Source organism: Protopterus annectens, chromosome 2.part0 (genome assembly GCF_019279795.1).
Source record: "Protopterus annectens isolate FY-2018-M chromosome 2.part0, PAN1.0, whole genome shotgun sequence".
NCBI classification, from domain to species: Eukaryota; Metazoa; Chordata; order Ceratodontiformes; family Protopteridae; genus Protopterus; species Protopterus annectens.
This window is the reverse complement of record NC_056728.1, coordinates 320,996,118-321,068,206: the sequence shown is the minus strand read 5'-3', so window position 1 is coordinate 321,068,206 and position 72,089 is coordinate 320,996,118.

Below are 72,089 nucleotides of genomic sequence, written 5' to 3'. Positions count from 1 at the left end.
CCATGGCCACACCTGATATTTGTTTGAAAAACTCACCATCAAATGATAGGAAGTTGTTGCCAAGTATAATTTCCATCAATTCAGTGAGCAAATGCACCCCCTCAAAATCAAGGCCACCAAATATAACAACCACCTTATCAAACCAATCCAATCCCATGACTGTGAACAAATTTTTGATGTCGCATGTTGCAAGCAAAATAGTACCACTGGCATCAACCCCCCCCCCCCCTTAACTTCTCAATGGCTTCCCAATGTGTGAGAAGGGAGACAAAAATCTTCTTGAGTTGGTGATCAATAAATTTGGCCAGGGGTTCAGTTATAGAGCCCTGAGCTGACACAATAGGATGCAGAGGTGGATCATCCAAAGAAGAATGAATCTTCAGAATACCAAAGATATTCAGAATAACAGGATGCTCAACCATCAAATAATCATACACACTCCTAGAAATACATTCCAGTGCCAAAAGTTCATCCAAGGCTATCCTAATGGCTCGATGGGCAATGTTGATTTCACTGACTGAAACAACAATGTATGCATTGGAGTCATTCAGCAATTTATACAATCTCCCAGCATAGTTGTGAGTGTCCATAATAACAAGGCCCCTCCCCCTTTGCCTGGTTTTATGCACCTAACTCTCCTGTCCTTAATAAATTCATTAAGGGGTGCCCTTTCATTAGCTGTCATATTGTAGAATTTTTTATTTTATTTTCTCTTTGATCCCCCTTACTCAGAGGACAAAGCCTGCCGAATATCTCTCTCACACATCTTTACAAAGACACCTAGAGCAGAGTGCAGGGGGGGATTGATCACACTCTTTTTCTTTAGAACTGTAGCAGCATGCTGGTAAGATACATGATCCCCCATAATTGACCCAAGATTCAGTTTCCTAGTAAAGACTTTAAAGTCAACAATAGTGTCCTCTACGGAGGCTTTACTAGCTGGTATAAAGTTAAACCCTTTCAAAAAAACTTTATGATGTTCAGGCCCCACAACCAGGTTGGTATAGTAATAAATGTCCAACCTAGGTAATCTGGAGACAAAATGATTCAAGATACCTTCCTCAAGGACCATTAGGGAATCCTCCGTGAATTCTTCCTGTATGAGTTCTTCTTCATGGGGCAATGGTTGGAGCACCCAGCATACTGTTGGTTCTTGTCCACCAACCTCACTGAGCATCTCAGAGAAAAATCCTCAGCCACACCCTCAATGTTGTTGCCCCCATCAGCCTCACCAGCAGCGTTGAAGTTATGTAATACAACTTCGGTATTCTCCGAGTTAAACCCACCAGTGGGCACAGGATAGGCAGTATGGTTTTTGTACTCTGTCTCATCACGGATCAACTTACGGTCTTTCCTGGCCTTAGACTGAATGAGTTTACCTCCAGCAGTCACAAAAACCTTATTATAGTGGTCACAGTCCCTGGAGAAATCCAAAGCATACACAATGGAGTCAGTGATTTTGGAAACTGTTTCCTTCAACTTGGCCATTCACCTCTTATTGTCCTTAATAAGTAAATGAGTCAACTCAAGCCCTGTCCTATCAAACAACTCCACCAACTCCAAATTAAAAGGTGAATTTGGCTCAACACCCTGCGGATATTTCCATAGACGTAGTCCCTTAGGTACTTGTTGCCTCCTGACGCTGTCTGACAGGAATCCGTTATATAGTTGGAGTTTTTTAAACTTGAATAAATTCTATTCCAAGACTGAAATTTGTTCACCAAGATGCATAAATGAACCATCTTGGTGCTGCATGCATTCCTTTGCTGCCTCAACCTCAATATTGTCAAGCCAGTTAATCAACTGGCTTTTAGAAACAAAATCCCCATTGTTGCTGTTAACACTACCAGTGAAAGAACTTGCAGGACTGTTGTTCACAAAGGCTGTAGGGGAAGTTCCAACTGACCTCGCGTGTTTACAAGTGCAGTCAGCTGTAGAAACATCGCCACCACCATGCACGCTGTTGTAAATCACAAAAGCCTGGGTCAGACTTTTTACTTTTAAAAACAAGAGGAACATAAATTCATTACTGGAAATACAAGTGGCTGGGGGGTTGCACCACCCACCACTAGGAAATGTGTACACTGCAATCAATGTCCCTTTATTTGTTTATCCCCAGGTGACACGTGGCTGTCCAGGTTGACTACTGCTTGCCATGGGGCAGATTTAACTGTGATTCTGAAAGGGTTTTTTATCTTGCTCTGTGTGACTCTTGCATGTTTTTTTTAAATCGGGAAGACTGTCAATTCCATTAATAAAATAATTTACCATCATGACTACAGTATCAGGAAAAATTACAATAAAAGTGCCTTGGCTAGACATGCTGGGCTGTGTGCTGGTTTTAGACAGTTTAAATTTTTGGTTTTAGAGCAAGTCAAGATTGGTGTTTTTTCCTGGTGACTGGCAGAATTTTTTAGTGCAGAGGGAAATCTTTTTGCAGGTACACTTTGATGCCTGCAGTTTTCTGAGTTTGAATGACAATATTTCTATTTCCACTGAGCTCAAAAGAAGAGATAATATTCATTAAAACTATATTTTATTATTGTGATAGTTTACATTTTGCATTTTATTTTTTGTGTATTTTTCTTAACTGCATTTTCTTAAAACGTTGCATCAGTAGTTTTGTGGATGCTTTCTCTTCAATTTGAGGAGGGGTTTAGCACTTGTTTGGTGCCTTTTTTATAAATAAAAAGATTTCCTGTTTTCTGTTCTTGGTTCTGATGATGTCACTTTGTGATGAAAGTGCTTTTCTTGTGCTGCGGTGAATAAAGTGTTTTGGATTGCTCTTTGAACTATCCCACATTTGTTTTTTGTTATGTTTAGGCAATACAGATTCAGTATTCCAGCTCAAAAATAATTTCCTTAGTTACACACATTTGCTCACCCAATATTTCTGACAGAGTGCTCTGTAGGGAATTTTTAAAGTCTAACTCATTACACTCCCAAAACATATATTCCCTCTTATCTCTTTCTTCTCCATCACACCTACTACATTTGTCATCTACCAGAGGAAAATGTCTTTGAAGTCTGCTTGGGGTATAAAATACCTGTGCAATCACTTCCAAGCAAAAATCCAAAATCAACTAGACTTTGTTGCATATTTGGGAGCCATCATATGTCCTCCCATTGTTTCTTTCTGAATTGCTTATCCAGTCTCTCTTCCCGATCTTTTCTAGGCTTCCCTGACTGATTCTTATAGTTATCACGCAGTGTTTTATATGCCCTCCTAATTATCCCTTTTCCAACAGCAGTTTCTGTTCTAGATTCAGTTAAGAACTCTACCAGAGCAGGTCTTTCACTTAGGATTCCCCTCTCCCTTTCTCTTTGCCTGTACTTAGATATTAATCTCTGATAGGGAAGGCAGTCTGTAGCCTACAGTCAAAATGTCTTCTCAGCTTCTTCCTATATTCAGTTACTTTTGATACCATGCGACATATGGCATTTGGAATGGCCAAAATAATTACATGGGCAAAGACGTCATGTAGTTGGCTTCATTACCATTTACTTTGCACTGTATGTGAACAATATTGGTCATCAAACCATATGACATGTTTTATGAACTCTGACACAGCTTAAATTTGTCAAAGTTCTTAGAGTTAAACTACATTAAAGTGGAAGCTGGTGAAGGAAAAGAGTACAGACTGGATGTAGTTTAGTAGATGATCTATACCAGCGACAGATGTGTCTCAGTCAAATATGTATAACAATGCTGAACTCTAGACATGAAATATGCAATCTAAATGACTGTACTCTGAAAGTGAAGTTAAAGAAATGTTGAGACAGACTGAAGCAATGGCTGGAAGGGGGTAGTAAGGGATTACAGAACCAAAATGTGTCAAAATAATAAATGAAGGCTACTTAAAAACATGAAGGGGTGGAAACTGTTTCCAATGCCATAAATCAAAAGTGGAAATGGAGGCACTTCAAAAAATGTTAGGTGAAGGGAAACTGGACAAAGCAGGGATTACAACCTTATACCAATGTGAAATAGTACAGTAAGGTACAATGTGTACAACAAACGGGGACGATCTGCATAAAATATGTTTTCTGTTGTGAGGTAAGGGGACAGCAAGAAAGATCACAGGCAGATGGGAAGACCCAGCCAAAGTGAGTATGATGAACACTGAACTACAAGATGAGGAAAGAGAAGACTGACATACGTGCGCTACAGAACCACTGCTGAGAAACACAAGAGTCAGGAAAATATGTGGTACTTGTAAAGAATACAAGCATGGAAAAGGAAATGAAGGATTATACAACACATGGATCTGAGGAAAGCAAACTAAGATAGGCCCAGAGTAAAAAGGAAAATTATTTAACAGTAGTGTGAGATCTGGAATGAAACACACAGGTTGTACAGGACTACATGAGGAATCACAGGCTCTTAAATTTCTCAGCAAGGCAGAAGGAATAAAGAAAACTGGAAATAAAGAGCACCACTAGCAAACTGTGGGTATGCCATTGTGTGTTTAAATGTAAGGTAAAGGGACAGAATAAGATGCATCTATGAGAATAGAAGGAGCTGGTCAGTGGGAAGCTGGGAAGAATGGTACAGACTGGCAGGGAATAATAAAATAATGTGTACAAATGAGCTATGGAGAAGGATAAGGGGTTAAGAGAAGGTAGAAATGGGAAGAAGTTCTAAGCTGAAGAAAGGTATTAAGGTAAACAATAAAGGGAGACAAAATAGTGTACAGGAAATGGAAGCAGAAATGCAAAGGAGAAAAGTTTTAGGACATTAATGCTAGAAAAAGGGTGACAATAGAGTGTACACCAACTAGCCAAAGTGGAAGAGGAACTGGCAGAAAAAAGTTAGGACAGCAATGACAATGTTTTAATGGTACTTAAATTGAAAGAAGAAAGGAAAGCCAAATGTAGTCAAACTCTTCAGTTTAGGGAAGGGTATAAAAGAGCTTTATTATAAGACTCTGACGACTGATCACAGTACATGCATGCTAAAAAAAAAACTAAATGTGACATTTTGACTTCACTTTTAAGACAAAAAACAATTAAGTACGTTACTTCTTCTACATTTATTGTTGCTTTGATGACCCAACACTGGACCAGTAATTAAGGAGCCTCAATCCTAACCACTGGCACCAGTGAGGGTTGTACACTGGGAGGATAACAGGTACACACAATATTTTCAGATGCAGCTCTCTGCATCAGGTGCAATTTCCCTTAGGAGCACACAGAGACCACAGTCAGTCCAGGGTGTTTTTTCCCTCTTTCACTAAATCACTAATAAGACTCTCCACTGGCACTGGTATAGAGATGAGATCTCAGCTGAGTGGCCAAGCCAAGACCTCCAGCACCTTCCCTGTCCAACCAGTGCTTCATGTCCCTGCCCAAGAAGCTGACACATGCACTCTTTGAGGTTTGATCTACACACACACACACACACACACACACACACACACACACACACACACACACACACACACGCACACACACACACACACACACCTTAGTAGCTATGCCCCCCTTTACCCAGACTATAAGGTAGTTATCACTGCACCCAGCCAACTCCTTATCAACTACTTTAAGGCCCTTAATAATATTAACACTAACACAAATGGTAGTTTGACCAAGAGCAAGGCTATTAGGAGTGGCCCACACTGTGTCACCAAATAAATATGCAAGTACTCTCAAAACTTAAATATCTCTTGACAGACCAGCCACAATGAAAGGTTTTAATATATTTAATAATAAATAATAAAAAGAACAAGAAAATACTCAGTATATAATCACAGTGACATCAGAGTTCAAAATTACAGGAAATATTTAAAAAAACAATGCAGGACAGTCTCAAATAAATAGAGAAAAACATCTAAACTAAGTTTGCTATATTCCTGACTATATCTAAGAGAATTACACTATTCCCTAGAAACTTACTTCATCAAAGCAAGGTAGATGTGTGGTGAATGGTTCCTGTTGTTGTCAGGTCCAAGACAGGATACAGAATGCACTGTCTCACACAGAGGTTTCTCAAATGAATATCTCAAATATTACTGCTGGGATAGCTTGCAGACTTACATCATTTCTTATCATCTGACTATCCACACTGCTGGAAGCTAGCAGTATTTAGCATCTACCTGTGAAAATACATAGACATCAGATCTTGGAAGTCATAAAAATATTGCATGGCTTCACATTTAAAACTAGTAATTATTTCACCTTGACAATACAGAGTGCTCCCTAGTATAGACATTCTGTCTCTTGCTGCCATAAAGTAATTTAATTTCAGCTATTTTTCTGAAGTTAACCTTCTGTATTCTAGTTTCCACTATTAAAATATATACATTTAAACAGTTACAATAGTGCATGTACATTTCTGTTCTATTCCAATAGGGCACAATGTGGATACATTTCAAGCACTTTGCAAAAATCTTTTTCAACACATCTATGCAAACAAGTTTGATAATCTTAACATACAGTTCTAATACAGTTGTAAAGCAAGCATCTTATATAATTCATGTTGATATTCACAAATGACATATAATTATTTACGAAATTCCAGATAGCTGTGCTGGCAGTATCTCCCTTTGTCACAGTTGCCTACTGATTTTTTTGGTGTTTTTATGGGTATTGAAATAAGTTTTGCTAATTGTATTTTGGTGTCCTTGCAGAAACTGAAGTATTGTCTAATACAGTCACTTGACTGTGTTCTTTAATTGCTATGCTACTTCCCTGTACTAAATCTACTGTTTTCACTTATTTTTAATTTTTTGTATGTTATTTTAGTAGTATTTAAACAAATTTTGATTAAGTATTTCATTTTCATTTCTGGTAATTGAAGTGCTGTATTGTACAGTCCCCTAACTGAATTAATTACTATATTGTTTCCCTGTTTTTAATATGCTGCTTTCCTTACGTTTCAGCTATTAACTTAGAAACTTATACAGCAAAGTTCTAGCAACTGTGTATGGCAATCCAACACAGTAGTATTTATTCGATAACAGAATAAGCAGTGGTTATTTCTGGAAAGCTAACATTATTGGCTGGAGGCAAAAGCTGTTTAAAAGCTGTCTTTCATTACCCTGTGTTAATTTTTATCTCAGCTATATTATACTGAGCATAAATCTGCACTTGATAGATGCAGGCACTTCAATTTAAGTTTTCCTTTCAGCAAGTCTAGCCAAATTCATACCCATTAGTCGGCTCTGCTAAAATTGCTACCTCTATTTTGGACCATTTTGATTTACTACAAGCTGCTTTGACCTTAGCAGGGCACCTTCACTATACTATAGATATGCATACAAGTCTTACTACTCTAGTAGACTTAAGTCCCCAAAATGTCTACACTCTTGGACTAAATGGATGCATAGCCAGATTCTCTTCCCTCAGTTGCCAATCTCCTTGGCATACTTAGGCAGTGTAGCAATTGCCTAATGCCTAAGAACAAAAAATACTACTTAACCCATCACAAACCCCATGTGAGACATGCAAATATTTATCTAAGATGGAGGCAACACTCTCATAAAAAAATAAAAAAATTAGTATGGCAGCACCACACCTCCACAGTATGCCACACAAAAACATGAACAAATTATCATATGTTGAAGCTGTAAAAAAGTCATTGTCTAAACCTCCAAGATCATGAAAGACAAGGTCTCAGTGGAAACTAATTACCACAGCACATACTGCTACCTCCATAATCAAGAGTTACCAGGAAACGAAATGCCCAAGAACAAGTATGCTTCCATAATCAAGAGTTACCAGGAAACGAAATGCCCAAGAACAAGTATGCTTAAACCCTCCACTAACAATAATGTACTTGTGATTGGTGACTCCAGAGTTAGATACATTGACTCTACTTCACAGGGCTGGACAAAAGCAGGGTGACAGTGAGTTGTCCTTCTGTGCCAATATCTCTGATGTTTCAAGTGCCTCAAGACAATTAAGATGAACAAATACCACTAATGCATGGTGATGGTCTATGTGGGTATAAATGACATTGATCACAAAATCCTAAGGAAAATGGAAGCAGAAATTTTCCAGCCCATCATTCTTGTCACAAGTGGAGGAAGGACACTGATACTGAGAAAAATCTGACTCTCCCCAAGAGCGAGGTCAAGCTACAAGGAAAAGATGACTAATTTCAACAATTAGCTCAGTAAGTGGGGTCCTATAAGTTCAGGAGGGCATGAACTGCTACAGTCACACTTGCTTTTACCCAGGAGATTTTTCAACTCTCATTCCAAAGCTCCTACATTGTAGGCTAAATCCTTTGCTGCCCTCATAGCACTTTTTTAGGCAGAATCCAGCTAAAGGATCTTCCAGCCTGAAAATAAAGTAAAAGACTAAAAGGCACTTCTCAATGCTAGGAGTCTAAATAACAAACTATCTGACCTTGAAGCCTGCCTGTATTTAGAAAACACTTGTGTGTGCATTATTACTGAAACCTGGTTCAAGAGTGCAGAAAGCACCACCTCTATACAAGGGTTTTGTGTATATTATATCTTTAGAACTAATGGAAACTGCAGAGGACTATCCATATTTGTTAAAGACCACATTACCTCAAGACAGATTCCCAGAGACCCACAAACCAATCTTATTGAGATTCAAATCAGCCTACATAAAACCAGCTATCAGATCAAATCATGTTATAGGATCCCTTTGATGGTGCCCCCAAACCATGTCCACTTCTTAAACATATTGAATGAACTTCATAAACACAAATATGTCTTCATTCTGGGAGACATTAACTACCAGCCAATAAATTGGGAGACCTAAACCTCAAATATGGCTATGGACAAAAAATCCTCGGTGTCATAAACTAGAATTCCCCTGGATCAAATAGTCAGAATTCACTAGAAGTTAAAATGTTCTTGACATGGTCCTTACAAATGTGACAGCTATATGTACTATCTCACAGGTATACACCTCTCTAAAGTCAAGTCTGACCACAAATTGGTTATCTTCTCTTTAAAGATCCCTAAAACAGCTGAGGCCTTATCACAAGACTTCAAACATAGAAACTTACTACAAATTTATGATGAATTCTTTAAGTTAAAATAAAACTGTACTCCCTCCCAGAAATGTAAATACAGCTAGTAGTTATGCAAATAAATTTGACGCTCCTGTAGAAAACAATATAATAACCTATCAAACACTAGCAAAATGAAACAAAAAGGGAATGGGAAGAGCAAACCAGCCTGTTGGCCCACATGCATAAACGAAAAACACAATAAGAGAAAAAAGTTCATTAAAATACATAGTAGAACTAAAGACTGTGAAGTCAGATCATCAAAAACCTATCCAAGGTACTGAAAAATGTCATCAGGAAAACTCAGGTCACCCATGAACTTAGGTTAGCAATGGAAACTAAGTATAATTACAAATTGTTCTTTATCCATGTCAAGAAGTTAACAACCAGCACTGCTCTGAACTCATTCAAAATGGCACTTAAACTAATCTAGATATCGCAAATATATCGGTAAAAACAAATTCAGTCTTAACTCCACCCTAGAGACTTGTATAGTATAGTCCACATATACCCAAAGACCTAAATCCCTCTATCATCAAAAAAAAAAAAAAAAAAAAAACACTTGTTAAAAGTACTATTAAAAACTAATATCAAAAATAGTGAATTAGGCAACAGGAACACTCCAAATGTCCAAGCAAGGTAGTTTATTATACAGAGTACCCCAAACAAATAAAAAAATAAAATGCTTTAACTTTATCACCGCTTAAAGCGTTTTTTTTTTTTATTTGTTTGGGGTACTCTGTATAATTAACTATCTTGCTTGGACTTTCAGAGCATTCCTGGTGCCTAATTCACTATTTTTTATATTAGCTGGAGTTTTTGCTCTCTTTGGGCACTGACTTTGCTGTTTTTTCGTGTCTGGTACTATTCAAAACTAGACAAAATGAAAAAAAAAACACATCTCCTATGGGACCTGATTACATACCAAGTTGCCTGCACACTGGTAGACTCACTCTTACAACTATTTATCTTGAGCTTAGCCACTGGCTTTGTTCCAGAGATTCGGTGCAGAGTAATAACGATACCACCTAACAAGAGTGGCCCCCACCATGAACCCTGGGAATTACAAACCCATCAGCCTGGTGCACCTCATCTGCAGGGCCATGAAATAGGTAATAACAGACCTGATAAACTATGATATAAAAATAATCTTACAAGACTTGACCCCCAAACTGTTTGGCTTTAATGAATCTTGCAAATTTATTTGAGAAGGTAACCCAAGATGTACTTTAATCCCCCCGCTGATATGCAGAAGATAAAAAGTGAACTTAGTCAAGTTACTAGCTAGTGCATTGACAACAGGCTAAAAACTAAATGCTACAAAACGCAATATTGTTGCATTTGGCAAATGAATCCTCCACCCATCTTACTGCATAAAAGTAATCCCCTCTAAAATGATGATGTTATGAGAGACCTTGGGACATGGATAGATAACTCTGTCTTCATTTGACTATAATGCTGCAACAGTGATCAGAAAAATCCTTTATCTGGCACAGCTTATCACAATGTGTTTTTTCTCTAGGTCAAAAGAAACCCTGACTAATATTAAAGTCTGATCAGGCCCTTCATGGAATACAATGCTTCCTTTGGGATGCATCTTTCAAAAATATCAAGCAGATAGACCTCAAAGGTTGCTAACAAAAAAAGATCAAGGGACTAAAGGACATGAGCTGTCAAGAAACACTGGAGGCCTTGTCCTTTTATTCAGCGCCCTATTGACTGTTGGGATGATATACATCTTGTCTTCCTAGCCATTAGTTATCTGGTCATCCAAGGTCTCTTATTTCTCCACAAATTAAACAATCCTGTAAACGCGTTTATATTACACTGTCGAAAACTCAAACTGTCGACAGCATAATAATCGACATGAAAATGTTGAAACCCCCGAACATCAAACACACACAAAAAAAAAAAAAAACACCCAAACACAACACATATTGCTCTATGCAGGGGGCCAAGCCACCCTGCACCCCCACCCCCCCGCTACGTAAATATACCAACTCCGAGATCACACTACATTGCAGTAAATGGAAATCTCCCCTTACGGAGATTTCCATTTACACGCGCAATCACTTTCGCTTTTGACATTTTGGTGCCGACAATATCAGCTTCAATATTGTCAGCCTTCGCAGGGTGAAGTAGACCCCTGTAAACACTAGAACCAAAGATCTGGTCCTGGTTCTACAACTAAACAAACCACAGTGGAGAGACAGACTTCTCATGCAATGACTACAACTTCTCTGGAACAAACTCCATCCCCAGATAAAGTAATGCAAAACACTACCTTTCCTTAAGAAGGAATTAGACAACTGGATGGGCATTCAATTCACTCCAGGTATGACTGTAATACTGATCCTTGAAAAAGGAGATAAGGTCTAAGGGTGGGTACTGGCAAGGAGTAAATGAACATAGGCCCCAGTTGCCTTGTGCATTCTTTGAGTAAAAACAGAAAGCTGTGATACACATTTTGCCTCCATCTTCTCAATAGAAGGGAAGTATTATACTGGGAAGGAGCAAATGAGAGAAGTTTTGTGAACTGGAATGAATTAATAGAGGAGTATGGAATAAGAGTTAGCTAAACAGAAGGAGTAAGGACTAGGGTCTCTGAGTTATACACCTTCCAAAAATCCTCAACCACATACAATTTTCCTGGTAACTTTTCCAATGAAAGTGTCTGACAGACCAAAATAGCCAACCAGGTGAAAGATAACCACAAAGTCTTCTCAGAACTATGCCTAGTACTATGCAGAGCTAATAGTAAATTATATCACATACAAAGACCCAGAGGACATAGACAATCTGCTAGCAAACAAATTTAACTCAAGCATCACTCTCCTTCTCACCTCCAATATTCTCAGACCACATATCCATACCTATAAGCCACTCAAATCTCCACAGAACAAGTTCTCAAGGTGCTATCTCTGGGTAAGAACACTGTGTGCATCAGGTTAGATAACATACCAGGCTGTCTACTGGTCAATCTGAAACTTGATTTGTCTGATTCTTATAGAAGCTAGTCAATATTGGCCTCAAAACAAGTTTTGTACTAGATGAATGAAGGCAACAATGATCACGCTCTTTTACAAAGGTGGTGCTTCAATGGACTAGGGTCAGTATAACACCTTAAGCCCGATCATTCTCATCTGTAAGGCTATGAAAAGGATCATAATCTAATTAATGAGTGAGGAACTAGGGAATCCACAGACAATTGACCCAATCCAGTTCCGATTCATCAAAGGCAAGTCTTACCTACTTAAGATGGTCAATTTCAAGACAAAAAGTTACTGAAGAATGGACAAGGGAAAAGCAGTGCACACCAAATACTTAGACCTTATAAAGACATTCAATACCATCCCACACTTGGGTATTACAGATAAACTCTCCAGGCTAAATGACTATCCTTATGTAACTCATTGGATATAAAATTAGCTTACAAACAAAACCCAGGAGGAAGTTATGGTGGGCAGTTCTACCTCCTGCAAAAGTTCTGTCATTAGCAATGTACCCCAAGGTTCAGTTCTTGGGGCTCTCCTCTTTGGCATTTACTTCTCAGAAGTGAAATTAATGTTAAGGGCTTGTGTTTGACCAAGTGTACAGATGATTGCAAATTTGGTGCCATCATAAACTCCTCAGAAGACACCATGATCAGCCAAGAGCACATATCCTAAACAAATGGATGGTGACAAAATCATGGACTAAAACTAAATGCAAAAAAGTGTATAATCATATCCTTCAGCAAGCATGACTCCCCTTGTAACTATCAATTTGACAACAGACCCCCTGAAAAATTGATCCTGTAGTTAGGAATCTGGGAACCTATGTTGATATTGAACTGTCCTTGATCACCACATATCCACTGTTGTAAGGAAGTTCTTTTTAATTGCACAGCTTATATCTAAAGATGTATTCAGGTCCAGGGCTGTTGTTATTCATTTCTATTCGGCACTAATTAGGATGATCATTAACTATAATGCCCCTTTCTGTATGCATATTTCCAAACACTTATCACATCTGGAATGACCACAACATTTTCTCACTAAAAAATCAAGGACTTAAATCACAAAAACTATGAAAAATGTCTTCAGTGTCATAACTCTACTCAGTATCATACAGGCTATTTATAGGAGACCTCTGCATTGTGAGCAGAGCTTCAACTGACCTTATTCTGACAGACCTATTACACATTTGCAAGTCATATAGTATCATAAACACCTCCCCAAGGGATCTCAACTTCTTCTGTAAAATAAATGGAACATTTTAGAAGGATAAGTATGTATCACAGAAAAGACTATGTCTATGGAACAGTCTTCCATTCCACATAAAAGCAAAGTATTTCTCTTACTCTGTTCAAACATAATTTGGACCAATGGATGGATAACTGGAATTTCACTCCCAGTTTAGCACCCTGGTTCCTCATGGATGGGGATACAAATGTCTCAAATACATCCATTTTGGTCCATCTCTGGGTTATTCATATGAAAAATGGAAAGGCTAAAAACTAGCATGGAAATATAATGGTAGGCTTCTTAAGATCTTCACAAATCAATAGCCTTTTAGTGAGAAACCTCTTTAGCCAATCCAGCTGTTGCAAATGCCTGGTCAGGTACATGCTGAAGGGTGTATTGTACTAAATTATTGGTCAAATGAGGGCTGAGTATAGTGGGACTGTGATTTCCTTGGTATGGATGCCATGCCCTTACCTATAAGTTGTGCCAAGTAGAAGGATTTTCTCACTACCATGGACACATGGTGATCAAAGTTCAGGTAACAATAAACCTGAATTCCAAGTCTCTTACCACTGGGTCTACTCTTGGGGGGGGGGGGAGTGGTTATCAATGTTGTAATTTTCAGGAGTGGTAATCTTCCCAAAGGGTATAATTATGCATTTTTTGTATTGAGTTTTAGGTTATGGTTCTGACAACACTTATTTGTCTGTGTCAGAATTTCCTAGGGGAATCTCTACATCTTTGACAGATTCACTGATTGCACCCAGCTTGTAGCCCTCAGTATATCTGGTCAGCCAGTGGCCGCCTACATTTTGCTTGACTTCAGAGAGGTATATTCCAAACAGCAGATGCCCCAGTACTGAACCCTGTTTGAAACAATTAGTAATAGGCCTCTTGGTGGAGGTGGATTCCCCCATCCCAACTTCATGTGCCCTATCTATGAGCTGTTTGACTATCCATCAGGTGTCTTAGGGATTTATCTCTAAATCTGTGAGTTTGTCAATAATACCCGAGTGAGGTATTGTGTCAAATGCCTTTGCCAGATCAATGTAGGCAGTATGTACTGTTTTGCCCTCGTCCATGTCTCTAGTGACCTTCTCAAAGAATTCCACCAAATTTAGTGGACTTGACCTGCCCTTGACAAAACCAAATTGGGATGGGTTCAGTGTTTGAAGATTTCCTATGTTTTTATCAGGTCCACAATAATTCTTCACATGGCCTTACATATAAGACTAATCCAACTTATTGGTCTGTAGTTCCATGGAACTGTTGCTAGTCTGCCTTTGTGTATAGGGATTATAGTTGCAGTTCTTCATTCCCTAGGAATGAAGCTTGTCTGGAGAATGTGGTTGAATAGAGATTCTAGTCAGCCTGACAGGTCATGTTTCAAGCTATTTAGGAGGCATAGGAGGGGTCCAAATGGAGAGATAAGTCAGCAAAGCAAAGGAGAGTAATATTGCTGGAAATGAATTCATCCTCAAGTCTTAGTGAGTACCTTCATGAGATGGACCCTGTTTTTCACAAAATCTCACTAAGACAACACTGATATATAAGCTGTATTTTATATAGCATATATCATGGACAGAGGTAGGTTAAAAATTTAAAAAATAGCTGGGTGCACAAGACCCAGAAAAAAATGCGTCCGATCTTGGTAGGTGCACTGGTGCACTGAAAAAAAAAATGACAGTGTAGAATCTTCAAGATATGGAAACATTCCTATAATGGGCCTAGGTGAGGCCCAGGGGGAGGATGCCACGCCCCCCCATTGTAGAAGGAAGTAGGAGTCCACAAAACTCACAAAAACTAGTAGGCCAAAAAAGAGCCACAACGACGATAGAGTGGACTATTGAAGATAACATATATATGTGTGTGTGTGTGTGTGTGTGTGTGTGTGTGTGTGTGTGTGTGTGTGTGTATGTATGTATGTATGTGTGTGTGTATGTATGTATATATATATATATATATATATATATATATATAGATATATATATAGATATATAGATATATAGATATATAAATGTAATCTTTTATTTTTTTGTAGTTCGGATTACAATCTGATGACAAACATTGTTGTGTGCAAGGTGCATGGCTTCTGCCACTCGGAGTGTGTGGGGGGACATTTCTACTTGAAGTTTTCTTTTTCTCTTTCAGGCAGACTAAACATGCATCACTAAGCAGGTGCTTTTGTCTGCCTCCCCCCCAGTATGATGGGCTTACTAGTTCAGTCCATTTAGAATGTAGCAGCAGGTCGCACAGGTGCAGACTAGCAGGTATAATATAGACCTTTAAACCATTATGGCATTTTTTTTGTTTTACTGCTGGACTGATTTTGTGTGTGAGAGAGAGAGAGAGAGAGAGCCCCCCCCCCCCCCCTTAAAGAAGATAAAAAAAAAGAGTTAATTGCGGTGCAGCATCTATCCTGTGCTTTTATTCTTTTCTAGTGAATCTACTGGACTGGCTGGGTACATATGTTGTATTAAATTGTCATGAGTCGTGACCGAAGGCAGTCCTGTTAAAAAGTGCTTTGCTTCCTGGCTGTGATAATTATTATTTATAATTAATAAGCTCTTAACTTGTCCCAAGCATACACTTAGGGAAAGGTTGGTATGTGATTGGCAAATGCCACAATTTGATACTGTCTGTCTGCACAAACACCTAACTCCAAATAATTATGCCTCTTAACTGTACAGAATACGTACCAGTTTTCAGGGCAGTAAAATGACTTGTGTTTGTTTGTGGATGGTAGCGCTCAATTTTTTTTATCCTGAAGTCTTTTAAGGTGATTTTATTAAAGGTCTTTTGCGCCTTCACTCTTTCAAGTTCCTTTTTAGTTTGATTCTAAATTATTGCAACCCAGTGTGATTTTATTATAGTCTGGCAACAAAACAGCTATCCAGATTTTTACAGGATGTCCAGATTTTATTTATTTATTTTACATTTGTTTATCAGGAAAGTCTGACTGGGCAGGAAGCCCTATTTCACTACAGTATGTTTAAGTGCAATTACAGTCATACCTTTCAAGTGTCCACATATTTGCCTGGGTGCATATGTTGTATTAAATTGTCATGAGTCGTGACCGAAGGCAATCCTGTTAAAAAGTGCTTTGCTTCCTGGCTGTGATAATTATTATTTATAATTAATAAGCTCTTAACTTGTGCCAAGCATACACTTAGGAAAAGGTTGGTATGTGATTGGCAAATGCCACAATTTGATGTTATTGGCAAATACCACAATTTGATACTGTCTGTCTGCACACACACCTAACTCCAAATAATTATGCCTCTTAACTGTAAGTGCAATTACAGTCATACCTTTCAAGTGTCCACATATTTGCCTGTTTTGGGTCTGTTTCCTCATAAAACTGCAGTTTACTGGCAAATCATTGAGAACTGAAGAAAATAATGAAAGATTTGAGTTTCAGACTTTATACCCTTTAAAATGTCATGCTAATGCAAAAGCTGTTATTCTATCAACTTTCTAAGTTTGTAAGAACAATATTTAAAAATTGTCCCTATTTTTGGGCCTGTATTCCCCCATTATTTAATGACTTTGCCCAGATATCTTGCACTGAGGGGATGAGAAGTTCATAGGTTCATTGGTAGGTACTAGGCTATTGGCCCAAGGGCCTACGTAAGCCTAGCCAACATGGTTCCCTGGCTTACGCCACCCAAGAAAGTTAATTTCCTGTGCCACTGTCAAGCAGGGATACAGAAGTGATCCCCGGGGTGTATTTCCTATTTCCCATCCACTCATCAAGATTTTTTCTTGGAGTGCTAATGAAGAACTTTGCTTGATATAGATGGGTAGCCTGTTCCAGAGTATGTGAAGTCTCTGGGACAGGAATCTATCACTCCAGCATGTCCTGTTTATTGTGGTGACAAGGTTTAGGTCCCTAGAGCATGTAGCTCGGTGGGATTAGGATTTCTTTAGGTGTAGCATGTCCAACAGCTCTGGGTTTGACATAGCTTTATATGTTAGCAGAGATCACCTCAGAGTAGGCGATATGCTATGGAGTAAAGCTGGAGTTTTTTGAGGCGGTCAGTGTAGGGCATTTGTTTGAGGCCAGTAATCCTCTTTGTGAGGTACTTCTGTGGCCTTTCCAGCTGCTGCAGATGTCTTGTGAGGTACATTCCAAAAGGGGCGTTGTACTCTATAATGGGTCTAATGAGTGTCGAGTAGAGGGGAACAATGACCTCTTTTTTCCTGGATGAGAACCCTTTTATGATGAGGTGTGCCACGTAGAAGGACTTCCTGACTACTGTGGTGATGTGACTATCAAAAGAGAGACTACTGTCCACCTGGGTCCCAAGGTCTCTTATCACACATTCAGTGTTAAGTAGATTGCTGCCTATGTGGTAGTTCATGGGTTCAGAGTTTTTACCAAAGGGGATGACACTGCACTTTTTGGCACTGAGCTTGAGGCCATGGCTCTGACACCAGGCATCTGTCTCAGCGAGGTCCTTCTGTAGGATGTCCACATCATTTGGGGACTTGACTATGGCTCCTAGTTTGTAGTCATCTGCAAACTTCATTAGCCAGAGGCCTTCTGTGTTAGCCTGTACTTCAGAGAAGTAGATACCAAACAGGAGAAGTCCCAGGATGGAACCCTGTGGTACTCCACTTGTCACTGCTTTGAGGTCAGATTTGGAGTTTGCAACTTTTACAGTGTGGGTTCTATCAGTGAGCCAGTTGGCAACCCATCTTGTGACGTAGGGATTTATACCTAGTTTAGTGAGTTTAGTTATAATTCCAGAATGGGGGATGGTGTCAAAAGCCTTGGCGAGGTCAAGATAGGCTGTGTGAACCACCTTACCCTCATCTGCGGCTTTGGTGACTGCCTCAAAGAAGTCGATCAGGTTCAGGAGGCATGATCTGCCTTTCACAAACTCGAACTGGGTGGGATCCACAGTTTGGAGGTTACCAATGTCTTTGTTTATGAGTTCCATGATGATATACGTTCCATGGCCTTGCAGACCAGGCTCATCAGGCTAATAGGTCGATAGTTCCCGGGATTAGTGGTGCCCCACCCCACTTTGTGGAGTGGGATAACTGTTGCTGTGCACCATTCAGTGGGCACAAAGCCTGATGTGAGGCTATTATTGAACATGGTGCTTAAGTGGGGAGCCAGTTCATTCTGAAGTTCGTGTAAAACGCAGCCTGGGATGTTGTCCAGTCTTATGGATGCTGTGTTTTTGGCTTTAGAGAGTGCAGCTTTTACCTGCATAGTTGTGATTACAGGGACTCTGCATTCTTCCTGTAAAGATATGGGCCCTTTAGGGGGTGAGGGGGGGTAAAGTTAGCACTAAACCTATCTGCCAGGATGTTGCAATATCAGTTGGTTCTGTAATTTTCATGCCTTTGTGCTGCAATGCAGAGCAGATCTGGGTGTTGCCATTGAGATTCTTGACATAGCTATAGAATGCTTTGTGGTTATCCTTAGAATTAGTGGTGATTTTGTTTTCGTAGCTAGCTTTGGAGGATCTTATAAAGGATCTCAGCTTCTTACTGAGGCTGACCAGGGAGCTCCTCCACTCATGGGATTTTACTCGCTTTTGCAACAGTTTCTTCCTTCTGTTGTACAGTTTGTTTATGGCAGGAGACCACCAGATTGGCTTCCTTTTTTTGGAGGATAGCGTCTTGGTTCTGTTTGGGATAGCACGTTCCATGCACTTGTGTAAGTGCTTCTAGAGTGCATTTGTGTAGGATTCAGCAGTTGCAACTGTATTGTCCATCTGCATGGGTGTCATGAAGTTCACCACTTCTGTCTTAAGAAGCATGAAGTTGGCTTTGGAGAAAATTTTTACCAAGGTTTCCTTAATGGGGGTTGGGGGCAGGATGTGGCTATCAAGGGTTATTAGCTTATGGCCAGATCGGACCAACGAGGAGTTGACTTCAGGTGTGGAACACTGGTCACTCATGTTGGTAATGACTAGGTCTAGGATATTGTTGCCCCTGGTGGGGGTGTGGATAAGTTGATCCAGGGCATTGGAGTTTATGAATTCCAGAAAGTTTGATTACACTGATAGCTGTTCTCTAACATAAAGAATATGACTTGCTCAAGTTAGAAAGATTAACCTAAAGAAATATCATTGGAGAACAGATGTTCATCACTATGTCTATAGAACATGAATAATATAGCAATAACCCATGCCTGGTGTTGGTAATGCTGGATTTACCCATGGTTGGTATGGTTTGATCACGAGGGCAAAGCCCGAGTGGCCAAACAAAGACAACCGTGGGTAAATCCAGCATTACCCACACCCAGAAGTGGGTTATTGGTATTATACAATGACATTATTTAAGAAAAAAATAATTACTTTTCTTAAATAATGGCACTGTATAATGCCTCCTTGCTGCCCTTCCGCAGCTGTCTGGTATTCTGCAGCAGTTCTGATGTACTGCACATGCGTATGCTTAGGCAGTACATCAGAGCTGTGAGTGGAAGCAAAGGAGAAAGTAAGATCTCCGTTGCTTTTTACAAAGTGTCTCGCTATGTTAAAGGAGTTTAACATTGAGAGACAGCTTTAAAAAAAGTAACAGAGAATCTCCATTGCTTTTTTTAAAGCTGTCTCGCTATGTTAAACCCATTTAACATAGCGAGACACCTTTAAAAAAAGCAACAGAGATAGGAATATCTCCGTTACTTTTTTTAAAGCTGTCTCACTATGTTAAACTCGTTTAACATAGCGAGACAGTGTGTAAAAAGCAACGGAGATCTTGTGTTCTCCGTTGCTGTAAAAAAGAGTTATACTAATGGAAAAAGTCCAGGCGACCGGACCTTTTTCCATTAGTATAACTCTGATTTACAACATGCACGCTGACCAATCAGCGTGCATGTTTAGAATATTAATGGGGGGGGTCATTGTATAATAAGAAATAATAACCATATTCGATATGCAGTGCACAGCACAGTATTTATACAGAAATTAGGCCACGTTCCTATCCTTTTAACAAACGTTACATTAACAGTGAACTTACTTGACAGTAAAGCAGAAATCAGCATGGATATAAAACCTTGGGGTACCAATAAGGTGTTGAGAGAGAAAGCAGTGTAAGGCCATATTTTGGTCTGGCTAGACTGAGTTTGGTAGGCAATTCAGAAGTCACTCCAATTCATACATCTCAAGTGTCCCTGATTTTGATGCAAATCTTACATCTGTTCGTCTTAATCCCTCTCAGCTGATGACTTTGCAGAAAAGGTGCGAAATACACATAATAAATAATGAGATAAATTGAGTTATGGACTTCAGAAGATGTATATTAAATAATATTCTCTTAGTCTGTCAGTGTCTCAAGTTAATAGTACTAATATTTGAAAAGTGTCAGACTCCCTGATTATTTCTGGATTTGTCTCTGGTTCACTGGGAGCTGTGGTCCATTTTGCTGATGAAACACTACATATTCCTCAATAATAAAGAAAATGTCTTCATACCTATCAACTGTCCAGATTTTCGTCTCATGTTTTTGGTCTGTTCCTCATAAAATTTGTAGTTTTCTGGATTTTTGTGGCAAATCAGTGAGGACTGAATTCAGTAAATAATGACAGGCATTTGAGATTCAGATGTCATATCCTTCAGAAAATGCATGGACATAAAAGACCTTTTATTCTAGCAACTTTCCAAGTTTGTAAGAGCAATATTGAAAACTTGCTCCTATTTTTGGGGATTTCTCCAGATTTTTGATGTCTCGAGGTTGAAAAGTAAGGTGATGAGAATCTGCTCTTTGAACAGAAATTATATGTAATTGTTAAGCTAAAGAAGCATACGTCTTAAATGTATTTTTCTTAATCTATCTTAAGATAGAGCCCGAAAAAGATATAAGTAGAGCACGACAATGAACTGCATTTCTAATTTAATGAGCCATCAAACAATATCTTACAGGTACCCATTTTCCTGGTTAATTGTTTTGAATTTTCCTCAGTGTCACACTAAAATTGTTCCAATATTTATTTCAGGTTATTACAAAAGTATATTTCTGGAAAAGTGTAGCTGTTGCCTGTAATGCCCACCTGTACTGTCTAACACAATACAAACTACCTGACATTAGTCATGCACATGAGCTTACCTGTCTATTATTGATTGCAATACAAACTACCTGACATAAGTCATGCACATGAGCTTACCTCTCTGTATTATCTAACAAAATACAAACAACCTGACATCAGTCATGCACATGAGCTTACCTGTCTGTATCATCTAACACAACACAAAATACGTGACATTAGTCATGCACAAGAGCTTACCTGTCTGTATTATCTAACACAATACAAACTACATGACATCAGTCATGCACATGACCTTACCTGTCTGTATTATCTATCGCAATACAAACTACCTGACATAAGTCATGCACATGAGCTTACCTCTCTGTATTATCTAACAAAATACAAACAACCTGACATCAGTCATGCACATGAGCTTACCTGTCTGTATTATCTAACAAAATACAAACAACCTGACATCAGTCATGCACATGAGCTTACCTGTCTGTATTATCTATCGCAATACAAACAACCTGACATAAGTCATGCACATGAGCTTACCTCTCTGTATTATCTAACAAAATACAAACAACCTGACATCAGTCATGCACATGAGCTTACCTGTCTGTATCATCTAACACAACACAAAATACGTGACATTAGTCATGCACAAGAGCTTACCTGTCTGTATTATCTAACACAATACAAACTACATGACATCAGTCATGCACATGACCTTACCTGTCTGTATTATCTATCGCAATACAAACTACCTGACATAAGTCATGCACATGAGCTTACCTCTCTGTATTATCTAACAAAATACAAACAACCTGACATCAGTCATGCACATGAGCTTACCTGTCTGCATTATCTAACACAATACAAACCTGACACACAAGTCATGCACATGAGCTTACCTCTCTGTATTATCTAACAAAATACAAACAACCTGATATCAGTCATGCACATGAGCTTACCTGTCTGCATTATCTAACACAATACAAACCTGACACACAAGTCATGCACATGAGCTTACCTCTCTGTATTATCTAACAAAATACAAACAACCTGACATCAGTCATGCACATGAGCTTACCTGTCTGCATTGTTTAACACAATACAAACTACCTGACATGAGTCATGCACATGAGCGTATCTGTCTGCATTATCTAACACAACACAAACTGACATAAGTCATGCACATGAGCTTACCTGTCTGCATTATCTAAAAGAATACAAACTACCTGACATCAGTCATGCACATGCGCTTACCTGTCTGCATTGTTTAACACAATACAAACTACCTGACATGAGTCATGCACATGAGCTTGCCTGTCTGCATTATCTAACACAATACAAACTACTTGACATAAGTCATGCACATGAGCTTACCTGTCTGCATTATCTAACACAAAACAAACTAACTGACATAAGTCATGCACATGAGCTTACCTGTCTGCATTATCTAACACAATACAAACTACCTGACATGAGTCATGCACATGAGCTTGCCTGTCTGCATTATCTAACACAATACAAACTACTTGACATGAGTCATGCACATGAGCTTATCTGTCTGCATTATCTAACACAATACAAACTGACATTAGTCATGCACATGAGCTTACCTGTCTGCATTGTCTAACACAATACAAACTACCTGACATAAGCCATGCATGTGAGCTTACCTGTATGCATTGTCTAACACAATACAAACTACCTGACATTAGTTATGCACATGACCTGACCTGTCTTATCTAAAACAATACAAACTACATGACATTACTCATGCACATGAGCTTACCTGTCTGATTTATCTAACACAATACAAACTACCTGACATAAGTCATGCATATGACCTTACCTCTCTGTATTATAGGTTCATAGGTTGGTACTAGGCTATCGGCCCTAGGGCCTATGCAAGCCTAGCCATAACAATTTCCTGGATATTATTTCCAACAATATTTACTTCTCTGGACCCCTGTATAGCAGGGCGACTGACATGTTCCCCGGGGTGAATTTCCTATCTCCCATCCAATCATCAAGGTTCCTTTTGAAGAGGGCCAATGAGGCGCTCTGCTTGAGATGTATGGGCAGTCTATTCCAGAATATGGGGAGTCTCTAGGTCAGGAACCTATCCCTCCAGCATGCTTTGTTCATTGTGATGACAAGGTTTAGATCCCTGGAGAGTGTGGCTCTGAGGGATTGGGATTTCTTTAAGTGGAGCATGTCCAACAGCTCAGTTTCTGACATGGTCTTGTATGTTAAGCAGAGATCGCCACTGAGTAGACGATATGCCACAGAGTATAGCTGGAGTTTTTTTAGACGGTCAGCATATGGCACCTGCTTTAGGCCTGTGATTCTTTTAGTGAGGTATTTCTGTGGCCTTTCCAGCTGTTGCAGATGTATTGTGAGGTACATAACAAATGGGGCATTATACTCTATAATGGGTCTAATGAGGGATGAGTACAGTGGGACAATGACCTCCTTTTTTCTGGATGAAATTCTCTTAGTGATGAGGTGTGCCACATAGAAGGATTTCCTGACTGTTGTGGAGATGTGGTTATCGAAAGTGAGACCACTGTCCACCTGTGTCACTAAGTCTCTCATCACACTTTCGATGTTTAGTGTCCTGCCACCTATGTGGTAATTCATGGGTACAAGTTTTTTTCCAAAGGGGATAACTATACATTTCTTGGCATTAAGCTTGAGCCCATGGTTCTGGCACCAGGCATCTGTTTCTGTAAGGCCCTTTTGTAGAATATCCACATCATTTGGGGAGTCAATGATGGCTCTCAGTTTGCAGTCATTTGCGAACTTTGTTAGCCAGAGTCCCTTAGTGTTGGCCTGTACTTCAGAGAAGTAGATGCCAAACAAGAGTGGTCCCAGGACTGAACCCTGAGGTACTCCACTTGTCACTTGTCTGGAGCTGGATTTGGAGTCAGCTACTTTTACAGTCTGAGTTCTGTCAGTAAGCCAGTTGGCAACCCATTGAGTGATGTAGGGATTTATGCCCAGCTTAGTAAGTTTATCTATGATTCCAGAGTGGGGGATGGTGTTGAAGGCCTTGACAAGGACCAGATAGGCTGTGTGGACTGCCTTACCGTCGTCCACAGCTCTGGAGACTGATTTGAAGAAGTCAATCAGATTCAGGAGACAAGATCAGCCCTTCACAAACCCAAACTGGGTGGGGTCCAGTGTTTGAAGGTTGCCAATGTCTTTGTTTATAAGTTCCATGATAATGCGTTCCATGCCCTTGCAGATCAGGTTTGTCAGACTGATGGGACGTTAGTTCCCTAGATCCAAGGCAGATCCCCCCTTGTTTAGTGGGATAACTGTAGCTGTGCGCCACTCAGTGGGCATGAAGCCTGAAGTGAGGCTATGATTAAACATGACACTTAGGTGAGGTGCCATTTCATTTTGTAGTTTATGTAGTACACAGCCTGGGATGTCATCTTGTCCCATGGATGCTGTATTCTTAGCCTTGGAAAGTGCAGTTTCTACCTGGGTGGCCGTGATTACCGGAATCTGGCAATCTTTTGGTATTGAGATGGGCCCTTTAGGGGGTGAGAGGGGGGTGAAGGCACCAAATCCATCTGCCAAGATATTGGCAATATCCTTGGGATCAGTATATTTAATGCCATTCTGTTGTGGCTCAGAGCAGATCTGAACATTGCAATTTAGATTCTTGACATAACTATAGAATGCCTTGTGGTTGTCTTTGGAATCTTTGGCAATTTTATTTTCATAACTAGCTTTTCAGGATTTTAGGAGGGATCTCAGCATCTTACTGAGGCTGGTGAGGGAGTTTTTTGCATCCTGGGATTTTCCTCTTTTCTGCAACAGTTTCTTCCTTCTGTTGTATAGTTTGTTTATAGCAGGGGACCACCAGATTGGCTTCCTTTTTTGGAGAAGAGCATCTTAGTTCTATTTGGGATGGCACGACTCATGCACGAGTGGATGTGCTCATACAGCACCTTAGTGTAGGATTCTGCAGTCGAACTTTCAGATCCCGTCTGCATGGGGGTCGTGAAGTTTTTCACTTCTGACTTCAGTAGCATGAAGTTGGCTTTGGAGACTTTTTTTAAGGAGGTTTCCTTACTGGGGGGGGATGTGGATGTCAAGGATGATTTGCTTATGGTCAGACCTGACCAATGAGGGGGTGACCACTGGTGTGGAGCATCTATCTCCCATGTTGGTATTGACCAGGTCTAGGATATTGGAGCTCCTGGTGGGACAATGGATTCATTGATCCAGGGTGTTGGAATTTATGAATTCCAAGAACCGTTGGGAAAAGGAGTTGGTACCCGATTAGTTTTCCCAGTTAATGGCAGGGTAGTTGAAATCACCCAGTATTAGGTTGTTTGGTTGTATCTTAATATTTTCCAGTATGTTTAGAAAGGTGTAGTGAGAATCTTGGGGCATGCTTGGGGATCTGGTGCAAGCTACAATTTGGATTGCAGTCTTACCTAGTGTTAGTTGCACCTGGAGAATTTCAGATGCATTGTGTTGGGCAATTAGCCTGGAGGTGTGAATATCCTTGGTGAATATGGACACCCCTCCACCTTTAGTGTTTCGGTCTTGGTTTTGTAGCTGAAAAGTGTGGTAAGAGTTGTAGCCTGGTATTGCAGGGGTGCTCTCTGGAGCCTTGAACCAGGTATCAGTTACTGCACAGATATCGATGTTCTCCATTTTTAGGAGTGCCTCGAGAGAGTGCATTTTGAGGTTTAGACTTCTAGCATTGAGTAGCATTACCTTCAGATTTTGAATGCTTGTATCTGTTACGGTGGTGGTTTTATCCTTTGAACCTTGCCTAAAGAAGGCACTATAGGGGTGGCAAGAGCTTTAGCCAGTAACCTGAATCCCAGGGGTGATAGGTGCAGACCATCTCTGGCAAAGCATCGTGGTTTGTTGATCATGTCTTCCCAGGCAGACAAATACTGGACCCCTTTTGAATGACACCAGAAGCTTAACCAATTGTTGAAGTCAATCATTTTGTCCTTATACTGTGGTATCATTCTGGGCGAAGGCAGGATGCTACTCAGGGCTAGGGTCAAACCTGCCTGGGCCACATGATCCAAGAGCTCTTCCATGTCACTTTTCATTTAGTCCAGGGAGGTACATCTCAAGTCATTCACTCCAGCATCGACAATGACAGAGTTGTATTTGTACTTGTTGAGGAGTGACTTGAGTGCATGTGTTATGTGGTGGATCCTGGCACCCAACAGGCAGCTGACTGTAATTTTCTCCTTGTTCAGCCTGGTGAGTGGGACATTAGTGTGCCTGACTATAGAGTCACCTATGACTAAAGTGTTGGGTACATTGTCTTGCCTTAGGGGCTGTTTTTGGGTGGCACACTGGTGTTGTGAGCTATGTGTTACTTTGGTTGTGACTGGTGTTTGTTTGCATTTTAGCTTCGGAGGTCCTTGTTGCTTGGGCAGGTTAATGTTAAGGGCCTCCGCATATGTGGGTTTAGTGTTGCTATGTGTGGGTGTTGATGGCATGGGTTTTGAAGGGCTATGAGTTGCTTGAGGTGTAGTGCAGGTGTTAACCTTCTCCTCTTGGCTGTCTAGCACAATCCTGGCCAGAGACAGATTTGCTTCCAGTTTGGCTATGTAAGTGCATCTCTCGCAGGTTGTAGTGTTGGGTGGTAGGAGGAAAGGATTGTCTGTGTACATGAGGCAGTTGCCGCATTGTCCCAGTATGCCCATATTCACCAGGTGGACAGGAGAAATCACCAGAAGCTGACCCTTGGACATGCCTGTTTAGGTGCATTTTTTTGTAAAGTTTAAGAGCTGTTTTCCCTTACCTTTGCAAGGTACTTTGCAATAGTGCCTACGATTAATTTCTCCTTATTGACAAGGAGAGTTGAGTGCTTGTATCAGTTTCCGGCTTCCTAGTGCTTTCCAGCAGGTTCTAGAGCAAGTGCTAGTCACAGGGGTTCAGATTTTAGTGCTACTCCTGAGAACCCAGCTAGTTCTAAGGGAAAATTTGAAGAGCAGACTTTCTGGCACCTGGAATAGTTTAACTGTAGCCTCGCAGTGCTGCACGATGCGAAAAAATGTGCAAACACGTGTTTTTAAGGAAAAATTGCAATTTCAGAGATGGAAACCACTCTTCTAGCATTAGATAGGCAGTACAATGCTCACTACTCCCACTGATAAGCAGTAGGACTTCCCACTACCACAGCAAGGTCTGGATAGCTCTGAACACAGAAAATAAAGTCCTGAGACAAGCAAAGCCTGGGATATGGACTGGCTAGGAAAGGTGGGAAACGAGCAAACAAGATAGTATTTTTTTTTTTTTGTTGAAACAGGCTAAACAATGCAATAATACAGTAAATAAACACAGAAAAGGCTAACACACTTGAGTGTGTAGTCCTAGACAGTAAATGCAATTAAAACTCTACAAAATTAGCAATTTAAAACATTTTAAATGAAGCAAGGCAAGTGCACAACTGAAAAACGAGTTAAGAGGCAGTAATACAACGGAATAAGTAGCTAGTCTACATAAACAGAGAAGTCTATATATACAGAAAAACAGCTAAAACACACAAACAAAGCAGATGCAGTGCAACCTAGAGCACTTGAGTTGTAGAAATATTAAGGCAATTACAGTTATAAAAAAATGCTCTAAAATATACTCTATATTTCCAAAATGTTTGGGAAGCACAGTCAGAACACAAGGAGATTCAGGCAATTTTTTTTTTATCTCACACAATACAAACTACCTGACATAAGTCATACACATGAGCTTACCTGTCTGTATCATCTAACACAACACAAAATACCTGACATTAGTCATGCACAGGAGCGTACCTGTCTCTATTATCTAACACAATACAAACTACCTGACATTAGTCATGCACATGAGCTTACCTGCCTGTATTATTTAACATAATACAAACTACCTGACATAAGTCATACACATGAGCTTACCTGTCTGTATCATCTAACACAACACAAAATACCTGACATTAGTCATGCACAGGAGCGTACCTGTCTCTATTATCTAACACAATACAAACTACCTGACATTAGTCATGCACATGAGCTTACCTGCCTGTATTATTTAACATAATACAAACTACCTGACATAAGTCATACACATGAGCTTACCTGTCTGTATCATCTAACACAACACAAAATACCTGACATTAGTCATGCACAGGAGCGTACCTGTCTCTATTATCTAACACAATACAAACTACCTGACATTAGTCATGCACATGAGCTTACCTGCCTGTATTATTTAACATAATACAAACTACCTGACATAAGTCATACACATGAGCTTACCTGTCTGTATCATCTAACACAACACAAAATACCTGACATTAGTCATGCACAGGAGCGTACCTGTCTCTATTATCTAACACAATACAAACTACCTGACATTAGTCATGCACATGAGCTTACCTGCCTGTATTATTTAACATAATACAAACTACCTGACATAAGTCATGCACATGAGCTTACCTGTCTGTATTATCTAACACAATACAAACTACCTGACATAAATCATGCACATGACCTTACCTGCCTGTATTATATAACACAATACAAACTACCTGACATCAGTCATGCACATGAGCTTACCTGTCTGTATTATCTAACACAATACAAACTACCTGACATACATCATGCACATGACCTTACCTGTCTATTATCTCACACAATACAAACTACCTGACATTAGTCATGCACATGACCTTACCTGTCTGCATTATCTAACACAATGAAAACTACCTGACATAACTCACGCACATGAGCTTACCTCTCTGTATTATCTAACACAATACAAACTACCTGACATCAGTCATGCACATGAACTTACCTGCCTTTATTATCTAACACAATACAAACTACCTGACATCAGTCATGCACATGAACTTACCTGCCTTTATTATCTAACACAATACAAACTACCTGACATCAGTCATGCAAATGAGCTTACCACTCTGTATTATCTAACACAATACAAACTACCTAACATCAGTCATGCACATGACCTTACCTGTCTATTATCTCACACAATACAAACTACCTGACATTAGTCATGCACATTAGCTTACCTGTCTGTATTATCTATCACAATACAAACTACCTGACATTAGTCAAGCACATGAGCTTACCTGCCTGTATTATTTAACATAATACAAACTACCTGACATAAGTCATGCACATGAGCTTACCTGTCTGAATGATCTAACTCAGTACAAACTACCTGACATTAGTCAGCCACATGAGCTTACCTGTCTGCATTATCTAACACAATACAAACTACCTGACATAAGTCATGCACATGAGCTAACCTCTCTGTATTATCTAACACAACACAAACTACCTGACATTAGTCAGGCACATGAACTTACCTCTCTGTATTATCTAACACAACACAAGCTACCTGACATTAGTCAGGCACATGAGCTTACCTGTCTGCATTATCTAACACGATACAAACTACCTGAGCTTACCTCTCTGTATTATCTAACACAATACAAACTACCTGACATCAGTCATGCACATGACCTTACCTGTCTATTATCTCACACAATACAAACTACCTGACATAAGTCATGCACATGACCTTACCTCTCTGTATTATCTAACACAATACAAACTACCTGACATCAGTCATGCACATGACCTTACCTGTCTATTATCTCACACAATACAAACTACCTGACATAAGTCATGCACATGAGCTTACCTGTCTGTATTATCTATCACAATACAAACTACCTGACATCAGTCATGCACATTAGCTTACCTGTCTGTATTATCTCACACAATACAAACTACCTGACATCAGTCATGCACATTAGCTTACCTGTCTGTATTATCTAACACAACACAAGCTACCTGACATTAGTCATGCACATTAGCTTACCTGTCTGTATTATCTCACACAATACAAACTACCTGACATCAGTCATGCACATTAGCTTACCTGTCTGTATTATCTATCACAATACAAACTACCTGACATTAGTCATGCACGAGCTAACCTGTCTGCATTATCTAACACAATACAAACCTGACACAACAATACTAATTTACTGAATTTTAATCATACTTTAACTTAGGAATGGGGTCCATTCCAGTCATGGTATTAGAAAGCCAAAAGACTTGGAGAAATTAAGAGAGAGGCATCCAGGGATATTATCAGGAACCACTGATGCAGTGTTTTTTAGCTCTGGAGAGTGCAGCAAGGACCTGTTCTTTAGTGACAGTTGAAGGAGAAATGGTAGAGGATACTTCCACGGGGAAAATTGAGGGTGATGGAGTTTGAAACTGGAGCTAAATCTATTAGCCAGCAAATCTGCTACATCCTCCAGTTTGTTATAGGAAGTTCAATTTACTAGTAGTTCAGCACACTGTTGGGTGTTTCCTTTAAGGCTGCATACATAACTGAAAAATTCTTTATGGTTGTCCTTAGCCTGGGAGGTTATTTTTGCCTCAAAGTTGGCTTTGGTGGACTTGATTAGCCACACAATTTGCTTGTTGAGATTGAGGAGGGAGGTTTTTTTTTTTTTGTCGTCTTTTGAGAATAGCCCTTTCAACGTTTGGACAGGATTTTATTTTTTATTTTGTTGTAACACCCATTTATACTGGGTCTCCACCAAGGCGGCTTGTTTTTGGAGTTTCTCTTGTTTATTTTGATTTAGTTCTGCTGTTTCTATGCAGTTATTTACATGCTTATTTTGGGTTTTTGTAAACTCATCTGCATAGGCCACTGTGTTCTCTGAGTTTGGGGGAGGGAGCTTGGAATTCAGCTATTCCTTCACTTAATAGGAAGTAGTTAGCTTTGGAAAAGTTCTTAAAAGTCCAAGGGTTTACTGGGAGTTCAGCCTTTATATTTATTTCAGGGGTTACCATTTTGTAATCTGATCTGATCAGTGAGGACATTACACAAGGGGGGAGTCCAATGTTCTCCCATATTTCTGAGTACCAGATCCAGGATATTTGCACCCCAGTAAGTGTGCAGACCAATTGTTCCAGGGTGTTTGCATTAAGAAAATCTAGGAATCTTTGAGTTGGCATGTTAGCCATTGTGTATGTATCCCAATTTATGATGGGATAGCTGAAATCTCCCATGAATATGGCACTGGTTTGAATTTTGAGTGAATCCAGTACATTCAAATATGTGGTATGATTATCCTGGGTCACAGAAATGGACCTATAGCTAGCAAGGAAATGGTATTGGACTTTATCTAAGGTTAGTTGGACATGGAGTAGCTCAAGCATATCATATTGTTTGCCCAATCATGAGGTGTGCTTACTTTTTTATGTAGATTGATACACTTCCACCTCTTGTCCCTTCTTGTGAGGTAGCTGGTCTAAACATACAGAAGGCATTATAGCCTTGTACTGCCATTAAACCATGTCTCAGTTTGCCTTAATAGCTTAGAAGGTGAGATATTGTTAAATGTGGTTGCACATGTCCTGGGGAATGTTGTCTTTGTAGAGTTTTTGGGGGTTTGTTGAGGGAAGTGTACAGGAGGTCTTTGAGGTTTGGATTTAAGAGTCTCAGCATACATGAGTTTGTGTGTCTGATCCATAGTAAGTGTATTTTGTGTGTGTTTTTGTACTAGTTACTGGCAACATCTTTGGAGATATCAGTGTCTGTATGTGAGAGCTTTGCCTCCAAAAAAATAGTGTAATTACATATCTCTCATACTTTGTCAGTCTGCTTAAGAAGAAAGTGGTTGTTAGTAAGCATTTGACAGCTGCTACATTGTCTCAAGATGCCCATTTCCACCAGGCTGGCTACAGACGCAGTAGAAAAGTGGATATCCATTGGCTTTGGATCCTCTTTTTTTTGTGATCTATGAGGGAGTGGTGCAATTGGAGTTTAGAGCTGGGAGGAGAGGTCTACGACCAATCTAAAAAAAATGGCTGCTCTACACTATGCAAGTTACTTGAAAAAACAGCAGGGGAAGTTTTATATATTTTTTATTATATATTTTTTCATTTAATATCCAAATTATACATGGAAACCTATTTAGAAATAACAGGAGTCATTTGTTTGAAATGAATATTTCATAGTCAGAGAAATTGGATTTAGTTGATGCTGCTTGAAGTGCAAAAGTATTAAACAGAGTTGTAAAAGGAATATCTGGTGACATAAATACCATTTTTGATACCAGAAATTAAATACGTTTGAAACATTGGTGTGAGCATTATTTACTATTTTTGTGGCTTTTTCCATCAAACTTTGTGTGGGATACAACTAAAAAATCTTGATCTCCGTGTTGTGGTAATGTGTGGCAGTTTCTTGTGCAAAGGGTTCTTATAGGTTCATAGGTTCATACTAGGCTATCTGCCCTAGGGCATTTACAAGCCTAGCCAGAGTGTGTTTGGCTCTCGCCACCCATTTTAAATTTATTTTGCTATGCCCTTTTTCGAGGTTAGTATACTGTGCATCTGTCTAACAGTGACACAGAAGTGACACCCGGGGTAAACCTATGATCTCCCATCCACTCATCAAGATTCCTCTTGAAGAGAGTCAATGAGGGACTCTGCCTAACCTGGATTGGGATTTTATTCCAGAATGAAGGGAGCCTCTGGGTTATGAATCTGTCCCACCAGCATGTCCTATTTATTTTAGTGCTGAGGTTCAAGTCTCTCGAGCACGTAGCTCGATGGGATTTGGATTTTCTGAGGTGCAGCATGTCCATTAATTCCGGGTTGAACATGGCTTTATACATCAGGCACAGATTGCCTCTGAGCAGGCGGTATGCCACTGAGTAGAGCTGGAGTTTCTTTAACCGGGCAGCATATGGCATCTGTTTTAGCCCTTTGACCCTCTTGGTGAGGTACTTTTGGGGTCTTTCCAGTTGCTGCAGGTGTCTGGTAAGGTACATCCCAAAAGGGGCATTGTACTCAATTATGGGCCTGATGAGTAAAGAGGCATGATGACCTCCCCTGATCTAGATGTGAATCCCTTCATGATTAGGTGGGCAATATAAAATGATTTTCTAACCACTTTGGCCACGTGGTTGTCGAATGAGAGATTGCTATCAACTTGGGTCCCCAGGTCCCTAATTACTTCTTCCGTACTTAATGGATTACCATCTATGTGGTAATTTGTGGGCACTTTGTTTTTACCGAAGGGGATGACTATACACTTTTTGGTGTTTAGCTTGAGGCCATGGCTCTGGCACCAGTTGTCTGTTTCTATGAGGCCCTTTTGTAGGATGCTTGTGTCAGCTGGAGAGTCGATTATGGTGCCCAGTTTGCAGTCATCTGTGAACTTGGTCAGCCACAGTCCTTCCATGTTGGCCTGTACCTCAGAGAAATATATACCGAACAAGAGAGGTCCCAGGACTGAGCCTTGTGGGACGCCACTTGTAACTGGTTTGGAGTCTGACATGGCTCCAGCAATTCTAACTATGTGGGTTCTGTCCTTGAGCCAGTTTGCAACCCATCTAGTGACATAGGGGTTTATGTTTAAGCTGGTGAGCTTATCTATAATGCCCGAGTGGGGTATTGTATCGAAGGCTTTTGCGAGGTCCAGGTAGGCTGTGTGGACCACCTTCCCCTCGTCAATGGCCTTGGTGACTGTTTCAAATAAATCAACCAGGTTTAAGAGGCAGGATCTGCCCTTAACAAAGCCGAACTGGGTAGGATCCAGTGTCTGTAGGTCCCCAATATCTTTATTTATGAGGTCCATGATGATCCTTTCCATAGCTTTGCAGACCAAGCTAGTCAGGCTTATGGGGTGATAGTTTCCAGGATCCGTTGAGGCACCACCTTTGTGGAGAGGGACCACTGTTGCTGTATGCCACTCTTTGGGTACATATCCCATAGTAAGGCTGAGATTGAACAGTAGTTTTATGTTTGGGTTTAGTTCTTCTTGGAGTTCATGTAGGACGCAGCCCGGGACACTGTCTGGTCCCATTGATGCTGTGTTTTTTGCTTTGGAGAGGGCGGCTCTTACCTGAGCATCTGAGATGTCAGGGGGCAGCACTCTGCTGGGATAGATATTTGCCCTTTTGGTGGGGAAGGGGGGAGACATTTGCGCTGTACCTGTCAGCTAGAATGTTGGGAATGTCTGTGGGTTCGGTGTATTTTTTGTCATTTTGGACTAATTCTGAGCATATCTGGGAATTCCCACCCAGGTTTCTAACATAACTAAAGAAAGCCTTGTGATTATCCTTAGTGTCCTGTGCAATTTTTCTCTCGAAGCTGGCCTTAGACGATTTTTGAGTACCCGTAGTTTTTTGCTAATACTGATCAGAGATGCCTTCCCTTTTTGGGATTTTGCTCTATCATGTAGTAGCTTCCTTCTTCTATTGTATAGTTTGTTTATGGCTGGGGTCCACCAGACAGGACGCCTGCCTTTGGAGGATTGGGTCTTGGTTTTGTTTGGGATTGCATGGTCCATGCATTCCTGAAGGTGTTCATAGAATGTGTTTATAAAGGATTCTGCGGTCTGGACCATATTTTCCACAGGCCCAGGGGCTTTGAAGGATTCCACCTCGGTTTTGAGGAGTGTGAAATTTGCTTTAGAGAAGTTTTTCACTGTGGTTCTCTGGGCAGGGGCTGGGGTCAGGATGTGAATATCTAGTGAGATTAGTTTATGATCTGATCTTACCAGTGAGGGATACACTTCTGGTCTGGAGCATAGAGTCCCCATGTTGGTGATGATCAGGTCCAGTATATTTTCCCCTCTTGTGAGAGTGGTAACAAGCTGTTCCATAGCATTTGAGTTTATAAATTCTAGAAACCTTTGGGCTAGGGTGTTGGAGCTAGAGTAATGCTCCCAGTCTATGTTTGGGTAGTTGAAGTCGCCCAATATAATGGTGTTTGGAGAGACCTTCATATTTTCCAGTGTTCTCAGGAAGGCCGAGTGGGGTTCCTGGGTTTGGGAGGGTGGTCTGTAGCAGGCTATAAACTGGAAGGCAGTTTTACCCACTGTTAGTTGCACATGGATAGTCTCTGATGCTTCGTGCTGTGCCACCAACCTGGAGGTGTGGGTATCTTTGATGAATATTGATACTCCCCCTCCTTTTGTGGTTCGGTCCAAGTTTTGGGGCCGAAAAACATGGTATGAGGTATAACCTGGTAGTGCTGGGGTGCTCTCGGGAGCCTTGAACCAGGTTTCTTTACTGCACAGATATCGATGTTCTCCATGCTAAGGAGAGTTTTGAGTGTGTGCATCTTGAGGTTTAGACTTCTGGCATTGAGTAGCATTACTCTTAGTTTCTTATCCCTTGTGATACCTATGGAGGTGGGTTTGTCTTTTGAGCCTTGCCTAAAAAAGGCACTATGGGGGTGGCAAGAGCCTTTGCCAATATCCGAAAGCCCAGGGGTGACAGGTGCAAGCCGTCCCTAGCGAAGCATCGTGGCTTGTCGAGCATGTCATCTCAGGCTGGCAGGCATTGGATCCCCTTTGAATGACACCAATACTTAAGCCAATTGTTGAAATTGATCATCTTGTCTTCATATTGTGGCATCATTCTTGGTGAGGGTAAGATGCTACTCAAGGTCAGGGACATACCGGCCTGGGCTACATGCTCAGAGAGCTCCTCTATGTCTCTTTTCATGTAGTCCAGGGAGGTACATCTCAGGTCATTCACACCAGCATGGACAATGCTTATCAGTGGTCTGGAAACAATTGTGTTTGGTGCATGCTTTCAGGTTTCAGATGGGAAAGTTGGCTGAATGCTAGTTGGAGTGCTTATGCAATTTTTGGGGTGTTTTCTCTAAACAAAATATTTGAACTGGCAAAAATTAGATCTCCAGATCTACTGGCGAGTAATACATTGAGCGGATTGACTGAAGAGTGTTGTTTATCTGCTCTGCATTTTGATAACGTTTTTTGGCAAGCCAGAACAAAGACTTTTTGGTCCACTGGATTTTGGTCTTGGTGTCTGTGAGGGGAACGTTATGTAAAAGAGTTGTTTGGTGTGAATTCAGTTACTTATGCCATTTTCTTCATTGGATCTCTCCAAACTAAACATTCTACCTGGTAAATATTGAGCAGATTGACTGAAGAGTGCTGTTTTTGGTGGGCCAGAACTTAGACTTTTGGATATATCGATTTTGGATTTGGCCTTATGAGGAAAACTTTATATAAAAGCAGCTGTTTCATCATTCAGCACTTGGCAGGTTTCATTCCCGAAGTGAATTGAATTATTTTGGAACTTGCTTAACGTCATAGTGGTTGGTTTTTTGGACTACCACTCGAGACATTTACAGGCCAACCTGGCTAAATTTGGTTATTTCTATGGTTTACACATGTTTTTGCACAAAACACTGTTATTTGGTTGGTTGACTATCTGAACGGACATTCATTTACAGTAGACTGAATATGGTTTTCATTATATTTATGTAGCAGGCAATGTCTGAATGCTTAACCTGGGTGTTCACAAGTGTTCTTTCACCATATGTATAAACATGTTTATTAATAATTTTTTGCATTATGGTTAACCAATTGTTTGGTGCTAAAATCTTTTTATATAGTGGTTGTTACTCTGTGAAAGTTTTTCATACAAAATATTTTTTCTTTTGATGCTTAAATACATATTTGGGAATTTCATATAGATGTTCACCAATTATTTCATCAGGTTGCATTTTCTTTTGGAATTTGGTGATTCTTAACAGTTGTGCTGGTTGACTATCAGCCTTGTATTAGTGTTCATTATTCATCTTTAATATACATGTTTTCATACAATATATGCCAGGGACGAACAGTAAGTGAGACTGACACATTTGATTGTCCCATTTTTCTATAGTTTCTGTATGTTCTTTTTTGATTACTTTATGGGCCATAGTATATAGTGTATATAATTTATACATTTTATTTGATTGGCAACTGGCACAATTGGGTTGAGGTTATTTTTCAGATACATTTTTGATATCACATGAATCTTATTTTTCAGATATATTTTTGATATTATATTAATCTTTCTTGTTAGGATATTTAGTCACACGCAGTCCCTTTTTGGGTATTTGTTATAATTGTGATTTATAATTTTATTATTTCAGTATCTCTGTTACCCCCTCCCATCTTGAGGACACCACTTACTTGACCAATACTTCCTGGCCATACAGCTGCTCCCCAACACATAAAAGATAACTCTGGCACTGGCCATACTCTTCAACACTTTACAGAAGCTGTATACCCAGCATTACCATAAGCTTATAATAGCTCCTAAGTCCCTAACATCACTTCAACTTGTAGCTATAGATAACTCCCATTATCAATTCTTACACTCTCATATACCTGTTGAATCTAACAAAAAGACTTTAAACTAGTAAAAAGTAAAAAACACTGGTGATACCAAAGTAAAATCACCAAAACTTTTATTTGAAGTTATACATAGAACCGACTAAGTGCTTTTACCCTTGTAGGGCTTCTTCAGAGTCAGTTATCACATTTAAACATGGCCATTAAATACGTGTACCAATTAGTAGTGTAATCAATAGATAATTAAATACAATAAATCCATCTTCCCATTCATCAGATTTTAACCCTTACATTGCCGTTAAACTAGTTTTACATGTTTGTGTGTCAGTAAACACCAACTTGTTTTACATTGGTGACTTGTACAAGTTGTTTTAATATTAAAGCTACAATAATGTACTAGTGTAAAGATTCCAGTACTATTATATCTCAACTAAAACCATAGTGTATAAGTGCAATGTTGAAAATAAGCAAGCACAATATATACGATTAATTTAAATGTATTAAAATATATATATATATATACCTATCCCTTCAAATCTCTTACCCCCATCAACAACAAACTCCACCACACCTCTTACAGTGTACCTTTAATACAACACCAATCTCATACAGTTTTAGATATTACCCTTGCATACACCCCTTTCTTTCTGAAACTAAATAACATGAGTTACACACATCTAACCCAACTACTAAAAACATCATTCTATCCATTAATAAGAAAGATACAACAACAACAACCCTATTCCTGCTTTCCATCCTGTCCTCCTAACACACTCAACTTCATAACCACACCACATCCCCATGGCAAACAGAATCCATAGCCAATCCCATCAAATTAAAAAACTTCCCAATATCGCCATACGACCTTTCCTGCCAAGCCTTCTCTTACTCATGCAATAAACCGACAATCAAAACTAATCCCCACTCTTCTCAAAAACAAACTAAAATAATTCACAAATTAATCAAACTCTATCTACACCTACTCCATAAACTCACTTGTAGTGGAGACATACACCCCAATCCAGGACCCAAAACATCAGTCAACCCAAACTCAAATTAGCTACATTCCCTATACCACAGACCTACCTCAGCTTTCCACTTCTTAAACATTAATGCAAGAAGTATACTTAACAAAATTCATGATCTTCATGCCCTACTAGTTCTATACAAACCAGATATCACTGTGTTAAGTGAAGCATGGCTCAAACCACAACACCATAATAATGAGATTACTGTCCCTGGTTACAATATTATCCAAAGAGACAGATTAGAGAAAAAGGGCAGAGGATTTGCAATATTATTCCAAAATCATCTCACCATAGAACAACTAGATTATAATACCCAATCCTTGCCAAATTAAAAATAAATTCCAACAAACATGTAATTATTGCAGGTGGCTATATTCCACCAGGCAATAACATCACTGTAATAGAAAGCCTGCTTAATTGGATCTCCATCTCCCTACCACATGAAACCATAGTATTAGGGGACTTCAATACTGACTGGCTTAACTGCTTCAGTCATGATCCCTCTGCCTTTACTAACCTCCAAAGGTTTACCCAAACTATAACCACCCCCACTAGAATTGACAAAACATCTAAACGCCAGTCCATCTTAGACTGGATCTTGGTATCTGACCCCACTCTTGCTCTACAATCTGTCTGTCTTCCAGATACCCTAAGTGACCATCATCCAACCTACCTAATTAGGAACAGATCTCAAACCATCAGCCAACCTATCCTCAAAGTAGTTCGAAACAAAAAGACCTTTATAGCAACTGACTTCATCAATGCACTAAAAATCTGCAACTGGACTCCCCTAAAACAACTATCTCTAGACAAAGCTATTGAATACTTTTAACACAACATTCTTAAAAATCCTAAATCATCATGCACGCCCCAGAACCATCAGAATAAAAATGAACTATGCCCAATGGTTAAGAAAGGATACTAAAACTACAATGAAAGAAAGGGACAAGGCCTGGATTCAATATCAAAAAAACAAAACCACTACTTTGAGCAAAACTATCTAGAGCTCCGTAACAAAGCTAAAAAACAAATTAAACTAGACAAATCTAGGTACTATAAAAGTATGCAAGAAAAATATGTTCACAACCCACAAAAAATGTGGGCCACAATAAATGGTATACTGCACCCAGGAAAGTCCACTACTCCAACTCCTGTACCATCAAATAACCATGAAAACATTCCTACTCAATTTAACAAATTCTTTATCAAAACAGTCCAGACCCTTGCCAATGACCAAAATAACATTAGCAGCCCCACACCGATAACTACCCCAACCCACTCCAATATACAAAACAATACCTCCAGTTTTCACCTTCACCCCATGTCCACCAAGGCAATTTCTAAACTCTTTAGGAAACTTAAACCAACCACTCTAGCAGCTGATATGCTACCAGCAGACTTCCTTCAGATATCAGCTGAAGCTATAGCCTATCCTGTCTCTATTCTCACAGATAGATCTATATTAGAATGCAAAGTTCCCACCTCATGGAAAACATCACATATTATTCCAATGCACAAAGGAGATAACTCCTTAGAGCTCACCAACTATCGCCCAATAGCAATCCTATCACCTTTATCCAAAATATTAGAAAGAGTTGTTCATAATCAACTAATGCAGTACATCCAAAATAACAACCTACACTCCATATCCCAGCATGGCTTTATACCTTTCCATAGCACCATGACAGCACTACTATCATTCACCAACATAGCTAACCACCACAGAAACAAGGGTCTATTTGTTTCTTCCATATTCTTAGACCTATCAAAAGCCTTTGACATGGTAAATCACGGTATGCTTCTTGAAACTCTGTCTACCCTAAATATATTATGGTTCAACAGCTACTTATCTGACCATCAGCAAGCAGTCTTATGGCAGGGATAATTGTGCCCCCTGTTACCAGTTACCATAGGAGTCCCTCAAGGATCCATCCTTGGCCCTTTGCTGTTCTCTTTATTTACTAACAAGATCTCTTCATCCTCACCCACTGCCTCAGTAATATAATACGCAGATTACACCACCCTTATATGTGCTGCCCTACCCTAAGTGAACTACAAACCCTAACCCAAAATAACTTCACCCTAGCAGAAACTTGGTTCCCTAACATCAAACTTCTTAATCCCCCAAAAAACTAATTTTTTTTTAGCCCAGGCAGATCTCCTCCCCTAAGTAGTTATTTCACCATCTACTCTAAAGAAAACATTAAAATTAGTCCAACCACACACACTAAACTGCTAGGTGTAGAAATAGACAATAACCTGAGGTTTGACATCCACATAGCACAAACCATCAAGAAAGTTAATAAAAAACTTGGATTCCTCTAAAGAAACAAACAGTTTATGACTAAACACACCAAAGCAACAGTCGCAAGGACTCATCTTCTATCCACCCTCCTTTATGTCTCTCCCATCTTGACTAATCTCTGCCAAACCAATCTAAATAAAATTGAATCTTGCTATAACAAGATTGCCAAGTTTGCAGTAGCCTCATATAGGTCCCACCACTGTCTATCCCTTAAGCAGCTCAACTGGCTTCAGTTACTTCATATACTTCTACTCAATCAACTCTATATAGCACACAAACTGTACTACCTTCCTGAGAAAACCCCAGCACTTCAGCATCTAATTCAGCCCCACATTCTCTCTATAGCCTTAAGATCTTGTAACCAGAACCTCACAACGGTTATCCAACATAAAATTGATGCCAGTAAATCCCTCTTTGCCAGCACCATTGCTAAAACCTGGAACACTACTAAGCCAAATAACTTCTACCACCTCCTTTATTCATTTCAAAAAACTCCTGAAAACCCACTATTTAAGTGACTGACTATGTTCATGCCACTCACCAGGCTAACCCAAACCAAGAGTATGCATCTGTGTACAGCTAAGTATAAATAGTTCCCCTGAAAGCTTGTGAACCCATTGATATTTTACTTGATAAAAGTTTTAACTGTAAAAATAATACAAATGCTGTTTTAAGTTTATTATGCACCTCATTGATTGCCTGCTATAATAATTGTTAATCTCTAACATATTGTGTATGATTGCTAGAAGTATGCTCAATTTTTTTCTCTTCTATCCTGTACTGTATTGTGGAGTTTTTCTCCCCGAGCCTCCACTGAAAATGGACCTGTGTCCAGTCGGACTTTCCCAGTAAACAAATGTAAAATAAATAAATATATGGAAAATGACAACTCTAGGTGCCTGCTTTTATATAGGGCACTGCAAACCACTGCTGCACAGGTTACAGGAGTGTGTGTGTGTGTGTGTGTGTGTGTGTGTGTGTGTGTGTGTGTGTGTGTGTGTGTGTGTGTGTGTGTGTGTGTGTGTGTGTGTGTGTGTATCTGTGTGTGTGTCAGATCTAGCAGCAATTCACAATTCTCTCACTATTGTGAGCGATACTACAAGACTAGACTAAGGTTCCCAGACCAAGTAAAATGCAAGCAGAAATGTAATAAACAGGGCTCAGATCCTGCAGCAATTCACAATTCTCTCACTATTATGAGTTATACCACAAGACTAAGGTCCCAGGCCAAGTAAAATGCAAGTAGAAAAAATTCAGTGGAAATATATATCTATACATATAAACCTAATCTGAAGCTGGTGGTGAAATATCAGAGGATTGGAAGAAAGTAATAACTGTGCATTCCCAAAAATGAGTTAGCAGAACTAACCTGGAAACTACAAACAAATCAGACTGTCCTGACTCCCAGGTGAGAAATCAAGATGTGAATCCAGGACATGCTGCAAATCCAACTTAATGTAGTTTTAAAACTTGGTTACACAGTAGAGCTGTACAGAATGCTCGAGTTTGCTGACTGGGTGGGTGAGTTGATTCATGCATATCTTTTGCAGATACAACCCAAGTACACAGCAAGATTCATAACAAAAACAAGATATCTTGAGTACGTAGTTTTACAATATAGTAAACTTTAAAAACAATAGAAATCTGTTCCATAGACTTGCAAGCAAAACATATCCCAAGAAGTACAGCTGTAGACCACCAGCTTCTCAAGACTTAATTAAACGATGGGGATTATTTATTTATAAGCAGCAAACAGCATGTGCAATATTTGTAGTTGTTTCGGGACATTTGGACATCCTTTGGGAATAGACAAAAGCATATTTTGCACAAATCATTAATAAGGAAAATGCAGCATGTACACACACTGACTGATATAATCTCTCTCACTTTCAAAAAAGCATATGACCCATTCCCTTAAAGAAGGCTACTGAGTAAAATACCAAAGGCTAGGAAATGGAAAATAATACTAAAATGTAAGGAAAAGTATCTGGAAGGAACAAATCAAATGGTGACCATGAATGGGACACAATCAGGAAATAAGGGACAGTATATGCCATGTACTACAGGAATTGGCTCTTGGCTTCAACATATTTGCTTCAGACAAAGGGCACAGAAGGCAGAACCAACCTACAGGTAGATGATTCCAAAGGGACCGCAGGTTAAAACGTAGTAATTACAAGCAAAGAAATGGCAAATTAACAAAATGTTAGAGTTGAGAGTTAACAGTTAAAATTAAACACAAGTGAATGCAATACTGTATGTAACAGCCCAGCAGTAAGTCACATATTTGGAGGACCTGAATTTGGACAGATCAAGAAAAGGAACTGAGTGGTGATAATAGCACCATTACTCATGGTAAAAATGGCGCAAAGCAAAGATGCTGTTTGGATGCACATTAAAGGAAACATTTTCTAAGTGGAATGATCACAGAATTTTTTCAGGCATGACAGAAGTCACAAGGTCAAGAACAAATACAGTTCAGATACATATGGGTAATTTAGTGTAGCCACTGAAACAACATGCTTTTGGGAGGGAGAAAAGTACTTAGAGAAAATGCACAGTGATATGGGGAAAACAAGCAAACTCCGCAAAAACAGTGGTATAGAAGTATTGAACTCGACTTTAGAAATGTTAAGGCTTACCAATGAGGCATCATGCTGCTAATAGCAAGGAAGAAATTCTACCAGGTACTCATCAGGCCTCATCTGAAGTACTGCACGCAGTTTAGTTGGTTACATAGGAAGAAAGGTACAGTCCACCGATAAAATGAGAAAATGTGCCCGACAAAAATCAAGAAAGCACGGACACTGGTTCTAGCACTTTCATTCACTTTATTTGCTGTGAACTTCTTCAGAAAACTTGAACTCCACCCTCAAAATCATTTATATAACAAAATACCATATCACATGATCAATGATGTCATAAAAACAAAAACTTTTTGTTACAAATGAGTAAAAATGAACATTCTTTTAAAAAGAATAAAAGCTTCAATATTAAATATCAATGCTTGATTTGCAAAAAAACACTATGTTTATAGTGTCATTCAAACCAGGTGCACTATCTGCACCAAGGTGAATTTGCCAGAGGGATTCTTTACATTCTAATAGTGTTTTACAGTCACCTGTAAATACCTCCTGGCTAACACTGTCAATAACAGAAAAAGAAAATTTCTTAAAATCAGCACATGCAATAGAATGCCTAGCTAAAGCATTAGTTTGTTCTTTCTTTCTAATTGCTAAAAGATGTTCATAAATTCTTCTTTTTAAACATCTAGTTATCATTCCAATGTAATAACTAGGACATGAAAGACAATGTGCAAACATCTAGTTATCATTCCAATGTAATAACTAAGACATGAAAGACAATGTGCAACATACGCAACCATCTCGCTATTGCATGTGTAATAACTTTTAGACCAAAAGGTTCTTTTAATGTGGTTGAACTTTACTGATGAAGAATTACTGATATATCTACATTGTTTGCAATTGTTGCAAGCAAAAGTACTTTAGTTAAAATAGAATTTGCTGAGGTGTTTGTCTTCATATTGGCTCCTTGTTGTAATAAACTTTTGATGTTGGAATGACTAGATGTTTAAAAAGAATAATTCACATTCTATTGTATGTGCTGATTTTAAGAAATTTTCTTTTTCTGTTATTGACAATGTTAGCCAGGAGGTATTTACAGGTGACTGTAAAACACTATTAGAATGTAAAGAATCCCTCTGGCAAATTCACCTTGGTGCAGATAGTGCACCTGGTTTGAATGACACTATAAACATAGTGTTTTTTGCAAATCAAGCATTGATATTTAATATTGAAGCTTTTATTCTTTTTAAAAGAATGTTCATTTTTACACATTTGTAACAAAAAGTTTTTTGTTTTTATGACATCATTGATCATGTGATATGGTATTTTATTACATAAATGATTTTGAGGGTGGAGTTCAAGTTTTCTGAAGAAGTTCACAGCAAATAAAGTGAATGAAAGTGCTAGAACCAGTGTCCGTGCTTTCTTGATTTTTGTCGGGCACATTTTCTCATTTTATCGGTGGACTGTACCTTTCTTCCTATGTAACCAACTAAACTGCGTGCAGTACTTCAGATGAGTCCTGATGAGTACCTGGTAGAATTTCTTCCTTGCTATTAGCAGCATGATGCCTCATTGGTAAGCCTTAACATTTCTAAAGTCGAGTTCAATACTTCTATACCACTGTTTTTGGGAGTTTGCTTGTTTTCCCATATCACTGTGCATTTTCTAAGTACTTTTCTCCCTCCCAAAAGCATGTTGTTTCAGTGGCTACACTAAATTACCCATATGTATCTGAACTGTATTTGTTCTTGACCTTGTGACTTCTGTCATGCCTGAAAAAATTCTGTGATCATTCCACTTAGAAAATGTTTCCTTTAATGTGCATCCAAACAGCATCTTTGCTGCCATTTACCATGAGTAATGGTGCTATTATCACCACTCAGTTCCTTTTCTTGATCTGTCCAAATTCAGGTTCTCCAAATATGTGACTTACTGCTGGGCTGTTACATACAGTATTGCATTCACTTGTGTTTAATTTTAACTGTTAACTCTCAACTCTAACATTTTGTTAATTTGCCATTTCTTTGCTTGTAATTACTACGCTTTAACTGCGGTCCCTTTGGAATCATCTACCTGTAGGTTGGTTCTGCCTTCTGTGCCCTTTGTCTGAAGCAAATATGTTGAAGCCAAGAGCCAATTCCTGTAGTACATGGCATATACTGTCCTTATTTCCTGATTGTGTCCCATTCATGGTCACCATTTGATTTGTTCCTTCCAGATACTTTTCCTTACATTTTAGTATTATTTTCCATTTCCTAGCCTTTGGTATTTTACTCAGTAGCCTTCTTTAAGGAATGGGTCATATGCTTTTGAAAGTGAGAGATTATATCAGTCAGTGTGTGTACATGCTGCATTTTCCTTATTAATGATTTGTGCAAAATATGCTTTTGTCTATTCCCAAAGGATGTCCAAATGTCCCGAAACAACTACAAATATTGCACATGCTGTTTGCTGCTTATAAATAAATAATCCCCATCGTTTAATTAAGTCTTGAGAAGCTGGTGGTCTACAGCTGTACTTGGGATATGTTTTGCTTGCAAGTCTATGGAACAGATTTCTATTGTTTTTAAAGTTTACTATACTGTAAAACTACGTACTCAAGATATCTTGTTTTTGTTATGAATCTTGCTGTGTACTTGGGTTGTATCTGCAAAAGATATGCATGAATCAACTCACCCACCCAGTCAGCAAACTCGAGCATTCTGTACAGCTCTACTGTGTAACCAAGTTTTAAAACTACATTAAGTTGGATTTGCAGCATGTCCTGGATTCACATCTTGATTTCTCACCTGGGAGTCAGGACAGTCTGATTTGTTTGTAGTTTCCAGGTTAGTTCTGCTAACTCATTTTTGGGAATGCACAGTTATTACTTTCTTCCAATCCTCTGATATTTCACCACCAGCTTCAGATTAGGTTTATATGTATAGATATATATTTCCACTGAATTTTTTCTGCTTGCATTTTACTTGGCCTGGGACCTTAGTCTTGTGGTATAACTCATAATAGTGAGAGAATTGTGAATTGCTGCAGGATCTGAGCCCTGTTTATTACATTTCCACTTGCATTTTACTTGGTCTGGGAACCTTAGTCTAGTCTTGTAGTATCGCTCACAATAGTGAGAGAATTGTGAATTGCTGCTAGATCTAACACTGTCAATACCAGAAAAAGAATATTTCTTAAAATCAGCACATACAATAGAATGCCTAGCTAAAGCATTAGCTTGTTCTTTCTTTCTAATTGCTAAAAGATGTTCATACATTATTCTTTTAAAACATCTAGTTATCATTCCAATGTAATAACTAGGACATGAAAGACAATGTGCAACATACGCAACCATCTCGCTATTGCATGTGTAATAACTTTTAGACCAAAAGGTTCTTTTAATGTGGTTGAACTTTACTGATGAAGAATTACTGATATATCTACATTGTTTGCAATTGTTGCAAGCAAAAGTACTTTAGTTAAAATCGAATTTGCTGAGGTGTTTGTCTTCATATTGGCTCCTTGTTCTAATAAACATTTGATGTTGGAATGACTAGGGGCAGGATTCAGGAAGCCTCCGTGTAAGAGTTATAACTCTTACACGGAGGCTGCAGTTAAACGGTGTGATGTCAGCATGTCATGCATATGCATGAGGTGCATGAGGCATGCTGAATCACACTGTAACTCTTACACGGTCCATGTAAGACAGTAGGGGGCGTGTCTGTAGGCTAAGCCCTGCAAGCGGACACGCCCCTGGAAGTCTAGAATGGCAGAAAGTAAACAGCCACGAGAGAGGCCATGGAAATATGAATAAACACACTACACAACACATGCCCCCACAGACCAGCAATGTAAAAAGTGAGCAGATGTTATAAAATGAAAATGAAAACTGTTTTATTTTTTTAAAACCCCGTAAATGTTTGCTACTGCATGCTTGTGCTGGTGTGCTACTAGCGCAACTGCAGTTAGCAATCAGTGGGGAAAAGGATATAAGAACTAAATATGCAAAGTAAGCCAAGAAGTAATAGCATAGTGGTAGAGTTGTCGGCTTAAGAGCAGGCAGGCAAGGTTCGAGCCCATACAACAACCTTTTTTTTTGTAAATAAGCACTAAAAAGGCCCCTGACAGTATTGTACAAATGTAAAAGTATTTCCTTTTGTAAAATGGAATGAAATGGAGCATATATTTTCAAGTAATACAATAATAAAAATATTTAGAAATGTACTGATAGCTAAGCTGCTGTGAGACAGAGTGCCCGTAGCTGAGTAGTGTTTCAAAGGCTGCAAATTGCTTGCCCGTAGCTAAGCACTGGTTTAACAGGCTCAAACTGTGTGCAACTAGCTGTGCTTAGCTTAACATGTGTGTTACTAGCCAATAAAGGTTTAACGCAGTGCACACCGTTTGCGTGGAGGTGCGCGCCGCGCCCACAAGCTAACCGCTGGTGCGCATGCGTGAGCTCTGCGCAAATGAGCGCAGACCTGGTTTTAAGTGCTTAAAAGTGCCTTTGGCATGTTTGATTGACAGGTCCTGAACTCATTTCTAGACAGTCATGAAAATTAAAAATCAGTGTTCAGATTCGAACCCAGGATACCATGCACTAGAGTCAAGGTACTAAACCACTAAGCCATGACAGCAGTACTTAGAAATGCAGAAATAGCATATATATAGGATATAATCCAAAATGGAGCATGATAAAGCAGTTTCTGTGAAGTAGATACAATTCCAAAACGGCCAATCATAGAAATGTGCGGGAATATCAGCATATATAAGCCCCATAGGCGGGAATACACAGCATAAACGATTGTAGAATTGACCTGCAGGCAGAATGAGTGCAGTAGGGGAGGGACGTTGCTTTCGAGCACAGCGGTGGGGCATTGAGGAGTCCAGATACATGGTCTGGCTCCTAGTTCACCATCATGAGGCCCAACTCATGCAGGGCCAGGTCTCATGGGGAGCATACAGGGCGGAGGCATGGGACCAGTTGGCTCATGATCTCACTAGTGCTACTGGGATTCCACGTACTGGTGAGCAGGTCCGTCACCACCATGCGGACCTGAAGTGACGTAAAGAAGACCAGTTGACCCAATGGATCCAGGAGGCCCGGGATATGCCCAACGCCCCACTACTGAGTAAGTTACATTTTACTTATGTATGTAAGGAATTCAACTAGCTGATACCATGGAGATGTGTATTCCAATATTACTTGTTTTGTATTACAGCTGCAGGTGTCCGCTCTGCGAATTGCAGGGCACATGACCGCAGGCTGGTGCGGCTGCGCCACCATGCAGGTTAGTAACCCCACCTAGTACTTGTAAATAAATATTATAGTGTAGCATGTAGCAGAACACTGCAGTGTATTGATTAAAAGTAATAGAATGTGCAAGCAACAAGTGAAAGTCTGCAGGTATCGCTGCAACAAGTTCATCAGTATGCAAGTGAAACTGGAAATATAATTGATAGAAATAAATAGTTCTGTAATACAGATGTCCCACCATTAATTAAATGTAGTATAACCTGCAGTAGTCTCAAGAGTACAGCTTCAGAAGCTGAGTTAATCACATGTGAGATATATCCCCTGTTGAAATGCTGAATCATGACAGAAGTGAGGCTGCTGGAAAGTGTTTGAATCACCACAGGTCTAATATGTGAACAAAGCCTAGAAGTACCAACCTGAACTGTGAAATAGCAGGATGTGTGAGAGTGACAGAAAGGGTCATGTATCAATAAATAAAGTAGTAATAATTCCTGAATATATAAGCCTCAGTGTGGTTCTACAGAACTAAATGCATGTGGGAATTAAAAATTAACATCCCAAACTGATTTTAGTGTATCTGAATCTTGAATGTTTAAGCCAAAATCTGTATATGGTGATGACAGTCAAAAATTTTCAGATAGAATGAATGATTGTCTGACATACTAAACATCCATAGTTGTCCCCTGCCCTGTCATCAAAGTGTAGCAGGATGATGTATCTGATCAAATTCAAAATAACTAGGATAGTGATGTATCTGTAACAGGTCTAGCATGACAGTCAATTAAAAATCATTTGGAAACTATCACCCACAAGTTAATTGTGTTTCTATTACAAATGTATGTTAATGTATAATTTATGAATGTGTCATCATTTTCTTTCTCCACCCCACCCTATAATTGCAAATTAAAAAACTCACTAAATATTGGTATGTGAACATTTCATTAACCATGGACATTTGTCCTGTTGTTTCAAAAATATATGCATGTCCGTTGTTGCATGTGCCCTGTTCATACCTGCAAACCTGATGGCCTGTTGCCATTAATCAACCCTGCATGTTGTTTGATTGTGTATTTCTGTTCAAATAATGCATGTGATATTGATATGCCTGTTGTTCAATGGTGTTAATATCTGGGTGTTTGTTTAATGGGAATACCAATGCATGCTGCTACAACTAATTTGAATGGAATAATATGCTACTAACCCAAACTAACATAACATACTCACAAACCTAGAACGCTTGGGAAGGCGGGTCCCAGCGGACCCACCTCTCCCACCACATATGGCGACTGCACCTGGCACTAGTGCCCAGGCCGGACCCTCCTCTGGTGGCCCTGTGCCACCTTCAGGTGGAAGCACTGCAGGGGATGGGGCCTGTCCCCCCTCTGCAAGCATGGCCGGAGGAGCCCGTCCACTCACCCTCCAAGGTGTCTGGTCTGTGGTGCGAAGGGAGATTCAAGACTCTGTTCTTGGGCCCCTACGCCAGCTTGAGGCCTGGGTGGCACAGCTTACCGGCATGCCCATTGTCCCGCCTGCACAGCCCCCAGCACAGCCCCGTCCTGGGCTGTGAAGGAACAGTGGCAACTGCCTATGGGTGGGGATATCAGTTCCACTGTTGCCATCTGTGGGCTCATGTGCCCTGGATATCCCAACCTCCGTCCCTGTCAATTGTGTAACCCCCCCACATGTGTCATACACTGCCCCTGTATGCGTCTTGTCTGTCTTGTCTGTTAACCTACCCAACCTACCTCCCCAGCTATACCGACTACCTTCACCTGACATACCACTCTCACCTGAAAAAAAAAAAAGGGCACTCTGTACCCACAAAAAAATTACGCCCCATACATAGCTGTCCATGTTGCACACATGTCCGCTGGACATTGAAACTGTTAATTACAATTGGCTGTACAACAGGTATTAATGTTGTCCTGGCACCTCTCTCAGGGGTGGAAGGTTTCAAATGTCACACCAAATTACATACAAATGAACAGCTGTTGCTGAGAAAGACGTGGGCAGCTATGGGCCTCACCTACATCCTTCCTGCAAATCCCAAGCTTGTTTCCCTACTGTCTTACCCTCTTTGTGACCCCTTTTTCACCACTTTCCTGTCACCCCTTTTTCTTTTCTTTCAAAGAAAATAGCGCGGGTGTGCGCTTGTGTGCGCAGAGCTAACCGCCAGTGTGCATGCGTGAGCTCCGCGCAAACGAGCGCAGACCTGGTTTTAAGTGCTTAAAAGTGCCTTTGGCACTTTTGATTGACAGGTCCTGTACTCATTTCAAAAGAAAAATAAATTCCCACTGCCAGTCTCGAACCCAGGACCTTGGTAACACTAGTCTGTATGACCTACCACTAAGCCATGACTCTCATACAAGAACATAGTGCTAAAATAAATATAACATGTAATAGTAGGAATCAATATAAAGGCAATATAGGATGTGTACTACCCAAAGCATGTCAGGTAGATTTTTAATGCCCGAATTACTGGATTCCCATACTAGTTTAGTGTTAACAGAAACAGCCCTGCTAATTGTTACCTTGTACATAATAATGTAAGGTAATGTACATATATGAAAGTATTATATGTACACATATATATATATATATATATATATATATATATATATATATATATATTAATACATATGAAATATAGTGGTAGGTGTCAGTATTCATACACACTCACTACAGGAAACAGTGAAGATAAATGCAGCAACCAGAATCTACAACACAGCCTGACTCCTGTGAGACCTACTAACCCTTTTAACTGCGTAAAGGTGCCTTCAGCACTTTGATTGACAGGTCCTGTACTCATTTTGAAAGAAAAATAAATTCCCACTGTCAGTCTTGAAGCCAGGACCTTGGCAACACTAGTCTGTATGACCTACCACTAATCCATGACTCTCATACAAGAACATAGTGCTAAAATAAATATAACATGTAATAGTAGGAATCAATATAAAGGCAATATAGGATGTGTACTACCCAAAGCATGTCAGGTAGATTTTTAATGTCCGAATTACTGGATTCCCACACTAGTTTAGTGTTAACAGAAACAGCCCTGCTAATTGTTAGCTTGTACATAATAATGTAAGGTAATGTACATATATGAAAGTATTATATGTACACATATATATATATATATATATATATATATATATATATATATATTAATACATATGAAATATAGTGGTAGGTGTCAGTATTCATACACACTCACTACAGGAAACAGTGAAGATAAATGCAGCAACCAGAATCTACAACACAGCCTGACTCCTGTGAGACCTACTAACCCTTTTAACTGCGTAAAGGTGCCTTCAGCACTTTGATTGACAGGTCCTGTACTCATTTTGAAAGAAAAATAAATTCCCACTGTCAGTCTTGAACCCAGGACCTTGGTAACACTAGTCTGTATGACCTACCACTAAGCCATGACTCTCATACAAGAACATAGTGCTAAAATAAATATAACATGTAATAGTAGGAATCAATATAAAGGCAATATAGGATGTGTACTACCCAAAGCATGTCAGGTAGATTTTTAATGCCTCAAATTACTGGATTCCCATACTAGTTTAGTGTTAACAGAAACAGCCCTGCTAATTGTTAGCTTGTATATAATAATGTAAAGTAATGTACATATATGAAAGTATGTATATGTACACATACATATATATATATATGCATATATATATATATATATATATATATATATATATATATATATATATATATATATATATATTAATACATATGAAATATAGTGGTAGGTGTCAGTATGCATCCACACTCACTACAGGAAGCAGTGAAGATAAATGCAGCAACCAGAATCTGCAACACAGCCTGACTCCTGTGAGACTTACTAACCCTTTTAACTGCTTAAAGTTGCCTTTAGCACTTTGATTGATAGGCCCTGTACTCAATTTGAGAGCAAAATAAAAGTATACTATTAGGCCCTACCACAAGACCATTGTAACACTAGTCTGTATGACCTACCACTAAGCCATGACTCTCATACATTAATATAGTGCTAAAATAAGTAGAACATGTAATAGTAGGAATGAAGATAAAGGCAATATAGGATGTGTACTACCCAAAGCATGTCAAATAGACTTTTACTGTCCTAATTACTGGATTCCCATACTAGTTTAGTGTTAACAGAAACAGCCCTGCTAATTGTTAGCTTGTACTTAATATTGTCAGCTAATGTACATATATTGTACATATATGAAAGTATGTATATGTACACACACACACACACACACATATATATATATATATATATATATATATATATATATATATATATTAATACATATGAAATATAGTTGTAGGTGTTAGTATGCATACACACTCACTACAGGGAACAGGTGAGAGAAATGCAGCAACCTGAATTTACAACACAGCATGAATCATGAGAGACTTACTAACCTTCACACTCACAGAACACTGTTGACAGCATAGCAGCATGGTCCACGCCCTTACAATCTGAAAGGGCAATGCCTATCTCACATACCCTTTTATAGCACTGTCCTGAAATCACAGTGAGACATGCAATCAGTACACAACTAGCTGCATGCAATTAGCAAATGCTGCCTTACAATTGGTGCAGAGGCCATCACATGGACCTATGCAGATACCTACAAAAGCATCATGTACTAACACTCCACACATGCAATACATTCATTGCACCAAACCGACAGAGAAAGAGAGAGAGAGAAAGAAAGAAAGAAAGAAAGAAAGAAAGAAAGAAAGAAAGAAAGCAATAAAGGCAGTGATAAAAAAAAACTGCATCATCACAGCAACAAAACCAGCAGCAGCAGCAAACAGCAAGTAGCACCAGTGACACAGCAACAGCTGACACAAACACAGGTAATGCAAAGTAGCAGGTTAATACTGTGTTTACTGTGAAACCACCAAATGTATCATAGTTCACTAGCTATAGGCATGTCCATGAGATAGGTTGTGTGTACATAGTCCTGATATATATACATATGTAATATTGCTGTACATGTCTTCCATACTTAAAACTTCCATAGCTTAGAACACAAGGCCAGTTATGCATATGATGCAGTAGTTCCCAGGGTCAGTAGAGGTTCCTCCTCATTGGTGTGGGACCACTGTGTATGTATGGCACTGTTCAGGTACATATCCTGTAGTATGGCCAGGGTTTAATATCAGTCTGTAATGTGGTGCTATGTCCTCTAGGGGTGAATGTATCACACATCCAGGGATACCATTTTGTAACAGTGATGCTGTGTGTTCTGCAATGTTGAGGGTGGCCCTCACCTGGACATGTGAGATGATAGGGAGGTTACATTCATCTGTGATAACTAATTCCACTTGTGTAGGAGAATGGGGGGGGGATACCTGCACCTAAACTGTCTGCAACAATGTTGCCAATATCTGTGCATTTGGTGAATGTGAAGCATCTTACCACTGCTGACCACAGATGCCTTGCCTTCATGTGAATCTGCTCTGTGCTGCAGTAGCCTCCTGCTATTGTTATACAATGTGCCTGCATCTGTAGTCCACTGGACAGGATAAATAAGTGGTGTGCATACGGTCTGGGTTAGATATGTGTGTGCAAATTACATGCACTATGTGGGATGTCTGTGGTAAGCTTTTGCAAAGGGGCCAGCAGTGTGTGTTGTGGCTTCCACTGGCCCAGTGGGCTGCATGGATAGCATCACAGTCCTAACTAGTGAATAACTGTGTAATTACATACATACATAGCAAGGTAGTGTACTGTGCTTGTGGTGTTGTTGGGATATGTATATCCAGGCTGAGCAATGTGTGTCCACATCACAGTGTTGGATGGCAACACACATACAGTATGTTGGGATGAACACCCAGAGTGTTTCAGAAGTGTTGCCTGTGCAGAAATATCTGGCCATTACCTGCATCCCCACAACACACACACATGCAACATATGGCAGAAGTAGTATAGCAGTACACATAGGTTCATAGGTTCATACTAGGCTATTTGCCCTAGGGCATTGATAAGCCTAGCAGAATGTGTTTGTCTTTGCCACCCAATTAAAATTTATGTTGCTATGCCCTTTTCCGAGGTTAGTATACTGTGCCTCTGTCTAACAGTGACATAGAAGTGATACCCGGGGTACAACTATGCTCTCCATCCACTCATCCAGATTCCTATGGAAGAGAGTCAATGAGGGACTCTGCCTAACCTGTACTGTGAGTTCATTACAGAGTGAAGGGAGCCTCTGGGTTATGAATCTGTCCCTCCAGCATGTCCTATTTATTTCAGTGCTAAGGTTCAGGTCTCTTGAGCATGTGGCTGTATGGGATTTTGATTTCCTGAGGTGCAGCATGTCCATTACTTCTGGGTTGGACATGGCTGTATATGGCAGGCACAGCTGGATTTTCTTTAACTGGGCAGCATATGGCATCTGTTTGAGCCCTTTGATCCTCTTGATGAGGTACTGTTGGGGTTTTCCAGTTGCTGTAGGTGTCTGGTTAGGTACATCCCAAAAGGGGCATTGTACTCAATTATAGGCCTGATGATGGATGAGTAAAGAGGCACAATGACCTCCCCTGATGTACATGTGAATCTCTTCATGATTAGCTGGGCTATATAACATGTTTTCCAATCCACTTTGGCCACGTGGTTGTCAAATGACAGATTGCTATCAAGTTTGTTCCCCAGGTCCCCAATTACTTCTTCTGTACTTAATGGTTTAACACCTATGTGGTACTTTGCCACCAATGTGGAGGTGTGGGTATCTTTGATGAATATTGATACTCCCCCTCCTTTTGCTGTTTGGTCCAAGTGTGGGGGCCGACAAGAATGGTAACAGGTATAACTTGGTAGTGCTGGTGTGCTCTTGGGAAACATGAAACAGGTTTCTGTTACTGCACAGATATTGATGTCCATAATGCTAAGTAGAGTTTTGAGTGCGTGTATCTTGAGGTTTAGACTTCTGGTGTTGAGTAGCATTACTCTTAGTTCCTCATCCTTTGTGATACCTATGGATGTGGGTTTGCCTTATGAGCCTTGCCTAATAAAGGCACTATGGGTGTAGCAAGAGCCTTTGCCAAAATCCAAAATCCCAGGGGTGACAGGTGCAAGCTGTCCCTAGCAAAGCATCGTGGCTTGTACAGCTGACAGGCATTGGATCACCTTTGAATGACACCAGTACTTCAGTCAATTGTTGAAAGTGATCATCTTGCCTTGATATTGTGGCATCATTATTGGTGAGGGTAAGATGCTACTCAAGGTCAGGGTCATACTGTCTTGGGCTACATGCTCAGAGAGCTCCTTTCTGTCTCTTTTCATGTAGTCCAGGGAGGTATGTGTCAGGTCATTCACACCAGCATGGACAATGAGTGAGTCATATTTGTACTTGCCTTGGAGTTACTTGAGTGTTTGTGTTATGTGGCGGGTCGTAGTGCCCGACAGGCTGCACACTGTGACCCTCTCCTCGTTCAGCCTGGTGAATGTGACGTCAGTGTGCCTGATGATAGAGTGACCTATTACAAGTGTATGAGGTATGTTGTTTACTGTTAAGGGCTGTGAGTGTTCAGCACATTGGCTTTGTGAGATATGTGTTGCACGTGTTTGGTTTTGGGGTAGCGGTTGCTTGGGTGTCTGCTTTGGAGGTCTCTGCTGCTTAGGCAGATCTTTATTTTGAGCCTCCGAGTATGTTTTTGTGTGATTATGTGTTTGTTTTGCTGTCGTGGTAGGTCTATGTGAGACTGGAATTGTAGTGAGTGTGGTTTCCTTCTCCACCTGACTGGTTATGGCAGTATTGAGTAGAGAGAGCGTAGCCTCCAGTTTGATATATGGTTGCATCACTCACATGTGTTTGAATTTGTTGTTATGAGGAGGGGGTTGTCTGTGTACATGAGGCTGTTATAACATTGCCTCTGGATTACCACACTCACCAGCTGGACTGGAGAGGAGATTGACAACTGACCTTTGGACATGCTAGAATACTATTGTGAATTCCATAATTGAAAACAAGGTCCAGTGGGGAGTGAGGGTGTACTGATATTAATTTCTACTGCTGACTGATATAATAGCTTCAGTGAGCAAGTGCCAGGTAACTTAAGTGCAATGTGTTACAATTAAGTAAATGCAAAAACGACAAGCAGTCACTTTCTGTCAAGTGTAACAAGGAAATAAGTACAGTAAGCAATGCAGATATCAGTAGTGATTCACAGAAGTGCTGAGAAGCTGTGTATTATGTGGAATTAGCGTACCAGTGAAATAACAAGCTAACAAATAACAAGCATATAAACAAAGCTAGATTCAGGAGGCTTGGATGTAGTGTATGCTACAGCAAACAAGGTGTACCAATGTCAGTAAGATACAATTCAAATATGCAGGCACTATAAACCTTAAACCAGAAGTTCCCAGCTATGAATGGCAGAGTACAGCCTATTCTCACACAAGAGTGCAGATCACAAACCTTGTTAATGTTAAATAACTGACCTGAAGCCCAACTGCTTATATCAGAACTAATACACTTGGACACTGGGCTCTCAATCAGCAGTTCCCAACTTAGAAGGATGAAAGCTACCTGTCCTGCCACCACAGTGCTTGCCACAAACCTTCCTAATGTAAAACAACTGGTCTGAAGGCCAAGTACTTAATCCAAAAGACTTAGAATGATAGCTACACTTTAATCAAGTTACAACCAAGCAGTAATAAAGACAATTTAATACTTTATGTATAGAATGTGTACCATATATTACTGACATACTCTGCTGATATCCTGTTTGTGTACTTTTCCAGGGAGATATGGCTCCAAAAAGGAACCCTGCCTACTCTGCTGCAGAGGACGAAGTGATCCACCAGAGCCTGGTGCGTGACTATGACATCCTGTTTTCACGCACCACCCAGAATCAGCAGGAGAGGTCTGCACTGTGGCAAAACCTTGTCAGCAGGCTAAATGATGTTGGCATGCATGATAGGACATATGAGCAGGTGAGACATCACTGCAGTGATTTGATTAGAAATGTCCGCCAGCGTGCTGCAGATATCCGCAGGCAACAGGTTGCCACAGGTGGGGGGGGGTGGCCACACCCCCCCCCCTCACCAGACAGGAGGGGCTACTGCTAAGTGTCGTGGATCCAGCCCCAGAACAACAACAGCATCAGACTTGCATCATGATGGAGGTTGGATCCACACAGCAGCAAGACACTGAGCGTGCAGGTAAGATGCCATATGTACATATGACTGTTCTGTACACTGTTACTTCATGCATGCATAAGGTGTGCACGTGGTATGTATCTGTCATCATGATATGTAATTGTGCATGTGTGATACTGACATTATGAGCAGCTGATGTGTATAAGGGAACTGGTGTACTACTGTACTGTATCATATGCAAAACAAATGGCACACTTGTGCCCACTGACATTACTTTCTTCATATTTCCAGGTCCCTCCCATCTAGCAACGAGGCAGGCCATACATGCTGGTGAGTGTGTTTATCATTACCTGAAAAACATTTTATAATACTAGTAAGAGTAGTGTAACTCTGTAGTATACATGCTGGTGAGTGTGTTTAATAATACCTGCAATACTCAAGTTAATACTAGTAAGAGTAGTGTAACTCAGTACTGATGTGTGTGTGTACTGTGGGGTGTGCATGTGTGCAAGTGTGCCTGTGCCCATGTGTGCATGTGTGTGTGTGTGTCCATGAGTGCATGTGTCCATTTCTGAATGTGTGCATTTGTATTGAAGTGCATCACCATAAAATATGTGTTGAGACTGTAACCTGTGTTCCCTGTTTTCCTCCCGTAGGTTCTGGTGCTGCTCTGGTGACCTGCAGCAGGGAACCTGAATCTTGTGCCCCAGGTACTGATGATGATGAAATGTCTATAATGGTGCAGGAAGGTGTGTCTGGGTCCGCCATTGGTCAACCAATTGACACTACACAGCTGTCAACCCCTTCAATGCGCACAGTCATCCTGCCGTTACATCCTTTGTCACCATTGTCCCTAGGTGATGGACAGTATGCATTGGACATAGATCAGGGTAATGTGGTACCTGTGGTACATGCATCCCCACAAAGCAGCCATGAGCAGGGTCCTCCAATGGTACCACACAGACAGTCGCCCATGGGTTCTCGTGGGGGCATCCGTGGCTGTACTGCCTCTGGCCGACGTGCCCAAGGAGGTATGTCAACCTCCACTATGTTTTGGACTGTTATGCAGGCACAGGCGCGTATGGAAAGGTACACCAGACAGGGTCTGAGGGAGCTGACAACATGTCGCACAGCCATGACAGATGGCATGCGTGACATTGCAAATGCTATTCGTAATTTCACAGATGTCATTGACAGACGTTGTGGGGACATACAACAGCTGCTCCACAACCAGATGTCCATGGGCCAGGGTGTTGGTGTGCGTTTGTGGTGTCGATGTGGCCATATGCCGGCAACAGCACCAGCTGGCAGTCACCGCGGATGACAACAGGCCCACTCATGCACCTCAAGTGCCAGCACCAGCCCCAGCAATGCTGGGTTAGTGCTGTCATCAGGATGCCCCAGGAGACCACGTGCACATGGCTCTGGACAGTCCCAACAGGGAACTGTGTCCAGTCAACACACACCCGCTTCCGATGACAGTACCCAGTCTGGGTTAGTACCGGATACGGTCCGTAGCACCCCTGCCAGGCACAGGTACCGTGTCCGTGCCCACAGACACTGATCTGGATGACCTGACAGGTGCAGTCTGTGGCTGTCCACAAAACCCTGTACATGGCAGCCATTATGTGGGACTGTGTGCGTGCTTACAGATATGCAGAAATTTAACACCTAGGGCAAACACATACACACACACACTGCACCAACACTGGTCCACCCTGTACTGCTGTCCCTCACAAACACACATACACACACATGTCAATTGGTGATACCAGTGGCTGGCTTGGGCATACCTAACCCACACCCTGTGCATATGATGACACTGTGCCACCTCCTGCATACTACAACATCAGTGCAGGAAAAGGTAAACACATTGCTGATGCACAGGGTGACTACATAGATGTGTATAAGTAGTAACATGTTGGTAACTGTTCACTGTTCCACTATGATTGTGTGTATATCCCAGCATTCCTGCTGCAGTAACTGTATGAATGTCCTGAATTGTTATCTGCACCCATACTACTTACCAAAGTGTACCACCTGCACACCATCACATGCTACCATTGACTATGGCAATGTGCATCATGTGCTGTATTGTAGATTCAGCTATATGTATCTGTTCTGTCACACATGCATTTACACACACCCTGCTACCCCCACACATGCACACGCTCACCTGCCATTTCCATTATTTATTACCCTACATGAGTAGCTGTCGACACATGACAGATACACTTTTGAAAAGTGCACTATTTGGATTACTACCAAATTCCCCCTCTCTACCTGTACTCACAGGGTGCAGGCAACCTCATTAGTTTAAAAGTGTAATGTGCATCAGGTACTGTGGTTCCCTGATTGCCACATCCAACATGTTTTCCATACGGAAATGCACACACAGAAACATCCCACATCCACACACTTGCCACATTCAGGTTTCAAAACACTATCTAGGTATGTTCTGGTACATGTGCGTGTTACAGTAGCATGTAGCACTATACTGAGTACTGGCAGTTGTCTGTTGTCATGTTGTTTGTATAGGGTGCTGTCAACATCACTGTTTGTTAAGGGAAATGTGCACCCTGCAGTGCATAGCCCCATTTGGCAAAAGCCACATCCCACCCCCAGCATTGTGCACACACACTAAAACACATACTTTCCATTTGCAAGATTCAAACCCCTACCTAACTGTGTTATGACACTAGAGACAGACACATTATCAGAGTGCACTATTTGCATTAGTGGGAGAAACCTTTTCTAATGCTGTACTTAGAGGGTGCTGACATCATCTGTGTTTAAGAGGGATGTGCACCCTGTAGTGTGTTCTCCCAGTTGGCAAAAGGCACTTTTCCTTCACAGCATTATGCACACACACAAACCCCACTCACACACATTCCCTTTGCAGGATTCAAACCCCTACCTAACTATGTTATGACACTAGAGACAGACACATTAGCAGAGCGCGCTATACGAATTACTGGGGAGCTTTAATTCAGGTAATATAGTTATAGAGTGCCGACATCATCAGTGTTTCAAAAGGGGAATCTGCATCCTGTAGTGTACTTTCACAGTTGCTAATAGGGGCATTTCCCACACACACATAGATGTGTTTGAGGTTTGCATATGTGGGGGATCCAGTACTCCAATGTGATTAGTACATGGTTCGATTGCAACAATGAGGGATATACTTCAAGTGGTGAGCATTTTGTACTCATGTTTGTGATGATCAGGTCTAGTATATTTTCCCCTCTTGTGGGAATGTTGACTACTTGTTCCATAGCTAAAGAGTTTCTGAACTATGGGAACCCTAGAGCTTGGGTATTGTGGCTTGAGTAATGTTCACAGTCTATGTTTGGGTAGTTAAAGTCACCCAGTATGATGGTGTTTGCAGAGAAATCTATACTCTCCTGTGTCATCATGAAGGCTGTGTGGGATTCCTGAGTTTGAGAGGGTGATGTAAGAGCTCCTCTGTGTCTCTTTCCATGTGGTCCAGGGAGGTACGTCTCAGGTTGTTCACACCAGCATGGACAATGACTGCCTCATACTTATACCTGCTGTGGAGTGACCTGAGTGCTTGTGTTATGTGACACATTCTATCACCCGACAGGTAGCTAAATGTGACCCTCACCTTGCTCAGTCTGGAGAGTGGGACGTCAATGTGTCTGACTATGGCATCACCTATTATAGGTGTGTCACACATTGTGTTTGGCCTTATGGGCTGTGCCTGTTAAGAACACTGACTTTGTGAGGTCTGTGTTGCTTGTGATATGTGTTCATGTGGGATGCAGCGTGTCTGGCCATGTCATTTCTGTCCGTGGTCTGGTAAGTATCACCTTTGGTGACATAGGTATTCATATGTCAGCTGGTGAACATTTGCAGTGTTACCTACTGAAAGTGGTACAGCTTGTTTGTTGTACAATGGACTACATGCAGCCCACCTTACAGTAGCTATGTTTGCATGCATGTTTTCTTGCAGTTACCCTGGAATACTGATCCGACCTGCCATGCAGAGTTACACAGCTTCTGTGGACTCCTAGTGACATCTGCATAGCTTACTATATGTATGGTCATGTCTCACTTGACAGAATGTCACTGTTTCTCCTGTTCACATGTACGTTGCCTGTGACACATTGCATATGACTTACCTGGCATCTGTCCACGTGAGCAGTCATATATGCCACTGCAGGACTCTAAACCTGATGATGCACACACTCAAAACATTCCTCAGCATGGAGAACATCGTTATCTGTGCAGTAAGAGATACCGGATTCAGGGCTACCAACAGCACCCCAGCACTACCAAGTTATACCTCATACCATGCTTTTCAGGCCCAAAACTTGCACAAAACCACAAAAGGAGGGGGTGTATTGATATTCATCCAAGATACCCACACCTCCAGGTTGGTGGCAAAGCACCAAACATCAGAGACTATCCATATGCAAGTTACAATGGGTAAAACTGCCTTCCAGGTTATAGCCTGCTACAGACCACCCTCACAAACACAAGAACTGCACTTGGCCTTCCTTAAAACAGTTGGAAATATGTAGGTCTGTCCATACACCATTATAGTGGGTGAGTTAAACTACCCAAACATAGACTGGGAGCATGACTGTAGCTCCAACACCCTAGCCCAAAGATTACTAGAATTTATATACCAAAATGCTATGGAACAACTTGTTACCACTCACACAAGAGGGGAAAACATACTGAACCTGATCATCACCAACATGGGGACTCTATGCTCCAGACCAGAAGTGTATCCCTCACTGGTAAGATCAGACCATAAACTAATCTCACTGGATATTCACATCCCAAGGCCACCCCTGCACAGAAGAATACAGTCAACAACTCATGTAAAGCATGTTCACACTCCTCATAAATGATGTGGAAACCTTCAAAGCCCCCAGGCCTGTTGAAAATATGGACCAGACTGCAGATACCTGTATAAAGGCATTCTATGGACACCTTCAGGAATGCATGGATCATGCAATCCCAAATAAAAGCAAGACCCAATCCACCAAAGGCAGACGTCCTGTGTGGTGGACACCAGCCATAAACAAACTATACAATAGAAGGATGAAGCTACTAAATGATACAACAAACTCCCAAAATGTGAAGGCATCACTGATGAGTATTAGAAGAAAACTACAGGCACTCATAAGATTGTCTAAGGCCATCTTTGAGAGAAGATTCCACAAGACACTGAGGATAATCACAAGGCTTTCTTTAGTTATGTTAGAAACCTGGGTGGTAATTCCCAGATATGCTCAGAGGTACTCCAAGATGTCAAAAGAAATACCAAACACACAGACATTGCCAACATCCTAGTGGACAGGTTCACTGCTAACTCCCCCCCCCCTCCACGCCAAAGGGGCAAATATTTCTCCCAGCAGAGTGCTGCCCCCCCTGACATCTCAGATGCTCAGGTAAGAGCTGCCCTCTCCATAGCAATAAACACAGCATCAATGGGACCAGACAGTGTCCCAGGCTGTGTCCTACATGAACTCCAAGAAGAGCTACACCCAGACATAACACTACTGTTCAATCCCAGCCTTACTACACGATATGTGGCCAAAGAGTGGCGTACAGCAACAGTGGTCCCTCTACATGTAGGTGGTGCCTTAACGGATCCTGGACACTATCGCCCCATAAGTCTGAATAGCTTGGTCTGCAAAGCTATGGCAAGGATCATCATGAACCTCATAAATATAGATATTGGGGACCTACAGACACTGCATCATACACAGTTTGGCTTTGTTAATGGCAGATCCTGCCTCTCAAACCTGTTTGATTCCTTTGAAACAGTCACCAAGGCCACTGTCAAGGGGAAGGTGATCTACACAGCCTACCTGGACCTTGCATAAGACTTTGATACAATACCCCACTTGTGCATTCTAGGGAAGCTCACCAGTGTACATATTAACCCCTATGTCACTATGGATATTGCACAGTGGCTCAAGGGCAGAACACACATGGTAGAATTGCTGGAGCCATGTCAGCCTCAAAACCAGTTACAAGTGGTGTCCCACAAGGCTCAGCCCTGGGATCTGTCTTGTTCAGTATATATTTATCAGAGGTACAGGCAAACATGGAAGGACTGTGGCTGAGCAAGTCGCAGATGACTGCAAACTGGATGCCATAATCAACTCTCCAGCCAATACACGCATCCTCCAAAAGGGCCTCTTAGAAACAGACGACTTGTGCCACAGCCATGGCCTCAAGCTGAATGCCAAAAAGTGTATAGTCATCCCCTTTGTCAAAAACAAAGTGACCACAAAGTACCACATATGTGTTAATCCATTAAGTGCAGATGAAGTAATTATGGACCTTGGGGTACAGAAGTTGATAGCATTCTCTCATTTGACAACCACATTGCCAAAGTGGTTAGAAAAACATTTTATATAGGCCACCTCATCATGAAGGGATTCACATGTAGATCAGGGGAGGACATTGTGCCTCTTTACTCATCCCTCATCAGGCCCATAATTGAGTACAATGCCACTTTTGGGATGTACCTTACCAGACACCTGCAGCAACTGGAAAGACCACGAAAGTACCTCAACAAGAGGATCAAAGGGCTCAAACAGATGCCACATACTGACTGGTTAAAGAAACAGCAGCTCTACTCAGTGGCATACTGCCTCTTCATAGGCAATCTGTGCCTGACATATAAAGCCATGTCAAACCCTAACTTAATGGTCATGCTGCACCTCAGAATATCCAAATTCCATCAAGCTACACGCTGGAAAGACGTGAACCTCAGGAGTGATATACATAGGACATGCTGGAGGGACACATTCATAACTCAGAGGCTCCCTTCACTCTGGAATATTATCCCAATACAGGTTAGGCAGAGTCACTCAGTGACTGTCTTCAAGAGGAATATTAATGACTGGATGGGACATTGTAGGTTTACCCTGGGTATCACTTATGTGTCACTGTTAGACAGAGGCACAGTATACTAACCTTGGAAAAGGGCATAGCAAGATAGATTTACAATGCATGGTGAAAGCCACACACATTCTGGCTAGGTTTATAAATGCCCTAGGGCAGATAGCCTAGTATGAACCTATGAACCTATGTATCTTGTTCACCATTGGCCCTATGTGCTGTTAATCACCAATGCAATCTCAATACTATGGTAGCATGTGCAAAGGTCAGTTGTCAGTCACCTCTATGGTACAGTTGTTGTGACTAACCTTTTTCTCATACTCTATTTCTCCTTCACTCTTCTCATCACTACCTGTCTGATTTCTCCTCCTTTTACTGTTCTAATCTAACTATGTACATTTTATGTATAATTGCTAATATGTAATGAACTGCTTATTGTAAACTTGTTTCTCTTTGAAATTATCTTTCATTCTGTGTGTTGTTATGACTTCCAATTTTTGCTATTTCTTAACAGTAATGATTATTTGTAATGTACTTAGTATTTAGTGGAGCTTTTCTCCTCGGGCCTCTGCTGAAAATGGACATGTATCCAGCCAGACTAGCCCGGTCAACAAATGTAAAATAAATAAAATAAAATAAATAAATGTGAGTCATGTAGTAATGTCACAGCTGCCACATGTACACAGTCAACCCTATCCCCTACCCATGGATGTACAACACATGTATGAGATGGAAACACATAGCCAAACTTTGGACTAAGCACTCTGAACCCAGTACTGGCATAACCTGTCAGGTGGCATGAAATACTACAGTGACTGCAATACCAGTCTGATGCAGACCTACACTGACAGCAATACAAGTACGGGAACATACCGGGCCATTCATGGAGCCTAAGAATGGCATCCTGCCTGAGTGGCAGACACCTCTGCAGCTGGCACACAGGCATATGTTAGGCCTGAACACAGCACGCATAACACATAGCACACAAATCCTGTGTGCCAAACAAGCACAGTCTGTACAGCTATACAACACTACTGCTGCAGTTGTGTTAAGTACTTTTATTGTCCGGTACAGTGAGGTCATGCTCACCAGGCTGGACAAGGTGAAGGTCACAGTGATATGCTCATGGGGCACTATGGTCCACCACATAACACAAGCATACAGGTCAGTCAGATGCATGGACACATATGACTCAGTCATTGTCCATGCCACTACAGCTGATGTGTGATGTCCCTCACTGGGATACATGATAGGGAACATGGAAGGGCTCACTGAGCAAGTGGCACAGGCTGGTAGAACCCTGACCTTGGTTGGCATCAGACCCTCACCAGGAATGCTGACATATTACTGAATGCTAATGAATTACTGTAGCTACAACACCCTAGCTGAAAGGTTCTTAGCATGCAGTCACTGCATTGCTATGGAACAACTTCTTACCACTCCCACAACAGGTGAAAACATGCAGCACCTCTTCATCAACAACATGTAGACTATATGCCCCAGACCAGGTGTGTATCCCTCATTACTAGGTTGATAGCATCTACATCTCACACTGTATATACACATCCCACATGCAGCACCTGCACAGAAGACCACAGTCATAATGTTACCCAGTGCAAATACCATGTATTCACATGTGGCAGGCATCACACATGGTAACTATTGAAGGTCACAGGTACATATGTGTATTTGGCACACACATACATTATGTGTGCATTGCCATAACTGGTTTAATCTATGTCATGCATTATTGTGAGAAACAACCCGCACACATGGGCATTATGTGTGAGCAAAACACACGTGACATGTCTGGAATCAAAAGCCATAAATAATTGTGATATTGTTTAGAAAGGGGTATGTGCATCCTGTAGTGTGTTTTCCCAGTTGCCAAAAGGGATGTTCCTTTCATACACACTTACACACACACTAACCCCCCTTCACACACACTTGCTGGATTCAAACCCCTACCTAATTATAATAATTGCAGATCCAGAAGGAATCACCACAGGAGATGAGTTGCCTCAGATGAAGTATTTCTTTATATGGAAACAAAAAATAAGTGCTTTCGCGTAGCTAACTACGCTTCTTCATTTTTTTTCCCTACCTAATTATGTTATAACACTAGAGACGGACGCATTAGCAGAGCACGCTATTCGCATTAGTGGGAGATTTCTTTTCTCCTGATATACTTATAGGGTGCTGACATCATCGGTGTTTAGAAAGTCGAATGTGCATCCTGTGGTGTGTTTTCACAGGTGCCAAAAGGGATGTTCTTTTCATACACACTTACACACACACTAACCCCCCTTCACACACACTTGCTGGATTCAAACCCCTATCTAACTATGTTATGACACTAAAGATGGACGCATTAGCAGAGCGCACTATTCGCATTACTAGGAGATTTTTTTTCTCCTGATATACTTATAGGGTTCTGACATCATCAGTGTTTAGAAAGGGGAATGGGCATCCTGTGGTGTGTTTTCACAGTTGCCAAAAGGGATGTTCCTTTCATACACACACACTAACCCCCCTTCACACACACTTGCTGGATTCAAACCCCTACCTAACTATGTTATGACACTAGAGACGGACACATTAGCAGAGCACACTATTCACATCACCGCGAGATTTCTTTTCTCCTGATATACTTATAGGGTGCTGACATCATCAGTGTTTAGAAAGGGAAATGGGCATCCTGTGGTGTGTTTTCACAGTTGCCAAAAGGGATATTCCTTTCATACACACACACTAACCCCCCTTCACACACACTTGCCAGATTCAAACCCCTACCTAACTATATTATGACACTAGAGACAGACACATTAGCAGAGTGCGCTATTCGCATTACTGGGAGATTTCTTTTCTCCTGATATACTTATAGGGTGCTGACATCATCAGTGTTTAGAAAGGGGAAAGGGCATCCTGTGATGTGTTTTCCCAGTTGCTAAAAGGAACATTTCCCTCACACAGACTTGCACACAGACCAACCACAATCACCCACACACACTTGGGTTAAGCTGTCATTCCCTAGGGCAAACAGCCTAGTGTTGACCTCTACACCCATATGTTTAACTGTCAGATGCACATTATTTGGTGCTGATAGCAGTGTTTGCAGGTCTTTATTGCCATAACATTTCCTGTTTGCATGAACAACTTGTGTATCTGTGGACGATGTTTGCATATGGGGGAAATCCACTATATCATGTATGTCTCTGTAGTCATTTAAGCGTGAGCACTGCTCAGATTGCTATAATGTTGTTGGTTACTGGAATAACACGTACATATACCAGATATATGTGGCAAAATGCTAAACTGATATTTGGACTAAGTGTGTGAGCATGCCCAGTTCAGCCTTCCCATGGCATGTTGTGTGAAAGATGTCTCATTTATCAAAGTGTGTGAGCATGTCCAGTGTGAGCTTTCCATATGTTGAACACTGCAGCCCATCACATTTGTGGATGAGTGTGAACTTCAACAAATATCTCCTGTTTATGGTTGTGTGTACTGTCATGTTGTGTAGTTACTGTCCAAATGCTTTTTGTGTAAACACAACAGGGATTATACTGTGCCTGCAGGTTTTGCATGGGATACTTTGCATACAATTGTTACTGTAGTACTGTATAGTGTAGTGGTTCAGTACTTTCACTGTGGTGGACAGTATACTGGGCTTTAGTCCTATCACTGCTTTACATTTCCATAGTGAGCACAACAGCCTGGTTAGGGTCCAGTTGTGCACATCTGCACAAAGGCGGTGCCTCTATGGACCCTGGTAATTACCGCCCCATAAGCTTAACAAGTCTAGTCTGCAAAGCTATGGAGAGGATCATAATGGAGCTCATAAACAAAGATATAGGGGACATGCAGACATTGGACCCGTCCCAGTTTGGCTTTGTCAAGGGCAGATCATGCCTTTTGAACTTGGTCAACTTCTTCAAAACAGTCACTAAGGCCATTGATGAGGGAAAGGCAGTCCATACAGCCTACCTTGACCTTGCAAAGGCTTTCGACACAATACCCCACTTGGGTATTGTAGAAAAACTTACCAACTTAAATGTAAACCCATATGTCACAAGATGGGTTGCAAACTGGCTTAAGGACAGGACCCACAGGGTTAGAGTTGCTGGCGCTATGTCAGACTCCAAGCCAGTCACAAGTGGTGTCCCACAGGGCTCGGTCCTTGGCCACCTATTGTTCAGCATCTACATCTCAGAAGTACAGGCCAACATGGGAGGACTTTGGCTGACAAAGTTTGCAGATGACTGCAAACTGGGCGCCATAGTGGAAAGTGCATCAGACATGGATATCCTTCAGAAGGGACTCACGGAAACTGATAGCTGGTGCCAGAGCCATGGCCTGAAGTTAAACGCCAAAAAATGTATAGTCATACCCTTCGGGAAAAGCAAGATAACCCCAAGCTACCATATAGGTGACAATCCTCTAAGCACAGAAGAGGTTATCAGGGACCTGGGTTGACAGTGGCCTTTCTTTTGACACTCACGTTGGTAAAGTGGTTAGAAAGACCTTCTACATTGCCCACCTGATCATGAAGGGATTCACATCCAGATCTAGTGAGGTCATTGTTCCCCTGTACTCTTCACTTATCAGACCAATGATCGAGTACAATGCCCCATTCGGGATGTATCTCACCCGACATCTGCAGCAATTGGAGAGACCCCAAAAGTCCCTCACCAAAAGGATAAAGGGACTCCAACATCTGTCATATGCTGCCAGATTGAAGAAACTCCAGCTCTATTCAGTCGCATGCTGTCTGCTCAGAGGTGACATGTGCCTGACATACAAGGCCATGTCCAACCAGGAATTAATGGACATGCTCCACCTCAAAAACTCCAAATCCACCAGAACCACTAGGGCAAGTGACTTAAACCTTAGCAGGGATATAAATAGGACATGCTGGAGGGATAAATTTATCACTCAGAGACTCCCTATGCTGTGGAATAGAATCCCAGTCCATGTGAGGCAGAGCACCTCGCTGGCTCTGTTTAAGAGGAATCTTGATCTGTGGATGGGAGATCGTAGGTTTACCCCGGGAATCGTTTCTGTGTCACTGCTGGACAGAGGCACAACAAACTAATGGGTACAGTATTGTTTCCATACAAGGGGTGGCGTAAGCCACAAAACTCTGGGCTAGGCTTATAAATGCCTTAGGGCAGATAGCCTAGTATAAACCTATGAACCTATCTGACCATGTTGCATTATGTTCAGATATTAACTACTTACAACAGCCTCATCCAACATCAGAAGTGTATTCCACAACATAGGCGTACATTGGCAAACACTACCGATGTGCCCTAGGCCATTTCTAATGCTAGTCAGAGAGTGTGTTTGTCCTTCGACACATTGTAAGTGTAGTTTGCCATGACATATGTCTTGTTTAGTATACTGTGCCTCTGTCTACCCGTGACATAACAGTGATACCCAGGGTAAACCTACCATCTCCCATCCACTCATTAAGATTCCTGTTGAGGAGAATCAACGAGTGACTCTATGGATAACCTGTACTGGTAGTTTACTCATGCGTGGGGGTGGCTTCTGTGTTATGGATAATGCAGTACAGCTTGTCCTATGTATGTCAGTGTTGGGGTTCAGGTCCCTCATGTGCATAGCTCACTGCCATTCAGATTGTACAAGGTGCAGCATGTTCATTGATTCCAGCTTGGACATGGCTTTCTACATCAGGCACAGCTTGTGTCTGGGTGGCCAGCATGGCAGTGTGTGGAGTTGCACTCTGTTTAATCAGGCAACACATTACATCTGTTCGAGCTCTTTGATACTCCTGGTGAGGTACTGCTGTGGACTTTACAGTTGATGGAGGTGTCTGCTGAGGTACACCCCACAGGGGCTGTTGTAGTCAATTATAACACTGATGAAGGATAACTGCAGAACCACAATGACCTCCCCTTATCTAGATGTCATAACCTTCATGATTAGGTTGGTATATGGATTGTTTCTGTTAACACTACAGCCACATGTTTGTCCAATGCAGGATATCTATCACCTTGTGTACCCAGGTCTGTCATTACATGTTAAGTATGTAATGGGTTAACACCTATGTGGTAATTGGTGGTCACTTACTGTATATCCACAGAGGTTGACTATATAGTTTTCTCCATTTAACATGCTGACATGGCTATGGCACCAGTTGTCTGTTTCTATGTGGCCCTTTTGTGGGATGTCAGATATGTTGGGCGGTTTGCAGTCCTCTGCAAACATGTTCAGGCACAGTCCTTACATGTTGGCCTGTACCTATGGGGCATATATACCAGACGGGGAAGGTCCCAGGACCAAGCTTTGTGCGATACCTGTTATATGTGGTTTGTAGTCTGACATGGCTGCAGCATGTCTGACCATGTCAGTTCTGTCGTTGGTCTGGTTTGCAACCCCTCTAGTGATATAGGAGTGTATATATAAGCTGGTGAGCGTATCTATATTGAACACGTAGGGTATTGTATGGAAGGCTTTGCAAGGTCCAGCTACACTGTGTGGACCACATTGCCCTCATCAGTGACCTCAATTACTGTTTCAACTGAGTCACACATGTTTAGGGGCAGGGTCTGCACTTAATAAACCCACACTGGGTAGGGTCGGGTGTCAATAGATCCCCAATATCTTTATGTCTGTGGTACATGCTGATCCTTTCCATAGCTGTGCAGACCAAGCTTCTCAGGATTCTGTGGTGGTTGTTTTTAGTATCCATTCAGGCGACACCTTTCTTGAGAACGACCACTGTTGTTGTACACTGCTCTTTGGGTACATATCCTGTGGTAAGGCTGACATAATGTCAGGGAGGCAGCAGTCTGCTGGGAAAGATATTTTGCATTATGGGGGGGGGGGGTTGCACTGCACCTGTTAGGATGTATGTTGGCAATACGTGTGTGTGTTTGCTAGGTTGTTTGTAATATTTGTGTGATCAGAGCATATCTGGGAATTCACAACACACTTCCTACCATCAGTTGCAGCAGCCTTGGGGTTATCCTTAGTGTCCTGTACAATTTGTATCATAATAGGTTCATAGGTTCATACTAGGCTATCCACCCTAGGGCATTTGTAAGCCTAGCCACAGTGTGTGTGGCTTTTGCCACCCCTTGCTATGTGAATATTATGGCCATTTATGATTTACTTAGCTGTGCCTCTGTCCGGACATGACACAGTAAAGACCCCCAGTGTACATCTACAATTATCCATCCATTTTGCAAACTTCCTGTTGAAGAGTGTCAGTGAGGGGCTCTGCCTAACATGTAGTGGTATTCTGTTCCAGGGTGTGGAGAGACTCAGGGTTAGGTATCTGTCCCTCCAGCACATCCTATTTGACTATGTGTTGAGGTTGACATCTCTGACTCACACAGCTCCGATGGCTTTGAGTTTTCTGGGGTGGAGCATGTCCATTACTTCTGTGTTGGACATGGACTTGTACAACAGACATACAATGCCTCTGTGTAGGCAGTATGTGACTGCATTCAGCTATGGTGTCTACAGCCAGGCAGCATATGACATATATTTGAGACCCTTTCT